The 66,020-nt window shown below is 38.0% G+C and overlaps 2 protein-coding genes and 1 pseudogene across 3 annotated transcripts; 2 read left to right on the top strand and 1 right to left on the bottom strand.

The window, feature by feature from the left end:
- Window positions 1-10,357: 10,357 nt before the first annotated feature.
- Window positions 10,358-14,475, top strand: LOC145636242 (receptor-like protein kinase HSL1). The gene is made up of 2 exons (XM_081687745.1): window positions 10,358-13,070; window positions 13,800-14,475. Exons 1-2 carry the CDS (start codon window positions 10,478-10,480, stop codon window positions 14,189-14,191), a joined length of 2,985 nt encoding a protein of 994 aa, XP_081543871.1. The 5' UTR covers window positions 10,358-10,477; the 3' UTR covers window positions 14,192-14,475.
- A 2,329-nt stretch (window positions 14,476-16,804) lies between these two features.
- On the bottom strand, window positions 16,805-21,642 carry LOC145635194 (septin and tuftelin-interacting protein 1 homolog 1 pseudogene; annotated as a pseudogene). The gene is made up of 2 exons (XR_014113806.1): window positions 19,479-21,642; window positions 16,805-18,147 (listed from the first exon to the last, which is right to left on the bottom strand). The product of XR_014113806.1 is annotated as a septin and tuftelin-interacting protein 1 homolog 1 pseudogene (transcript).
- A 6,706-nt stretch (window positions 21,643-28,348) lies between these two features.
- Window positions 28,349-29,133, top strand: LOC145635193 (germin-like protein 8-2). Its single transcript, XM_081686478.1, has 2 exons — window positions 28,349-28,472; window positions 28,589-29,133. Exons 1-2 carry the CDS (start codon window positions 28,349-28,351, stop codon window positions 29,131-29,133), a joined length of 669 nt encoding a protein of 222 aa, XP_081542604.1.
- The last annotated feature ends 36,887 nt before the right edge of the window (window positions 29,134-66,020 follow it).

Raw genomic sequence — 66,020 nt, 5'->3', positions numbered from 1 at the left:
GAATTGTGATTAAATTGGTTTTAATATTAATGTTGTTTTATTATATTTATGATCACCATATTGCATGTTTAAAGGGAATATGTAATTGAAAATCACGACTAATAAGATAATTTGGACAACCGGTTTAGGATCCTTTTTAATCTTATTATTAATTGAAGTGATCACCAATATTTTAAAATTATGTGTGCATTAATCTTAAACCAATCTAGTTAAATAATAGTTTGGAGCGAATTGAATTATTGTTTGTATGCCTTTGAGATCGCAGGAATCATTTTTCACTATAAGAATCGAGTAGAGGCCAATACGGGCGAATGTGACTCCATGACTCACTTCGTACCATCATCCCCGATCCTCCTTTCGTGGTTCCGAACCATATGGAGTTAGTAATCTCATGGATTATGAATGGGGTGTAACCTTCACGGGTCAATCGTTGTTGCCTATCGTTGTCCCTTATTGTGGTTGCCTTTTATGATCCGTGGACGGTTTACAAGTTCCTTAAAAACTTGTTGGCGGCTCCCTACTTTATTTGTCCCTAATCGTTGTCCCTAATCGTAATGTCAATTCCCACTTCCTATGAGTGCCAAGCATATTCACAACATGCTTTAACGTAGGCGCACTTCGAGCGACGCTTACACCATTCAACTGAAAACATTGATCAATTGAATGCCCTTTCTTCTTGCAGTAATTACAAACTGCATCACTCTTCTGTTTCTTGAATTCTTTCTTGAAACTCTGAAAAACAGGCTTAGGAAAAGTCTTAGCCACATGCAAAGCACTCACTTCAGGCATATCAGCCTTAATATCATTCAACTTATTTTGCTGTTCCACTTGCTGCAAAGTGTGATAAGCCTTATGCACATGAGGCAAAGGATCAACACTCAACATATTAGTAATCACTTGATCATATGATCTGTTCAAACCAGATAACAACTGCATCAGCTTATTGCGCTGATCAGTTTCAAGGATCTTCTTAAGCATACCACAAGTACAATTCCTCATTGCACCACAAGTACAATCAGGAAAACCTTCAAGAATCTGCAATTGATCCCAAATTGCCTTCATTCTACCAAAATATTCAGCAATCGAAGAATTATCTTGTTGAGTTGAAGTAAGAGATCTATGTAACTCAAACAATCTAGGAGCAGTAGTATGTCCAAAACGTTCAACAAGCTCACTCCACAATTGAAAAGATGAATTAACAAACATAAAACTCTCAGCAAGATTCTTATCCATTGAATTCAATAACCAGGACATCACCATGTAATCATTCCTAATCCATTTTTGCCTATCAATAGAACCTTCAGCAGGAATAGGAAGTGAACCATCAACAAATTGCAGCTTATTTCTAGCGATTAACGCCATTTTTACAGTTCGACTCCAATTTAAGAAGTTAGAGCCAGTGAGAATGTGGTTACCTAATTGCATCCCAGGATGATCTCCATTGCTTAGGTAATAAGGATCATTGAAATTGATTCCAGAAGACATTTGTGAATTCTGACCTCCAGATTCAAACGCACTTGCCATCGCAAACAAACAATTCTCGATTTCAACAGAGAAAACAGAGATTCAAGATAAGAAGAATTCAATTCGAAAGAATTCCGATAAAAAATAAAAAAAAAACAATCGAAATTTAGGCAAAAACACAAGAAGATCACAAGAAATCGAGCAAAATCAAAAGAAAATCGAGCTCCTAAGCTCTGATACCATGAACAAACTGCAATTATTGTGCAGTTTAAACCCAGAAAATCTGGAAGTAGATTCGAGAAGAGAGTGATTTTGAGAGGAGAATCTTAGAGAGAGAAAGTTAGGTGTATTTCATTAATGAGAAATTATGATGATACCACAATATTACAGCTCATAGAATCTTTAAATAGCAAATACAAACACACACAAAAAGTGTGACTAACAACATTCTGTTAGGCTAATAACAGAAATGTAACTAACTAAATATCTACAAGATATTTACAATCATCTGTACTAACATGGGTCAAATATGATAAATAAAGTGAACTGATTGGAGTTAAATTGAATTGAATTGAACTAAAATTCAGCTGATGAAAAGAACAGGCCCTAAAAGTGTAGCAACTACAAAAAATGGAGAAAGTATATGGCTTCAGACACAATTGTATTTTTTTAAAAATTGTTTTCTCACTTCCCACTCCTCACTGTATTCCAGTTCTCCTGTTTTTCTTTCTTCTACTACCTCCGTTACATATTATTTGCAACGATTAGACATTTTCCCTCTCTACTTTATGTCAAATCGTTGCAAATAATATGTAACGTAGGTAGTACCTTCCATGAGGATGATTGGTACAACATACAAACAAATTCATGCAAGAAAACCCCCAAATTGATATTTTTGGTTTTTACGTGCAATTTTCGGCAAAATTCTCTAGCAATTCCGCAACAAAAGCATAAAAACTTACGTTGATTGAGCAAAATCCGAGAGTATGTAGCAAATTTGAGCAAAATCCACATAAAGTTGTGAAAGTTTGAGCGAGAAAGAGTAGCGGAAATTGAAGAAACACGGAGGAAAATGAAAGAGAATAGCAAAAAATGTTCGTGATTTATCATCGCAATTCTTTGTCATTTTGTTGGGTTTCTGTGTCGGTTTGTTGGAGTAGGGGTTCGTCTTTTTGCGCAGTAGATTCGAAGGAGATCCATTGAAGAAGAAGAAGAAGAAGAAAACGGGTTATTCGGTCGATCAGGGGTTACTTAGTTAGGGGTTAGCAACACACAAAAGTGGATGAATATGTACAATGTGCTATATTTGATTGTGTTATTTATTATGGGACAGAGAAAGTATAAAGTTTCTAACTTATTAAACATGATTAAAGATATTGCAATACTAGTAATTGCCGATATAAACTTTCACTTATTTCGTTACTTGTACAATTAAAAAAAAAAAAAAAAGTGCAACTTCCGTAATTTGTCGCGGGGAATCCCTTTTGGCGGTGCAACAATTGATCTGTTGGTAACACTTGAAATATTGAATGCAATAAGGATTTCCGAAGCAAGCAATGAGACATCCATCGATTCATCACTGAAAAATCTTCATCGAATATCCGACTATGAATTGTCTTCCATCATAAATTTAAAAAAAATAAAAATTAAAAAATAAAAAGAGAAGGGTTGTCAGGTAGCTTAGAAAGCACGTGCATCTCATATTTTGTCATCTTTCGCCTAATTTGTTTTTTTTTTTTTTTTTTTTTTTTACTCTGGCTTTGGGTAATTGGCTGTGTGTGGCAGTGTCACTCCACTCACTCACTCACTCACTTGCCAATTGCCAGTGTCAAATCTAACCCATGCTATTTAAGAGACCAAATCCCATTCCTTCGTGTTTCGGGTCGCTTTGGCTTTCTACAATTAGCTACGGGAATTATACGGACTACTCCTTAATGTCTACAGATTTGTTTGGTTAATCTTGTACGGAGTAATATGTATAGTTTATATTACTTCCGTTTCATATTATTTGCAATAATTTGACATAAAGTATAGAATGTATACTACATCCGTTTCATATTATTTGCAACGATTTGACATAAAGATAGCACTAGATAATATAGGATCGGATTGAGTAGCGACATTTTGTAGGCACAACATCATATGTTATTGTGTGTGTCGGACCTTTAGTGTGGAGCCTATGTTGCATTTCTCTGGAGCATGACTAGGCAGAGAATGAGTTGGATTAGTATAGGCATGCAAGTTCTGAGCGATCTAACATGTTGGCACGTGAGCTTAGGTTGTAAATGAGTTAGGCCTAGCTAATCCCAAAACACGTGTGCTAGCTACTCTTAGCTAATTCAACATGGCTTGTAGCTCATGGGTCAAGTCGTGAGTTAGGCCTAGCTGATCCCAAAGCACCGGTGAACATAGCCCAAATTATATGGGTTAATATATTCTCTTTTTCGATCTCTTTTATGAGGGTTGTTAGTTCTTAAGGTAACGAATCTTAGTAAATTAGAATAACATAGTGTAAGGTCAAGGGTAATATGGTAAAAAAGTAATTATCTGTTCTGATTTATTGAACTGAGCTAAACTGAACTGAAATGAATCGTTTATGAGAGAAGAAAATTAGGAATTAAACTAAATTGATTGGATTTGAACTGAACTGAAATTAAGCTGAAGAGAACAAACTATTAAAAAATTAAAAATCTAATATGCACAACTCCCTTTGTGTTTTAAAAAGTGTTACATTTATCCAAATGTGGACGTGTTTTAATAAGTTTTATACTTTTTTTTTTCCCGACAAAAAACTAAAGTTTAATATTATATATTTTGCCTTTTATGGTTCTCATCCAAACTCACTATTATAGTGATGATACGACTCATACGAGTACTATGTGTCCCCATTCAAACCTAGTGGGAAAAAGCAATATGGTTCATGCCTAGGCTAAAAGTTGTAATAGAGTATTACTATATGCGATTAATGCGAAATAAGTATAGATTATTAAAGATGGTCTAACATAAATTAAAACATAGGACTCCGTAGTTGTTTTAGAGTATATTACTAGTGCTTGTAGCATAGAAATTGTGGTTTTTGTATCAGCGATAATAATCATCATAATATTTTGGAGTTATATATTAAAAAATAGTTTTTTGATTATGTAAAGTTCTATGTTTTGATTTAGAATAAGTAATAAATTTCTAAAATAAATAGGGCGAACAAAACATATTCATATTGTACAGGTCATACACTCAGCGTCGTCTCAGGCTCAGCCTTTATCACTTGGAATATAATTCAGGTTTAGAAGAATTGAGCATAGCCTTTGTTAATTGACATCATAAACATACAAGTCACACTCACTCTATCACTTGTAATACAATCCGATCATGCTAGTTCAGATTTTTTTTTTTGTTTTCATTACATCATTTATTAAAAAAGTAACAAAAATAAAGGTCCAAATTTTTTTACGTAATTACAGTGTTAGGGTGTGGTGGGGTTTAAGTTAATTAAGTAGGGAGAATATACATTATATTTCTCAGCATGATTTCGTAAATTTAACTCTACTAATGAGAAATCATACATAAAAAAAACCATGAGTAGTGTAATTATGTAAACAAGACAACTATGTTACTCATGAGAAATCATACATAAAAGAACCATGAGTAGTGTAATTATGTAAATAAAAAAGATAAATATGTTACTCATAACAGTATAAAAAAAAACATTTACTTTTCTTGTGTTTTATGTATGTATAGAGTAGACCAAAAAAAAAATCATGAAAAAGGAGAGACATGACACAATCAAAACGCATTTACATGCTTTCTCACAAAAAAGCCAAACTAGCTAGGCAAAATGATACGCACCTTGTTATTGTTATGGCCCTTATGGTTCTTATAAAATAAATACTACATCCGTTACATATTATTTACAACGATTTGATATAAAGTAGAGAAAAAAATGTTTAATCGTTGCAAATAATATGTAACAGAGGTAGTACTTAAATCACCCCACAAGTCCGAAACGCCACAAATAATCCATCCATCTCGATGCTCAAAGTTTGATCGATTTACATTTTTCACTTTATTTAGAGTTATATTGACTAGGTATGTAGATTTATTAATTAATGTTTCAACGACAATTAAAATACTAAATAATTCTAGGGACCACACCAACTAAAACTGAGAGCGAGTGAGACCCTGTTCTTTTGAGCTTCTAGGTAGAGCATAGCATATTTTAGTAGATTAGAACACAGCAGGGCTTAGCAAAACAATGCAAAGCACGCATAATAGATTTCAACAGAGCAGAACAGTTCTAAAGAAAGGGCCTAAGGATCTATTCTTATTTACTGAACTGAACTGAACTTAATAGATCTGAACTTAACTAAACTGAACTTATTAGAGTTGAACTGAACTGAACTCAATCTGATGAGAGCAGAGCCTAAGTCTATTATTGAATGTCCAATTTACAAACAAATGGAATACTACTATGACGGAACATAAAAGAGGGCATGAAATGCATGCAATATGCATCATAACAAAACAGGAGGTAGCTGTGAAGTATAGTAGAATAGAGTCTAATCTATACATAATGCGGCATGAAGTGTGCATTGGAGACCATTAGATTCAAATGTTTATGCAGTAACTTCTACTATTTTCACTAGTCAGTCATCTTCTTTACACAAGCAATCAGATCACGCTTATTTTGTAGATTCATCACAAGTTTTTTTTTTACAGGCATCTGCTTTGTACGTACTATTGTCGTCTGTCTCTACTTCTTCAACGCTTTCTCTCTTTTATGACCCCACTAGCCTTACAATCATGCTTATTCATCTACGTTTCCTTGCTCTTGTCACTGAATTTGCTAACCAACTTTAATTATATAAAAGCTTTTACTCATAATTTGTTTTTAAAAGAAGTTCAAGCTGCCTTTAATCGTGATGAATTTGTTTTTGTGTTTGATTTATTAATGTTTGTGAACAACTCCAATATATGAGATTTTTTATTACTTTGGTTTGGTTATATTTGACTTTTTTACAAATAAGAAGTGATTTGATAGAGTATAAAACATATTTTCGGTTTTAACTATCCGTTTAATAAATATTTTGTTGAGATAGTAAAAAATAAAACTACAGCTCTAATTAGAACTTGAACAATGTAGAGAATACATATATATAGGGCTGATAATTGGTCCAAGACCGGCTCAGGACCGAAAATTAGTATTTTAAGAACTGAAAAATGGATCGATTGAGTTGGGACTGAACCGGACCAGACCAAAAGAATCAATCCAAACCCTGAAAGCGGACCGCATTGGACCGATTTTAGATTTTTTTTTTTAAATATAAATTTTTAATAATTTTATGGAGAAGTCGAAAAAGTAAAGAAAAAACTATATTTTAACGTTTTTTTTTTATGTTTAATACAAAAAACCTCATAAAATTAAAATTTTCTAAACTTAAGGATAATCTTAACCATTATTTAAGGTTTCACGCATAATTTTAAGCAAAAAATCGGCCTGGTCCAAGACCACTTTTTATAGGGTTTTGATCCAAACTAGGGAAAATAATTTATAGACCCGAAGACCGGATCGATTAATTCGGTCTGGTCCAATCCTGGGTAGGTCCAGTCTATTCCGGTCCATTTTTTAGGTCCGGACCGATTTATGAACACCCCTACATATAACCATTATCATTTACTCTTTTTTTTTTAAACCTTTATTTGACACATCATACTCTCATTCCTCCATATTATTACTTATAATCTCAATCCTTTTTCTCATCCTCTTTATTTTTTTTTTCAATATCAATGTGGATCCTTTTCCATTTTGTTTCTCCTATTTACATATATCCCACCATATATTTTCAATCCCATTAATATACTATACTTTTTTTTTTTTTTTTTGAAAAGATCCTATTAATATATTTAATTAGTACTTTCTCTCTCTCTCTCTCTCTCTCTCTCTCTCTTTAATAGTTGCAACATTTCTCTTTTTTGCAATGCATTTTTTCAATTGCTTATATCTTTATTTAGCAGTATGTTAAAATTATAAACATTTTATATTAAAATTGTATAAATCGAGACAAATCTAACAAGATCACACATGACTATGTTTTTACTTAAGTATAAATTGTCAAAGTAAAAAAAAAAGTAAAACACATGATTAGTGTTAAAGTCAAATTGATACAACTCTAAAAAAATAATGAGGAAGTATTAGGGTTTGTATGACATCATTGTGGTAATCTGTCATATAATGAATAAAAAAATAGTCAACTATATTAAACCTGTGTTAATTTTGAAAACTGGCAATAGAAAAGTTAACACTTTTTTTTGTTTCCTATTTTTGGTTTTTTGTTTAAAAAAAACATATAACATAGGGACCAAGGATTGGTTTCTTCTTCAGAAATAGAGATCTATCATTTTTTTTTTAAAAAGAATTGTTTTCGGGCCTGTTCACATTTACTAAATTGAGGTGAACTGAAATGAACTGAACTGATTGGAGCTAAACTGAATTGAATTAAATTGAACTCAACTCAACTAAAATGAATATTTTACGAGAGAGGGAAATTGGGAGCTGAACTAAAATGAAAATTTTATGAGAGAGTGAAATTAGGAGCTGAATTGAAATGAAATGAACTGAAATAAATAAATGTGACAAACCCTTAGCCATTTGAGGATCAATAAAGATTTTTTTTTAGCCATTCAAAAAATTAGCTTATTGATGTTTATGCTGTTACATAAATAACATACTACCAGTAGTAATTACATTAGGAATTTCTCTTTGTGAGGAGAGTTCATATGATACAAATTATCTTAAGTTGAATGTACGTTGTATTGGAGTAGTAGACTAGTAGTGTCAAGTGTAGTACATTACATATACAACAACTATACAAGTCTAATCAAAGAAGTTGAATATCTTCCTAATATAACAATAATAAAATACGGAGTAAATTGTACAATAAGATAAGTGGTATGATGTGAAAGGTAAAAACCGAGATTGACCATAAAACTTGGGGAGTACAAAAGAAAATATTACTCAAGTGAGTAAAAACTAGGCAAAGTAGAGATGCTTCTCCGTATCAAATTTATTACCCTTGTAAAAAGAAAAAAGTAACCATGTTTCCAAAAAGAAGGAGTTAATTACGAGAGCTTCCAAGAATTGGGAACATAAAACAAACATCAAACATCAACCCTTTGATATCATCAACGACACCTCGTGAATCGTCTCATCAAACAAAACATACACTCTCCAAAATTAACCCACCTATTTTTTTTCATTTAATATTACTTCGCACTTCATAATCTGTACTATTTACCCATAACTCCCTAAGTTTATTTTATTTATTTATTTTTTACTTTAAATTCTATTGTACCTAGTGACAAGCCGTTATATACTTATATATTCCTTGTATCCCAGTATCCGAATACACCTAATTTAAAATACTCAGTATCAAATTTAATAATCCGTAAAAAAAAAAAAAAAAAAAACTCAAGTTGTTTTCTTTTTCTCAATAACTTGTAAAATTTGAAATCACTTAATGCACATTAGTACATTACCCATTTTGTAAAAACTACGCACATGGTATGGTATGTATGTGCAATAAACATACGTACTTAATATACGATGTACATGAATTATGTTATTTAATCGGCCGAGTATTAAAATTGGTTTAGTGGACAGAGAGTAGAGACCCTTCTTTCACCCTTGTGAGAGGTGTTTGATTTTCTTTCCAACGTGTTCTCTTTAACTTAATTTCAGTTCTGTTTAGTTCAGTTCAGCTCTAATCAATTCAGGTCAGCTTAATTAAACTCCAATCAATTTAATTCAGTTTAGTTCAGCTCAGTCCAATAAATCAGAACAAGTCATAAGTGAAGTACCCTCTCTCCCTAATAAAAGTTATCTAATAGACTCATGTCAAATTATCTAATTGAACATTTTTTTTTGTAAGACCTAATTTTTTTGAAATTCTATAAATCTTAACGTAGACAAGACTATATTTACACCTATTACCGAAAACTTAATCTACAAATAGTACTCATTTAGGGTCTGTTCTCTTCCGTTGAAATTCAGTTCAGTTCAGTTCAGTTCAGTTCAGCTCTTAATTTACGTCTAATGATATTGCTAATGATATAAAGCCAAATTTCATTCTTTTAAGCTCTTATTACAACAACAACAACAACAACAACAACAACAACAACAACAACAACAACAACAACAACAAACAACAACAACAACAACAATAATAATAATAATAATAATAATAATAATAATAATAATAATAATAATCAATAAATAATAAATAATAATAATAATCATCAATAAATAATAATAATAATAATAACAATAATAATAATTGAAATAATAATACTAATAATAATAATCAATAAATAATAATAATAATCATCAATAAATAATAATAACAATAATAATAATAATAATAATACTAATAATAATCAATAAATAATAATAATAATAATCAATAATTAATAATAATAATAATAATAATAATAATAACAATAATAATAATAATACTAATAATAATCAATAAATAATAATAATAATAATCAATAATTAATAATAATAATAATAATAATAATAATAATAATATGTACATTTGTAAATACACATATGTATAGTAATAAATAATCAATAAATAATCAAAGATCACTAATCCGTAGTTAAAAATCACTAACTAATAAGTTCAGTTCAGTTCAGTTCAGCTGAGTTCAGTCAATCAAAACATGTCCTTACTCATAAAACTATGGTCAAAGTCATTTGGTAACACCACACCAACAATATTATCACGAGACACATACACATAAAACATACAAACATGATTCACCCTCCCACAAAAAATGGAAAAAAAAAAAAACGCACCTCACTTTATTTTTACTAACTCCCTTATATACACCACGTTCAAAATTCACCAAAAAAAAAAACCACCCACTCTCGTTCCCACCTCTTTCTCATTCCCATTCTCATTCTCTCTCCTCCCATTCCATGCTCACTCACACTCTCTCTCCTCCATAACCAAACATGCTAACCTTCTTCGTCTTCTTCCTCCTCTTCTCTCTCCCACCACCAACTCTCTCCATCAACCAAGAAGGTCTCTACTTACAACACGTTAAACAATCTCTCGACGATCCAAACGGCTTTTTTTCCGGTTGGAATGACTCTCATCGCACCCCCTGTAATTGGACCGGAATCACCTGTGACTCGGTTTCCGGTTCTGTCACCTCCATTGAAATCACCAGTGCTAACCTTGTCGGCCCTTTCCCGGTCATCGTTTGCCGACTCCGTAATCTGGAATACCTTTCTTTCTACGATAATTATCTAAACTCGTCTCTGCCGCCGGATATTTCCACGTGTCAGAGTCTCCGGCATCTGGACCTTTCTCAAAATGGGTTCACCGGGAAGTTGCCGGATTCTCTGTCCACTATTCCAACGCTCGAGTACTTGGACTTGAGCTACAACAACTTTACCGGAGAAGTTCCGGCGACTTTTGGAAGCTTCCAGAAACTCGAGGTTGTTTCGTTGGTGGATAACTTTTTTAATGGAAAGTTTCCCATGTTTTTTAGCAACGTTTCTACTTTAAACACACTTAATCTGAGTTTCAACCCGTTTCTACCGAGTCGACTCGGTCCTGAACTCGGAAAACTCACGAATCTCAAGTATTTCTGGGCAACTCAAACTAACCTTTTCGGCGAGTTGCCTGACTCGCTCGGTACTCTAAAGAATGTGCTGAATTTTGACGTTTCGCAGAATCATTTGACCGGAAAACTCCCGAGTTCGCTCACTGAAATGACCAGTGCTATTCAGATTGAGCTCTACGAGAACAAGTTCACCGGCGAGTTGCCTCTCGGGTGGAAGAACATGAAATCTCTGTTACGATTTGACGCCGCGATGAACAATCTTACCGGGACGATTCCCGACGAGTTAGCTCAGCTCCCACTCTCTTCTCTCAACTTGTACCAGAACCAATTTCATGGGGTGGTTCCTGAGAGTATAGCGGACTCGCCGAATTTGTACGAGTTCAAGATCTACAACAACCGATTCACCGGTGAGTTGCCTCGGAAACTCGGTGAGAACTCACCGTTGAATCTGATCGATGTTTCGTTTAACAACTTCACTGGCGAACTACCTCCGAATTTGTGCGCAAATCGTGAATTAGCTGAGCTTCTGGTGATCGGGAACTCGTTTTCCGGTGAAATTCCGGCGAGTTTGTCTGAGTGTAAGTCATTAACACGGATACGATTGAGCGGAAATCGATTCTCCGGGAATGTACCTTCTGGTTTCTGGGGGCTTCCTCGAACCTCACTACTTGAACTCGAGTTCAACGAGTTTACTGGGGAGATACCGAAATCTATTGCTTCTGCTTCAAATTTGTCTTTAATCTTGATTTCTAACAACAGTTTTTCAGGGAAAATTCCAGAAGAAATCGGGTTGTTAACCAATTTAGTAAGTTTCATGGCGGATAATAATCGATTTTCCGGGTCATTACCAGATTCAATGCTGAAGTTGCCACAATTAGAGCGGTTACATTTGAATAATAATCAATTATCCGGTGAAATCTCACCTGGAATTAAGTCCTTGAAGAAGCTAAATGATTTTGATTTAGGAAACAATGATTTGTCCGGTTCAATTCCGGAGGAAATCGGTACACTAACATCGCTGAATTACCTTGATTTGTCGAATAACCGGCTTTCGGGTTCGGTCCCTGGTGAATTGCAGAATCTAAAGTTGAATGAGTTCAATTTGTCGAACAACCATCTTTCCGGTGAACTACCGCCGTTTTACGCCAAGGAAATGTACAAGAATTCGTTCCTCGGAAACCCGGGTTTATGCGGCGATATATCAGGCCTTTGTGATAGTAAGGTGGAAGTTAAGAGAGAAAGGTATCTTTGGGTATTAAGGACAATATTTGTTCTTGCTGCAATTGTTTTCTTAGTGGGTGTAGTTTGGTTTTATTACAAGTACAGAAATTTCAAGCAAGTAAAGAGCACAATCGATAAGTCGAAATGGACGTTGATGTCGTTTCACAAATTGGGATTTAGTGAGTACGAGATTTTGGATTGCTTAGATGAGGATAATGTGATTGGATCGGGCGCTTCGGGTAAGGTTTACAAGGCTGTGCTTAGCAATGGGGAGGCGGTTGCGGTGAAGAAGCTGTGGGCGATATCGAAATTCGCCGAAGGGGGCGATATAGAGAATGGTGGGGTTGTTCAGGACAATGGATTCGAGGCCGAGGTTGAGACACTAGGGAAGATTAGGCATAAGAATATAGTGAGGTTATGGTGTTGTTGCAAGACTAAGGATTGTAAATTGCTTGTTTATGAGTACATGCCAAATGGTAGTTTGGGTGATTTGTTACATGGTCCGAAATCAGGGTTATTAGATTGGCCTACTAGGTACAAAATCGCCCTCGATGCTGCTGAAGGCCTTTCTTACTTGCACCATGATTGTGTCCCGGCTATTGTTCATAGGGATGTGAAATCAAATAACATCTTGTTAGACGGCGAGTTTGGTGCTAAGGTGGCCGATTTCGGGGTTGCGAAAGTGGTGGATGCTATCGGAAAAGGAACGAAATCGATGTCGGTCATCGCCGGTTCCTGTGGCTACATTGCTCCCGGTGAGTCCTATACTTCTATTAAATTGTTTAATTAATCAACTAGTCATAATTTATTGAAATTCTTTGCTTCTCATAATAATTTTTGTTACATATTTGGTACTTAATATAGTAGCATGTTCTGTCATTAACATAAATGATGTGGATAATTATAGAAAGTGAAAAAGGATATGGAATAAATAGTTTTATGCAATTATTATTAGTTGGGTATGTAGTATAATTTCTTTGGAACTACCGGAATAGATTCAGAATTTTAGTTGTTGGAAGTCATATCAAACTAGTAGTAGGAATAATAATGAATTCTGTTCACTAACTAATGGTACTGTCTGATTTTATTGTGTTGAAGATCCAATTGAGTAATTGAGTTGCCTACTTTGACAATTCCAAATGCATGTTGCTATCAACAATAAACATACCATTAATTACATGTACTATGCTTTAGTTGTAAGGAATACCCATGTTGTTCAATTTATGAGTAGTACTATTATTATACGCCTTATTTCGTATCCCCATGTGTGATTGAGTGTTCATTACTGTCCTGTTCGGCGAATTTGAGTATCGATTTTTGTTAGTTAATTGGCTAAATTCGGGTTTTTTCTTGGGTTAAGGATAATCTTATACGGAGTAATCATTCTTTTCGATCTAAACTTGTTGGCAATTTCTACAATACATCGATCGAGTTAATGTTACAGGATGATGTTTAATTTTGTGTGGGCGTGTTTTGTTTTACAGAGTATGCATACACACTTCGAGTAAACGAGAAGAGTGACACCTATAGTTTTGGGGTGGTAATTCTGGAATTAGTGACCGGAAAGAAACCCGTGGACCCGGAGTATGGCGAGAAAGACTTGGTCAAGTGGGTGTGCACCACTGTGGACCAGAAGGGTGTGGACCATGTAATTGATCAAAAGCTTGATTCTTGCTTCAAGGAAGATGTGTGCAAGCTACTTAACATAGGGTTACTTTGTACTAGTCCTCTTCCCATCAACCGTCCATCAATGAGAAGAGTGGTGAAAATGTTGCAAGAAGTGAGCGGTGAGACCATGTCGAAAGCAGGGAAGAAAGACGGTAAATTGACACCGTACTATTACGAAGATGCTTCCGACCATGGCAGTGTAGTTTAGGAGGGTCAGTGGTTCATATATACTCCATGTCTACAAAAAAGAAATGGAATTTTAGTGTCATTTTGTTTGCATTGAGTGAGGAGGAAAATATTTCCAAGAAACAAAGTTCAAAAGTTTTTAAAGAAAAAAGAGAGGGAAGTGATAAATAGGGGTAGAGTAGTAGTATTAATTACTGTAGTAAGTATTAATTATAAGTTGCTGCTGTACATTGTAAATTTGTTTGACCAATGAGAGTTTTTTATCAAAAAAATTCAGAAGCAATCTACATTTTCCAAATTTATGCATTATTTATTTTTAATATGTGATGTGATTTGCTGACTTATATTTATCTACTGGCAAATCTCAGGTGACACAGATAAAATTAATGTAAAATTTACCCCAATGGTAAAAAATAACTACATACCCTTAATCTGGGGGATATGATAGTTGAAGAAAGATGTAACAACCCCAAAAAAAGTAGGGCAGTAGACTACACTTTGCCACTGTAAATCCTCTGTTGTTCTTTTATAAAAGTGGTAAAAATGCTTAGATGGGTAACTGTGCTTTGGCATCTGCAACGGTTGATTTGGCCCTTCAAATTTAGGCCAATAGCCCTTAAATCATATGCAATGGTACAGCTATGTCATGTTATTTTAGCTAGTAAATTAAGGGTAGTTATGGTGATGCCAGTATATTTGTAGGGTACCCTAATATCTTCCTACTTTCTTTAACAAAATAATGGGTCTTTATGTGTTACTATAGTATATATAGGTTTTAACCTAGTTGAAATAAATTGGTGTACTAAAAATTAAGATGGACTTTTAATGGTGGATAGTGGTCCTGCTTGTGAAAGGAGTTAATCATTGGGGTTAGTTGCTTGATCCCTTGATTAATTAAATTAAGGTGAATATTAGTGTAAAATGCAAATGCTGACAAGATTTGGTGTTAAAAGTATTTTCGGCCTAATTGATATGAAATTATAATAGGGAATAATAATTAGTAGAAAAACTTTCTTGTACAATATCACCGGTCCATATCTATAGTAATTTTCTTCCATAATTTTTTTTTTAAAATTTAATTTATTTATTTTTTTTTATTTGAGGGGAATTTTCTTCCACAAACTAGTATCTTGTACAATTAGAATTGTAAACTCATTTTGTCAAAAAAAAAAAAAAGAATTGTAAACTCATTGGTTAATTAGGTTAACACTCAATACCTTATTTTCGCTTATACTTAAGAAAATCGAATTTCATAAAAATTAAGTTCAAGGTTTGATGAATCCATATAGGTAAGTTAAGCTCAATAACTCCAAATAAAATTTTTATAAGAGGATAGGACTAATTTAAGTAACCCATATATATAAGTATACAATAAATCTATATCTATATCTATATCTATACTTAGTATTTAAAAAGACAAACCACAATTACCTATATGACACATGTCATAACACATCTATTAATATTTCCTCTTTGTACTCCCTTTTAAAGTTAAAGATAAACTAAAATGTTATTAAATGCTAAAGTCTTTGTGCATTTCTAACTTGCAATTTTGAGTAAGAAAATAAATGTTCCATTTTCACAATTAAAAAAAAAAAATAAATAAAATAAAATTGTACTCCTCTCTATACCCCTTTTAATGTAAAAGTTAAAATAACAAATTATTTAATGTTAAAATCTTTATGTATTTCTAACTTGCAAATTATAAGTAAGAAAATTAAGCAAATTATAACAAAAAATCACAGACACATACAAGACAAATAAGCAACACATTTCAAGAAAAATAAAATGAGCTACAACCCGTCCGTTCGTTGAACGGGCCAAAATGCTAGTTATAATAAGTTAGGTTTCAGTACCAATAATTTAACAATACTTTTGCTTTAATTTGCAAAGTCTAAAGGTGATATTAAAGACTAACAATTACTAATTAGACCAAAAAATAATATTTGGTTGGATTACATAAAGAAGGTGGTCAGTTTTGACCTTTATTGACATTTGACATTAATGAATTTTGACCATTAAAGTGCATGTTTAGGCCCTAAACAAGTCCAAATTAAATAAAATGAAAAGACTAATTAGACCAAACTTTTCATCTTATGATTAATGACTAATCGATTGTACATAAGCTACCTTTTCTTTTGCACCAACAAAAGAAAAGAAAAGGATACTTTTCCACTATATTCTTATTGATGGACTTGAAAGGCTTGCAATAAGTTGTGTTGTGCCTTCTTGGCCCATTTGTAGATTTCAAAATATCAATTTAATGTGGTCTGCCCCAATGTAGATATTTTTCTGAAGAATGAATAGTAATTTGCAGGAGTATGGCCCACTACCCAATTATTTTTACATCTACCATCAATGAAGGCTGAGCCCAAATTTAATTTTCAGGAATGCTAGAATGATTATGACAAGTTCTTGGTAAAAGTAATTCTCATATAAGGATTGGAGTTGAAATCGAAATCTCTTGTTTTACTCCATAGTATAAACAATCACTTATCATCTGATTCAATTACTTGTTGGCTAACCTAAGGCCAGTTTGGATAGATAATTTTGACATAAACATAATTCGGTTTTGAAAAATTAAATACACCGATATTAGCATGAGGGAGACGAAATAAGACATAGGGAGTAAAATTAAGAACAAAAAAACCACAACACTAGAGACAGCCAAGTTTCATATGTTCAATTGTTACTTTGTTAGCTTGTCTAAATAGGAGTCAAAACAAAGGACACAAACAAAAGGTTATATTGTCCTGCAGTTGCATGAACTTACTGAACTTCCATTCTCTAGACTTAGAGCTATAATTGGTACTACAAGTACCTTGGCCAAATTAATCCCTTAAGTGTTTCACTGACTCTGAATTTGGAATTTGAAATCGCCGGTAATTGCTTCATCATCCGTTACACCAATTTCTAGATCCTGCCAAGTTTACATTGTATCAGACTATCAGAGTTTACAAATGATATAAGAAATATCAAGATTGTAAAGAACTTCTAAAAAAGTAGATCAAAAACTTATAAAGCATCCGCCTTGCTTATCAATTCTAGGCTCTATGCTGCCATTGCTGTGTAAAGGGGCAGATAAATAAGGGCAGTTGGATTGTTAAAGGCGCAACACACAAGAAGAGCTTGCATTACAGAAATAGTATGTAACTGCTTCATTCAATTTGGCTGGTCTAAACAACTAGAGGGGGGTGGGGGACTGGGGGGGGGGGGGGGTTAGAAGGGTTGCTGAGTTCATAATAATTATGGGCGAGGGCAAATGAGCAAATTGTTTTAAACCAGACATTTCCGGGGGATATTAGATCACCCTGTCAGCTGTTGTCTGTAAGGAAAGAAAGATGATACTGTTTCACTTGTACATGATGAGCACCAGGAGTGGGAAATCTGAAATAACAAATAAAATCCATGTTAGCAGCATAATAGGATAAAAGAATTTTAAAATGATCATAAGGTGTACAAATACTGTTTTCCCATGTCCAAGTAATAGAGTAGACAAAATTCCAATATTGGTTCAAGATCTGCTCAAGATCAGCACAAAATGTCAGAAGAAAATAAAATTTGAATTCAAGGTTGAATTTAACTCACAGAACTTCCAAAAGATGTACGATACGTCGACTAGCATTAGTAGCATAGGTGTTGACTGGTGAGGAGGGATCCAATAGGTGAATCTCAGCCTGATAAACACCAAATGCAATACAAGAGCTAAACATACTGAACCCAAGCAGCAAATGAGAAAGAGATTTACCTTCATAATTGGCCTATCCCGATGTTGCGAAACATTGTTTGACAGTTGCAACTTACACTCAGTAGTGACACAAGAACTCCCAGCTCAAATTTTCAAGGACCATATTCTAGCTGAAATCAACAAAACTATTAGCAAAGTAACATGAAGGTCCAAACTCACTGTTTTTCAGCATGTCATCTCTCACGTTCATCAGATCACATAAGTCCATTTTTGACTAGTCCATCAAGAAACTGCAAAAGGCGTATATAGGTCAGAGACCTCAGAGTACCATTGTCGTTCCTCCTTAAGGCAGTAATTCGATGATTAGCAGACATGAAAGGTCAAAGATAGTATGGATTTCACCATAAAATGATCACTATTTCATGAACAGGAACAAAATCTGTGTCTCACAGCAAAGTCATAGATCGGAAGTGAACCTTTTTCCATACCTAGACTCTTTTCATTAGTAGTTGCATAATACTTATTCAATTATTCATAAAGATAGTGGAACAAGGAATAGGACTTAACCTTATGCATTGATCGTTTCTATCAGTTTCTTTCCAAAATTACGTTAACCTTATGCATTGATTGTTTTATCAGTTTCTACTCGGCATGATACGTACTAGACCATAGCAATACCATACATATCAGGAAGAAGAATAATATGTAGACTAAACTATATAAGGTCAGGGTATTAGTTGATAATTCAAATACCATATCAAACCAACTCCAAATTAAGTAAAAATGATTAGAAAAGAAAACTTTTGCATAGAAATATAGAAACAAGAAACTAAACAATACTGGTACAGCTTATTTATATTCATCAAACAGCAGTCTTTCTGTAGCAATTCAGGCTTCACCATTGACCTTAATAAAGCACTTCTAAATGGCTATTAGACTTAATTATGTCAGATGAAGCATTAGCGAGTTTGAGAATGAGTGATGAACTGAACTGTGAGTCTAATGTTCTGGCCTTCATTAATTTTAATGTTCTGAACCAGAAGCAAAGCCCTGATGCTTATTAGATTTGATGGAGTAGGGTTTGTTACATCATAATATCGCACTTAAGAGTAAATTACCTGTTATTTTAGGAATTAATCTTAATTAAGCTATACCCTCATCCAAATTACTACGTATATACATAGCAAGAAGATTTTTTTTTCCCTTCAAAAATCTGAGTTCATGCAGTTTCTTTGATGCATTGGACATTATATTATACCACTTGGGTCAGTCTTCTATTTCTTTCTTGAGACAGTGAAAACATAAAATCAGATTTCGGATGCATGATGTATGGATGATATATGCCTAGTACTTAGCCAATACTATGACACAAATCCAAAAGAGAACTTTCACATACAGTCAACCTCTGCATACCTCAAAAGAATTGAAATTGATGAACAATTAAGAGAACACACAGAATAAAATGAAGATAGGAAAATCAAGGCTCAAACATATAATGCTCAAAGAGTTTGTTCAACGTTTTTCAAGTCCTAATGCAAGAACACGCTCTACTATTTATGTGATCACAATTAACAGACATCTCATATACAGCTACAAAAACAAAGTTAAGGCATCAACTTACAACAAAGTTCAGCGCCGCCTTGAAGTAGAGATGTTCTGCATCTGTACAAGTTGTCCAAGAGTTACCAAAGACCATTTCTCCTGGACTCGAGCGAAAATCTTCTGATTGAAGGAGTCCACAATGATGCTTACAATGCCAAAGCTATATACTTGGTGATCGTCGTGTGTTCTCCCAGGTTTAGGCTTAAAGTGCAAGCCTTGTTGCTGTGCATAGACCTCAATAACTTCTTTCAAATTTTTAGGCAGACTGTCAGCGTCAGCTGTAACATGTTGTTGAGCTGCATATTGCCTTTGTTTAGGCACCCTTGAAGGGCTAATGTTCTCCTCTACACCAGGGTGAACCTCCTCCGAACCTAGAGACTGATATATCATCTTCAGGCCTAGCCATAGCTGGCGCCTAACACGTTCCGTGGCCAAAACATCAGCAGGAATAAGCTCTTTCCACCCAAGGTACCATTGTTCAATCTCTTTATAGTCTTTGCTTGTACAAAGCCAGTGGTGCAGAGCTTGTTGCCACTTTCCGAAAAAGTGATTCTCCAGTAAACTAACAATGTAACGAATGGGAATTGCAGAAGCCCATGTCATAACCCAGTTAAACTGTTCAAGTTTCTGATTAGCAGGATTGACTTGAAATTCCTGCATCACATCTTTCAACTTAGGAAGAATGGACCTGACAACCAGTTTTTCCCAACTAGCAGAATCGAATACTGTCTTCCAAGGAGATAGGATAGTGTAAGCTGACATATCACTAGGATGCCAATCACAGAGAGCATTTTCAAATTTTACAAGGATAGCTTGATGAAGAGTCTCAAGCTTCCGCGAAAGCAATGGAAGCCAGGGATGCATCCAGATATGAATTGGTATTGTTTCGCGGCAAGGTTCCCAAGAGTTAACAGCTTCAGATAACTTAGGCATCACAATCATATCAAGCAGTGACTGCAGCACAAAAGGTGTAAGCAATTCCTCCCATAACTCAATAAAACGAAGCATAGGTTCAGGATCTCTAGCCTGCCATGAGTTTAGACCTGCTATTCTGACTGCAGGAAACACTACTTCGGTCACTAACTGTGAGTACGGACCTGTTGCATCCTCAAACATGTCATGATCCTCGCCGTCTCCCTGCAACAAACCTTTCCACAAAGCTATGACATCCATACCATGCCACGGGTTCTGAAGCGGATCCCATCCTTGAAACACTCTAGCCAACAGAGGGACAGCAAAAGAACACGCGATACAGGACAGGTTACCGAGTTTATACTCCTCAGGAAACCTCCTCTGCAGGTCTCTGAAGGACTCTGCAACAGACTCTGAAGTCAATTTTCCTGACACATTCTCCTCCTCAATACTGTCTAAAACCTGCATTATCTCCTCCATAGAATCAACCCCCTTCTTCTGATCTGCAGACTCTTTCTGAAGCCTTCCTTTCTCTTCCTGCAGCGAAACGACAGTCTGTTTCTCCAACATCAATTTCCTCTCCACATTCTCAACTTCAAGCTTCGCCAAGTCTGACACCAATCCTACATTATACTGCAACTCCTGCATAGGCATATCATCACTGTCTTTTCCTGCCGGAACAACAATATCCTGATGCACCTTATCAGCACGAACACGAACTCGAACTCGACCTCGTTCTTTCCACAATACTTCAGTCTCCCTCTTATGATCATTATACCCTAATCCTTCTAACTTCGGTCTCAACTTTGCCTCGATTGGAGCAACAATACCTTGTTCATTCTTCCCTAACCCACCACCACTATACCCCATCTTTTGCAACAACTTCATCCCAATACCTTTCGTGTATTTCTCGAAACCCCCAACATTATTCTCCCTTAAATCAACCTTATAAGACAAAGCAAAATTTACAGGATTCATGTGACGAACCAACGTATCAGTTAACCCGCCAATTCTTCTACTCTTTTTCTTGATGTTCTTCCTAAAAAAGATTTCATCTTCATCATCGTTGTTAGAATCTGAATTATCAAATAATACATCATCATTTGATTGAACAAATTTTCTTTTGGGTTTTCTGTAAAAGGATTCGTTCTCAATAAACTGATCTAAATCGACAAAATCGTTATCCATATCAAATTCCTCTATTATTTGATATTCATCCATTATTAATCACTCAAATTATCCAAAGATTTTGTTAAAGATTTGAAAAGAGATACGAATTGAAGGTGCTAATATAGACAAATCGTTGGTCTTGAGTTAATCACCGCCTAACTTACGTGACTCGCAAGGTCGCCAAAAAAAAAAAAAAAAAAAAAAAAAGAAAAAAAAAAGGGGGAAGTCAAGTAGTCAACCAAAGCAAGAAAAGGCGGGTCAGTGGATCCAATATGTTTAATGAAATTTGTTAACACGACACCACACACACGTTTAGGGTTCGTTTGGCGTTGATGTAGTTTTTTTTTTTTTTAATTTTGAAAACTGACAACAAAAAAGTGAAAAATATTTTTTTCTTGTTTCTTGTTTCCTGTTTTTGGTTTTTAGTTTTCAAAAAATTAGGAAACTAAAAACCAAAAATGATGCCGAACAAGCCCTTAATTAAGCGGGTTGGTTTGGGTTAGTGTTGAGGTTTATTTTTCAATTTGTTGATTTTTTATTTTTATTTTTTGAAAACTTTCAATTTGTTGATTAATTAAAGGTTAATTGTTAAATTACCATCCAAAAAATAATAATTTTCGAATTAACCACCCGTTTAATTTTTAATTATGAATTACCACCCCTTAAATTAAATAAATGCTCAAATTACCACCCATTTCAAAAAGGAAAAATTGTCATGAATATTACGACCTTTCAGCGATCTTTCATAAATATAACGACCTTTGGATTATCCCGAAATATTACGACCTTTGACTCTGATCTTCCATAATTAGGATGTAACCAGTTGGTGACCTGTTAAAAGGGTTAAGTGTGACACGTGTCACTTTAGTCAGATACTTTTTTGTTTACTTATACAATTTTTTTATTTTAAAAAATGATTTTAGTATAAAATGTTAATAGATTTGAATAATTAAAAAAAATGATTTTAGTTTTTAAAAAATCCCTTAGCCCCTACTGCCCCCCGCATCCCCGTGAAACACCCTACAACCACCACCCCTGTGAAACCCACCATGGTCTTGAGCCCCACCCACCCCCGTGAAACCCCCACCGTAACTCTCGCTTAGCTTCTCCGTCCTCTATCCATTGATGCAAGCAAGTATATAGTGTCGGGGGTCGAAAATGAAAGGGTTGGGTAGAATTTCAGATGAAGTGGTCGGAAGTCGATTTTAATGGAGGTGGGATTTAGGTGAAGTGGGCGGGTTTCCTGTTTAGGGGTTGGCTGGAATTTCAGAACCGATGAGAATATAAAGTCAGGGGTTCGAAAATGAAAGGGAAAAGGTGAGGGCTGCCACAGTTCGAATTCGGGAGGGGAATGGGGTAGGCTGGTCGAAAAGGAGAGGGGAATGGGGTGGCGTGGTCGGAAAAGGGAAGTGAAGGGCATGGGGTGGTCGCCGGTCGTCGGGAAACGTCGAGGCTAGTCAGAATGGGAGGGGAAGGTGGCTGTCGGAAAACCCTTTGTGCTGCCGGAACGGTTAGGGAAGAACAGGGTGGGTTTTACATTTTTCTTTCTTTTTTTATTTGTATTTTTTCTTAATTAAAAATCAGTTTCTTAAAAAAGAAAAATATAAAATCAAAATTAAAATTTCTAACCTATCACAATGCGACACCTGTCTTGGGTAACCTTTTAAAAAGATTATCGGTTTTTTATCCTATTTATGGAAGATCAGGGTCAAAGGTCATAATATTACGAGATAATCCAAAGTTCGTTATATTCACTACGTGAAAAAACGCATTTGGCACCGGTTCAAACCCGGCCTAAGGCACCGGTTTGAACCCGTACCTGTGTGGGGGGTGCCAAATACCCCCCTTTTTGGCACCGGTTCAAAACCGGTGCCATAAACCAGTTTTGGCACCGGTTAACCGGTGCCTTAAATAGTTCCGCGAAATATTATTTTTTAGTGGAAGCTCTTTTAGGCACCGGTTAACCGGTGCCTTTTTGGTATTTTTTTTTTGTTTTACTTTTTTCTTGCAATAATAATAAAAATAATATACAAACAAGTTAACAAACATCAGAAATACAAACCAAACAAAATGGTAAAATACGGAGCCTTGATCGAAATTGTTATATTCAACATCAAAACAATTGTAAATCACATTATATTCAAGTAAATTGTTATTGTACAATACAAAAAAAAAAAAATTAAAAAGTTACAATGAATTATAATGAAATTCAACTCAGAAATTGAAATTGTAAAACAATAAAAAAAAAATTACAACATCAAAACAATATTCCAAAAAAAAAGTCTTGAATCCTTGAATTGTTGCATGAATTAACACCTGCATCAATAATAACCCAGAAATTATTAAAACTCAAAAAAAAAAAAACGAGAAACAATAACCCAGAAAACTCATGCATGCAAGAGAAAGAGAATATCAATATAGAAAACCCAGAAAACTAACCGCACAAACATTGAATTAACCCCAAAGATTTCGAAAATCAATTAACCCCAAAACTTTCGAAAATTAATTAATCCAGAAACTTTCGAAAATCAATTAACCAAGAAAAACAATTAACCCTAAAACTTTCGAAAATCAATTAATCCCAGAAATTTCGAAAAATCAATTAATTTAAGTGCAAATTTACAACAATCAAACCCAAAAAAATTAAGGCAATGAATTATAATTACACCAATCAATTTTGAACAATATTACAACAATCAAACCCAAAAAAATTAAATTAAGGCATATAACATAAATAATTAAACCTAGAAACCCTTACCAATTAAATCCAGAAACATGCACTAACCTCAAATTTGACCAGAAAATAAGTGGACTTGGTGGCGGTGGGCAGAAGACAGAAGAGAGGTCGGAGATCGAGACAGAAGAGGACAGAGAAGGGAGAGAGGACAAAGAAGAGAGGTCGGAGAGAGAAGGAGGGGAGGAGAGGAACGTCGGCGCCGATCTAGATCAAAGGAGAAAGAAGGTGAAGCGGATCGAGATCAGAGGAGAGAGAAGGAGAAGCGCCGAGGAGAGAGAAGGAGGTAGGTTAGGTTATATTAGGGTATATATAAAGGAAAGGCCTTTTTTTTTTTTTGGAGCAACAGTTCAGTGGCACCGGTTCAAACCGGTGGCCTTTTTATTTTTGGCACCGGTTTGAGCTGAACCGGTGCCATTGTTCTTGGTCCAAATCCCCGCCCAATTGTAGGCCGGTTTTTGGCACCGGTTTGGCCTGAACCGGTGCCAATTGGGGGTTGCCTTTTTGTATTTTTCTACTAGTGATTTATGGAAGACCGCTGAAAGGTCGCAATATTCCTGACAATTTTTTCTTTTAAAAATTTGGTGGATTTTCCGTCTATAGGCCCCACCTAACACTTATTTTGACCCTTATGACTGATTTTTTCCACGATTATTCTCTTTAAAAGCGCTCTCTAAACTTTAATCTACATTCCCTTCACCAAATTCTACCAAATTTCAAAGAGAAAAATATGAAATGAAGTTAAGAGAGCGTTTTTAAAGAGAAAAATCGAGAGAAAAAAAACAGTCAAAAGGGTCCAAATAAGCTATAGGTCGGGCCCACAGACATCCACCGAATTTTTAAAATGGGTGATAATCTGAGCATTTATTTAATTTAAGGGGTTGTAATTTAATTTAAAATAAAAAGTTAAACGGGTGGTTAGTTCGAAAATGGTTACATTTTTTAGTGGTAATTTAAAAATTTTCCTTTATTAAATTAACTGAAATATATAAATGTAACTAGAAATTAGCTCAAAGTGATGCACTGAATCGTTATTAAATTTGTGAAAAAGAACCATTTAAGTGGTCGACTTTTTGTAAAATGACATCAATCAATATTAATATCAATCAATATATATTATTAAAACCCATGGCAATACATGCTATTTTTCCTTGTGTCACCAATTTTGCCATTTGGAATATATTGTGACCCCACATCTTACAAATTCATTAATGATTGAAAACTCAATGTATGCATAACCTCTTATATATTACGTAATGTTTTGTTTAATTGAAAAACTCTTCATATACATAATACTCTATTTAAATTCCCCTACCTTGGAATGTAACTCCTTAATAATTGCATAATAATAAAATTTGTAAGAAACTAAACATTACTCCATATTTGTATGCATTATTAATTCATAAGATTGTAAATATAGAGTAAAAGTTTTGATTTATATATATTACAATTGTAATTATAGAGTAATTTTTTAGGGTGCATTATGGAGTACTCCGTAGTATATATATTGACATTTATACAGATTTGATTCATCAATTATATTTTTTTTTCACATTGGATTGATTTATCATTTACCTTATATGGAAGGTCAAACCAACTCATACAAACAACTAACTACTTAAGCTATCATATTAAAAAAAAAAAGCTCTCAATGACAAACAAGCCACAATATATACTTCGTATAGTTCAATTAAAGTAATAAATTTATAATGACTCGGGGCGTCGCCTGGGCCAATAACTAGTTTTAAGTGAAAAATTGTGAAAAAAAATCTTTAAAGTTGTATCATTTATTTAGGAGTACTTGGGTGAGTTTTTTGGGTGGTCAACGTCGGAGCTCCGGTGTTGACTTTCACGTGTTACTTACGTGAGTTTAAAAAAAACCCAAAATTTTGGGGTAGAGAAAGAAAGAGAAATAAAGGGGGAAAATGAAAGGAGTAGTTCGAATACGAGGGAAGGAGATTTTTTTTTTTTTTTTCTAAGCTGTACCCCTAAGGTATTTGAGTTTCTAAGGTGTACCCATGTTTTTTCAAGTTTCTAACCTGTGCCCTTCAACTCCTTATCAATACTAAAATGTACCCTTATTAGTTGTTTAAAAGTTATTTGAGAGTGTGATTTCGTGGCTTCATTTTTCATTATTAGGGTTGCGGTGGCTAAGATTTCTTTCTCCTACCATTTCCTTACCTTGTATCATCTTTCTATTAAATTTATAGTTAACTTTATGTGACATGGAAGTCCCAAGGAGGGTACCATTCATTAATGGTAGTGAGTTTAGGGGCACAACTTAAAAACTTGAAAACACATGGGTTCACCTTAGAAACTCGAATACCTTAGGGGTATAGCTTTTATTTTTGTTTAACTCACGTGACTAACACGTGAGAGTCAACATTAGAGCTCCGACGTTGATCACCCAGAAAACTCATCTAAGTACTCCCTGACAACAAAATATAACTTACAGGGTTTTTTTGTTCACAACTTTTCACTTAAAATATTCTTTTACAAAAAATCGACCAGAAAAGGTCCTTCTTTTACAAATTTCTCTTATTAAATTTGTGTGACTAAAGTTTTGTAGTGAATGAAATGGTTCAGAGTTGAATGTGCTTTGTCTTAATTAATTTGACAGGAGTATTGGAGGAACAAACCTTTAACATTAACCTAACACCTTACTTATTAAGTAATGTTAAAGTTAACTTCTGAATGAAAGATGTATAGAGTGACAAATACATGAAGATTTTAATTTATTTTTCTTCAAAGAACATGATGTAGAAAAAGAGAAGAATTTATTAATTTTGGCGTAATGCATGACATTAGCTTTTTTGATGCCATGATGTATTCTATGGTATGGGTACTCAGTACTCACTTTTTAAACCTTATTAGTATGTATCGGTCAAGATTGGACACTGAAAACAGAACAAGCACTAATTACTTGTAGGTTAGTATTGTTATATCTCTTAGTATTCAAATAAATAACATGTTTGTGTGACATATAGACTTTTAGGTTTACTTGCCATCGTCACGTACATATCCAATCCTCTGCTCAAATGTCATAGCTTTTAAATATTTTTGTAGTGACGGAATAATATAATATCATCAATATGATATTTACTTTGTGTTTTCTTTGACCATAAATTAATTAATAAAAACGCATACTAAATAATTGTTATACTTCATGTTAGAACAGTAATATTCAAATATAATTTTAGTAAAAATAAATTAAATGCAGCAAAATTAGTTTTAATCTAGTAAAAATCAGTATTCTCAAAGAACAAATACAACAATGAATCAACAAAAGAAAGTTTTAATTAAGAATTTTTTTTGGTACTTAGCAAAAATAATTTAAATATATGCACAATAATTCTAATTCAATATAAATAAGATAAAGAGAACGTGACCTTATATTATGAAATTATCAAACACATTATTGAGAATTATGAGTATTGGTCAAAGTTTTCAAAATTTCAGCATAAAAATATGACAAGTACATTATGAGATAGATGGAGTAATAATAATTTATCATAGCGTAGAATTTTTAGAAAAAAAAATTAAAAGAATTCAAAATGTAAGTAAAAGTGTAAAACATGTAAAAAAAAAAAAAACCGAAAGTATTAGTTAGAAAAACATTTTTTAGTTGTTTGTACATGTTTGTTAAAGTACAGTATTTTGCATTATTAATACATCCTACTCTAACTATTCAGATATTGCATAACTAAAACGTCCTACTCAAACTGATTAACCTAATCTTACGACATTAGTTGATTATATAAAACCATTCTCCTCGACCACTATACAATGTAAGATTGACGAGGTCATTACCTGCTAAGTAAGATTGTAAGAAAATTAAAATGTTAATTAACTACTCTCATTGAAAAACTAAACAAATAGACTAGAAAGTTTCATGATTAATGACCCATTCTACGTATACTTCTTCGAACCATAATCTAGTTATCCAGCCTCAACTATAAAAGGGATCATTTAGCATGCAAGAAGATTATAACTTGCACTTTGTAATACTCACATAGTCTCATTATTCATTAATTATTTGAGTGTAACAAACCAATTTCATAAGAAAAAGAGATATGGAAGCTCGTTATTTTCTTGTTTACCTTACTTTCTTAGCCATGTCTTCCTACATGGCCTATGCGACTGATCCTACTCAGCTACAAGACTTCTGTGTTGCGGTGAATGACCCAAATAGTGAACGTATGTTTTTTTGTCCAATTTAATAACAAACCTTGTGAATTTATTTAATTTTAATTTCGATTTGTACTTTATTTTTAAAATTGATGCTAATTAAGGAGTATTTAATAAATTTGCAGTGTTTGTGAATGGATTGTTATGTAAGAATCCAATGGATGCTAAACCCGAGGATTTCTTTAAGGATGGGCTAGACAAGCCAGGGGACACTAACAATAGGGTACAATCCGCTGTTACACTAGTCTCTGCATTACAACTTCCAGGGCTCAACACCCTCGGCATCTCATTGGCTAGGATTGATTATGCGCCTTACGGCCTTAACCCTCCTCACACACATCCTCGTGCAAGTGAAATCCTTACAGTCATTGAAGGAACTCTCTATGTAGGCTTTGTAACTTCCAACCTTGCAAACGGCGATAACAAGTTGTTCACTAAGGTGCTTAACAAAGGTGATGTGTTTGTTTTCCCACAAGGCCTCATTCATTTCCAATTCAATATTGGAAAATATCCTGCCATTGCTATTGCTGGACTAAGCAGCCAAAACCCTGGTACGGTGACCATTGCTAACGCCGTTTTCGGGGCTGATCCACCTATCAATGTTGATGTACTAAGCAAGGCCTTCCAGCTAGATGAACACATAGTGAAGATGCTCCAATCGAAATTTTAAATGTGCCCCTAATTTAATTTTCTACTACGTATGATTTTGGAGTATTTATACAATAATAACCAAGTGATTGATATGGTCTTGGTTTATCAATGTTACTTCTTTATGTTCTAAATTTATACATATCCTAGTAGTCCTACTAATATAGGCTACTATATTGTACGCATGCTAATAAATAATATTTGTTAGTTACTCCGTCCTGTATTGTACGCGTGCATTACGTACGTACTTGTTATATGTACGCGTCACTATTGAATTATAATACGAAGTAAAACAAACGAAGTTTCTTAAGTTTTAAGTTATACATTTGTTGTTTTTAAATCTGCAATACTTTTTTCTTTTTTTTTTTCTTTTATTATTATTATTATTATTATTATTATTATTATTATTATTATTTTTTTTTTTTTTATTTTTTTATTTTTTTTAATTTTTTTTTTTTACGTTTGTTAATGTATTAATTGTCGAGCTAATTCAAGTTTATCAGAATGAGAAACAAATGTTGTTTATCAAGGGGTGGCGTCGTCATTTCACGTCGGAAAGTAAGGGTAATTCGGACATTTGATCATAATCGTTGAAGACAGACGTTAGCTCTTGTTTTCGTTGACCGTTAACCCAAATTTTGTTGACCCCCTAACGCTGTTACTCTGTTTACTTTCTCTCTCATCAGTAATAATTCTCTCTCCTCAGTAAATTTGGGTCTCTCCCTCCTAAGGATTATCACCTTCATCAGTTGTCTTTGCACTTGTAAGAAATTGGAGTTGTTAGAACTTGAACCTGGATAATCCCCAATTGGAGCGTATTGCTGGTATGGTTTTGAGTTGATTTTTGGAGCCGTAAGAACTTCAACCTAGATAATCCCCAATTGGAGCTATTGCTGGTATGGTTTCCAATGCTAAGTTTGTTATTTACAGTTAGGGTTTTAGATTCAATTTTATTTTTTGATTGAATCAATTCTTTGCAATTATTTGCTTCTACTTAGGGTTTCCGAATTCAAGTTATTATGTTATCCAAATCAATTTGTTACGAATGTAGGGACAAATTCTTCCCAATAATGTTATTATTGCATTCGCTTGAATCAATTAGCTAGAAATATTGGGACAATTAATGTTATTTTTGTCGCTGATAGTTCTTGTAGTTATTGAATCAATAATCAAAACTCGTTATTGTGTTTATTTCATCTGAGTTACGTCTGGCGAATCAATAGTTCTTGTAGTAATGTTCTTGTATTCCCTGAAGTATTTGGTGTTATTAGAGTTGTGTAAAGGTGTTATGTTTATACGGTATGAAAATGTGCAGGTATATTGTTGTTCCATCACATTTTACAGCAATGGATATTGCACATTTAAGAGAAGATTGTTCCTGTGTTGATCTTGAGTTGGTATATATTCTGACTTTTTTTGAATCTAAATTAGTTAGATTAATCTGTTAATTGATATAACTGTGAAATATTACTTGTCTGGTTGTAGGAACTTGGTCGTTTTACCAAAAGGAAAAGGCATTTTGATTTTGATCAGGTATGTTGTATGTTCACCGAGTAACTATGCATAGTTGGGAATGACAGTTTACTTAAAATGAAATTGTGTGTGAAAAAGGCTGGCAGCGTCAGGTGTGGGAAGATTGGACAATTGCATCCAGAGATGTTTAAGGTAACCTGAGATTTATTAGGTTGTTTTTTTTGCAGAGTTGTGTACCTATTTAATTAATGGTGACCTTCTACTTGTTCATAGGATGACTTCCATACTGTTGGAGGGGCATTAAAAGGCAAGGGGGAAGTTTTGAAACAATTTGCTCGTGGTAGCTCTAAGGTTTGCTTGCTACTTTGTTAATTAATGCATCATATGTATGTGCCATAGCTTCTTCTGGTCATTGGGGTTGTAATATATCACCCGTTTGATGATGCACATGCACCCAACTTGACATGCCGTATAGAGTCATTTGGTAGAATTTGTCAAAAGTTTGACGGAAGACGTTGGAGGTGGGTAACAGAAATGGGATTTGGTGGTTTACTGCATCTTGCCTCGTCAGGCATGCAATTACCCAGGCAATTGGCATATTGGTTGCTGACTCGTGTTGATCCAGTTAGTAAAATTTTGATATCTCCAGATGGTAAGGAATTTAGTCTGTCTCCTAATCAAGTGTATTGGGTTTTAGGAATTCCTAATGGTGGGAAGGCTATCCCTACAAAGAAGAATATGACATCAAAGTTAAAAGATAAGGTTGAAGCAATATTGAATAAGTATGGGCAGTCGTGGGAAACTAGGTGTAATGGTTATGAGGGTAAGGTTTATACTAGTAAGGGTATATCTGTGAATCCTAGGCTGATGGAAAGACTGGAGGGTGATTGGATGGAGGGGGAGGAAGTTGAATTCAAGACTCTATTCCTATTGTTGTCCCTCCACATGGTATTATGTCCAACCCAGTCTCCTAGACTTTCAGCCGATCTTGTTCCTGCGTTGACATGTGCACATGATTGCATGGATTATGACTGGTGTGGGTTGGTGGTGTCGAAGTTACTAGGCAGTGTATCATCCTTTGCGCGTAAGTTTTATGCTAATGGTTATGCTGGAGGATCTGGAGGCTGCTTGTTATTCATTGTGGTAAGATATTCCTTCTGGTTAGTTATTAGCATAATTTTTCATATGTTGCTTGATTTGCATTGTGTATTAATTGTCTTAAGATTTGAACAGATTATGTACTTGGACAGGCTGAATAGGGTGCCGCTAAGATGGGGTGTATTTCCCAGGATCAAAGTATGGAATATGCAGGAAATTGGGTCAGTTGCAAGGCTTGATCGTCACTCCATTGATGGTGACTTTGGTAAAATGGGGGTGAGTGTAGCAATGGACCATGTTGTTTGGTGTTTTAAAGGCTTTTTATGCTCTTATGTAAGTATGCTTATTATGTACGTATTTCAGATGATTGACGTTGCATATGGAGAGAGTCATCCTAAGGAGGCTAGGGATAGCAACGGACCAAGTTTGATTCAGGTTTGTTAAACAACACTGTTATAATTGAATCAGAAGTTAAGAGTAGTGAGGAATACTTGTTAATAAATGCTATCGTTCTGGAATGTACAGCCTAACGATGAGGTAATTCCATACATACTCAAACCTCCTAAGGCAAGGAGGATTAGATTTGCAACAAATCCTTGTTTTGTCCGGAATCCGGTACCTGATGAATCTGTTCTGTACATGGAGGTTAGCATGTGTAATAGTTATAAGGATTCATGTGCTCGTATGAGTTTTTTGGTGTTTGGTGCTCATATTATATTTCGTGGTGCACCAGGTTGGTGAAATGATATGCAATGTTCAACAACAAGAAGAGCAAGCCGATTGTGTCAACGTAGTTGTTCAACAAGGATACGATCGACAAAAGAGCAAGGCATATGATTTACAGTTTGTTAAGTGAGTTCATTCTTTGTACTGTACTAATAGCATTTAGATTGTATCATTGTAACTTTACACGGGAATAAACAATTACAAGATATACACAATGTAATAATACTATTAATGTCATGATTGTTGTTTGTTAGCACAATAATAGCCAATAATATGTTTTCATAACTGATAAGTTGTACATCACAACAATACAAGCCAAGAACATAACTTAGTTGTTAGAACATATAAACCGAGGGCTACAAAACATTGTTGATACACATCCATTGCAACAACCTAGTACTCCATGCCGCAATATCTACGAGTTCAGTGCCCCTTATTTACGAAATCACGACCATTCATCATGCTTTACATCCCTGGCCCCTACAACAAGTGCACACACACGCGGTTATTGCAATGGTTATGCATATTAGTGTCTAATTAACAAGAGCGAATAGTTTTTTGGGCTTTTACCTGAATGAGACCCAGGACACCCTTGGTTGTTGTTCTGATTGGTAAGAAGGACAAGTACCTTGACATCCAGAGTATGACAATTCCACCAGAGATGCCGTCGGGGTTCACCATCAACCACCCATTATATGGGAGTGCACACACTATCTTTTCAGTGTCCGCCCTGCAAACTCGGTGTTCTGAAATAACCACCATGTGTGGATGGTGTTGGTTGATCAAGGCATTTATGTGCCTTCCGAAAGAGGCCCTTGCAATCCCTCTTGCATTCCAGTACAGAATGATAGTGTTAGGGATTGTTGGTGAGTACGGATATGCATGCACATCATCTTCATGAGTAACACTTGGTAGGAATTCAGTTTCATGTCCAGTAGCAAGATCAATTAAAATGTAGTGCCGTGGAACTACGGATAATTGAATATGTCTTTCTTCATCCGCTGCTCCATCCCAGTGTATGTTGAATTGAATTTGCCTTTCTATTTGAACAGCGTTGAACAACAACACCGCGTTTGACCAGCTGCTTGTATCCATTGTCGTTGCAACATACTGTACATGAATCATTTCAATTACACGTGGCAGGACGGGAGGAGGATCAAGAATGTAGGCGAATTCAGGCGGGATTACATCCCTTGAATCTTCTTGATTCAGTTTAGCTATCAACTAGAAAAACACCCTTTTGACTGGCTCGGTGAGGAAAACCAGATCAGAAATGTTAGGGAGGTGGGCTGGGTGTAGATATCCATCGTTCGACAGCATTTGCATTTCTTTCCACTCATCTGGTACCTCACCAGGGTTGCAAATTATCCGACGGAGTACGTTTCCAGGAACTATGTTGACATCTTCAATTTGTTGGGTCTCCATCATAAATTCTACTTTGTTTGGGTTTAGGTCTGATATACCAGTCGCTGGTGGTGCGAACTGAGACACATGAGACCTCCATGTGTGGATGACCTGCTGACTATACGGAGGTGTGTCCGGAGGTGTCTCCAATGGGTTGTGTCTGCTTGTTGGTGTATCAGGTGGGGAGGGTGTGCCAGGATTGTAAGTTTCATAGTTCGACACCATTGTTGTAAGCACAGTAAGCACAAAGTTGGAAGTAGGAAGGCTGGTTTGGGAAGAACAAACACTGATGGTGATATGGCCTTTAGGAACCCTTGCTACTCTGTAAATGGGCCGAAAATGAGAAGGGTCGTAAATGAAAATATTTAGATGCGGCCCAAATGTTTTGAACAATAAGAATCGTGCATTAATACCCTCTGGCCCATGTTTTACGGCCCATGAAAATATTTAGATGCGGCCCAAAAGCCTACTATTGCTAATTACATGTTTTACGTTAAGCCTAATTTGTGGACCTTAGGTGTAGTGGCTCTTTGGGCCTTAAAAGACCATGAATGAGCTGTATATGTGCTGCCTTATGTGTAGTGGGCCTAAACTTACAAGATACTACATCAACAAATGCAAGACCTGCTTAATTGAAGTGGGCCTTTGTATTGGGATAACATGTTCTACCCCAATTCCATCTGCACCCCCGTATTTGATGATAATCCTTTGTATTGCTATTTTCAGTGGAACAGGTGAGCTGGGGCAGTGGAATTCTTTTTAAGAAGCAATATGTCACCAGCGGGTCGTCGTCCATGGGCAATCCAATCAGCAACGGTTGCAGCAGTAACTAATTGCAGGTTGAGCTTCTGTTGTTCAACGCTTGATACGGACTGTACAACAGCCAATATCCTGTTAGGTACTAGCTACTCTCAAATGTTGTTACAGTAATGTAATAGTAATAAAAATAGAGTCTTGTTAAGAGGAAAGCTTGGAACTTGATTTAATTGGATGTTAACGGCAACAAAAAAAGGCACTACCCTACTACTACTGAAATTCTACTCACTACAATACTTCTCTCCACCCTGCCTCTACGGTTTCATTACTTCACTATATATACCAAGCTCCTAATGCAAGCAATCCAACCCTAGCATTAAAAAACTTTGTCCTGTTCTGCCACAAGGGAGGCCTTCACTACAGCAGTCCTTTCACCACATTCCATAGTGGAGTATTAATTTGTTTTGTCCTGTTCTGGAGTCCCCTGCTGTTGCTGCTGATGTTGTGCCTTGATTCTGCGCCTTCTCTCATATACCCTTATGGGCTGTTGTGTTATGGGCTGTTGTGTAGGCTCGACCCAATCCATGACAATACTCCCCTCCGGAACATTCACCTTGTCCTCAAGGTGGAAAGATGGAAACCGAAGGTTAATAGTCTCATAGTCTTCCCAGGTAGCCTCGAACTCAGGTAACCCAAGCCACTTAAGGAGCACCTCAATTTTCTGTCTTCCCCCCTCCGCCTTGTGTCTCACTGCCAGCACTTTCTCTGGTTCAACCACCAACTCCAAGTCGTCTGTGAGTTGGGTTGGAATTGTTGGGTTCACAGGAGCCCCTCCAACAGCCTCCTTCAACTGAGATACGTGAAAGACTGAGTGAACCTTGCTCCCCTCTGGTAACTTCAGACGATATGCCACCTTCCCAACTCGTTGCAAAATTTCAAAAGGACCATAGTAGCGTGCTGCTAGCTTCTCAAAGGGGCGTCTTGCAATTGATTGTTGCCGATATGGTTGTAATTTGAGGAACACCCAATCTCCCACTTTGAATTCTAAATCCCTTCTCTTTCCATCCGCGTTTTCCTTCATGAGTTGCTGGGCTCTGTTAATGTTCATACGCAATTCATCAAGAATCAAATCCCTTTCCTTCAGCCCCTCCTCCAAACTCTTCACGGCAGTCGAATTCTCCTTCAATTTCCACACCGTTGGGGGATCCCTTCCATATACCACCTTGAAAGGGGTCATTTTGGTGGTTATATGGGGTGATGTATTGTAAGCAAATTCTGCTCAAGGAAGCCAACTTGCCCAAGATTTAGGCTGATTAGCTACAAAACATCGGAGATATGTTTCAAGGCACTTGTTCACCACCTCCGTTTGACCGTCCGTTTGGGGGTGGTAGGATGTGCTCCGCTTAAGGTGAGTGCCTTGCAATCGAAAGAGCTCCTCCCAAAAAAGACTCATAAAAACTTTATCTCGGTCCGATACTATGGATGAGGGAAAACCGTGCAAGCGAACTATCTCCCTTACGAAAGCATCAGCAACCTTAAGGGCAGTGAAGGGATGTTTGAGCCCAACAAAATGGTTGTACTTCGATAACCGATCCACCACCACCATTATCACGTTCACCCCTTTGGAAAGAGGTAATCCCTCGATAAAATCCATTGAGATTTCATCCCAAACAACCTCTGGAACAGGTAGGGGCTGCAATAACCCGGCTGCTGCTTGCTGTGAACCCTTACTTCTCTGGCAAACTTCACACATTCGCACATACTCTCCCACCTTCTTTCTCATTCCGGGCTAGAACCAATCGGTTGCCAGGCGGAGATAAGTTTTCACCTCTCCATCATGGCCTCCAATCGGAGTATCATGGTATTCCTTGAGCAAAATAGGAATAAACTTCGAATTCTTGGGCACCACTGTTCTTCCCTTGTAGAGTACTCTTCCCCCTACCAATGCATACCCTTTACTCCCCCCTCCTTGTTCTGCTAACTTGGTCTTCAATTCGCTCAGCCACGGATCCAGTTTTATCTCATTCTCTAGAGCAGCCCAATCTATCACTTGTGTGGATATCAAAGCCCCAAATTACACAGCACCTTCCCCTTTTCTTGAAAGAGCGTCTTCTACTCTATTGGATGGACCCGGTTTGTATTGAATTTCGAAATCCATCCCCATCAATTTACGCATCCATTTATGATATTCACTGCCAACCTCCCTTTGTTGTGTCAAGAAACGCAAACTCTGCTGGTCGGTACGAATTACAAACCTTCGGCCTAAAAGATAATGTCTCCACTTCATCACGGCTAAACTGATGGCCATCAACTCTTTTTCATAAATTGACTTGGCTTGATTCCGCACCCCTAACAACTTACTGAAATAGGCGATTGGTTTCCCACCTTGCATCATCACAGCTCCCACGCCATACCCCGATGCATCAGTTTCTAGCACAAACTCTAGCTGCAAATTAGGTAGCGCCAAAACAGGGGCTGTTACCATTGCCATCTTGAGGGACTCGAATGCCTGAGAGGCTTCCTTGCTCCAGCCGAAACTATCTTTTTTGAGCTGAGAGGTCAGTGGCTTTGCAATTTGGGCGTAATGCTTCACAAACTTCCTATAATAGCCGGGGAGGCCGAGAAAGCCTCGAAGTTCTTTCAAGTTCTTGGGTTCCTGCCAATCCATAATTGCCCTCACCTTCTCCATATCCATAGCAACTCCCCTTTCCGAGATCACGTGCCCCAAGTAAGCTACCTCCCTCCTTCCAAACTCACACTTCTTCCGATTTGCATATAAGCTATGCTTCGCTAATGTCTCAAGTACCACTCTAACATGCTCCTTATGCTCCAACTCTTCTTTGCTATACACTAGTATATCATCAAAAAATACCAATACAAATCTCCTCAAGTAGGGCTTAAAGACCTCATTCATAAGTGATTGAAAAGTGGCCGGTGCATTGGTCAATCCGAAAGGCATGACCAAAAACTCGTAATGCCCTTCATGTGTGCGAAAAGCGGTTTTATGAACATCTTCGGGTTTCACTCTGATTTGGTGGTAACCGGACTTGAGGTCCAATTTCGTGAACCACTTGGCCCCATGTAACTCATCAAGTAGTTCATCAATCACCGGAATTGGGAATTTGTCCGGCACCGTCTCCTTATTCAAGGCTCGGTAATCAACACAAAATCTCCAACTTCCGTCTTTCTTCTTTACCAAAATCACGGGGCTAGAAAACGGGCTTGTGGATGGTCGGATAATTTCAGCTTGCAACATTTCTTGAATCAACCTCCCAATCTCATCCTTTTGTATTTGAGGGTAGCGGTACGGTCGAACACTCACCGGATCGCTCCCCCCTTTTAGTACAATAGCGTGCTCATGATTTCTCTTTGGGGGTAACCCACTCGGCATCTCAAACACCTTGGCAAATTCCTCTAATAGTTCAGTCAGGAAGGCTGGTGGAATCCCCTGTTTCCCCTGGTCTTCTTTCTTTCCTTCTAGACTCCCAAATTCCACCCAAACCCCTTGTCTCTCCTTCCTCAAGCTGCGGACCAGGGCTCTAAAGGATATCTCCCTCTTCTCAAGTGACGGATCACCGATGAGAGTAGCCGGCATACCTTTGTTCTTGAATTTCATGACATGGGTCTTCCAGTTCGTGGTCACCGCCCCTAACTTCTCCAGCCATTGCACCCCGAGAATAACATCGGCGCTTCCTAATTCAAGAGGTAGGAAGTCCTCTTCTATTTCAACTCCTCCATTCAACGCAAATCTCACTCTCTTGCACACTCCTTTCCCCTTAATGACTTCCCCATTACCCAAAGCAACAGAGAACTCACCCCCTTTCGAGACCGGAATCGCCAAATCACTCACAAGCTCCACCGCTACGAAATTGTGCGTGGCACCAGGGTCTATCATGACCACCACAGATTTTCCGGCCATCTCACCCCTCAATTTCATCGTTTTGGGGTTTGAGATCCCGATGACCGAGCATAGAGACATTCCGACCGCCCCTGATTCTTCCTCTTCCTCCTCGGCTTCTTCTTCTTCCTCCTCTCCGGCCACCAGAAGCACACTCATCTCTTTCCTCCAACAACGGTGGCCCACTTCCCACCGTTCGTCACAGCGAAAGCAGAGATTCTTCGATCTCCTCTCCTGCAATTCAGCTTCTGTTAGTCTTCTAGTAAATCGGGTGTTTTTGCGGATTGAAGAGGACCCAGACGGCCCATTTACATTGACCGAGCCTTGAGATTCGGGCGGTTTTAACCCGGGTCGGGTCGAGCTCGAATGGCTAGGGACCCCATAAGTGTGAATTAATCCGAATCCTCTATTTTGGGTGGGTGGGGTAGTGTTAGAATTGCTTTGGGCTGTGTTGGTGAAATTTTGGGCTGACCCAAACCTTGGAGGCCCAAAATTTCCCTTCTTGGGTTGGCAAACCCTATTCTTCTCCTCTATCCTACTTGCAAGGTCCATGGCTGCTTCTAGATTGAACGGGTTGAGCATCCTCAACTCGGTCTTGACTTCACCTTTCAACCCGTTAATAAACTAGGCCAGCATGATACTCTCAGGGATTCCTTCCAAAGGCGCTGCTAGTTCGATGTATTTTCTCCGATAATCCTCTACACTTCCGATTTGCTCAACTGCTAACCATTGTTCATAGAGCGACCCTGTGTGAGAAGGTCTAAATTCATGGAGCACCCTCTATCGGAGGTCGTTCCACCCTGCTATCGGCCTCCTTTTCTTCTCCCACTGGTACCACTTGAGTGCCGCCCCGTCCATAGCCACCACCGCAGCCTCTAATTTTTCTCTCTCAGTCAACTGATAAAATTCAAAAAATACCTCGGCTCTAATGATCCAGTTATCAGGATCGGTGCCCTCGAACACCGGCATATCGAGCTTGCGATGTTTCCACTGCCCTCTGTTTCCGCCGGTACCGTCGCCACCACCGCCTCCTCCCGGCCAGTGGTGGAACTCAAACTCGCCTTCTCCTTGGCCACCGCCTCTCCAGCCCCTCCTTATCGGTGAGCGTACTTCGTTCTCGTCCAAGCCGTGGTTGTGACTCCCCTCAGCATCCAAGTTGATCGGCTGGATGACAGGTTGCTGTTGGATCGGTGGTCGAGTTCCCTGACCTCCGGCGGTTTTTCTCTTCACCTCCTCCCTAAAATTTTCATTGTTTTCCCTTTCTATTGCTGCTAACCGCTCGTGCTCAATCCTAAACCTATCAATCCTCTCCTCCAGTCTGGTGGTGGTCCGGGCAAACATATCCTCCGTTCTCTTCCGTTCTGCCTCTAGCACCCCCGCCACCGCTGCTTGCACCGCTCTCTCGATGGTGGATTCTTGAGAGCCGATTTTCTCCGCAATCGTTTTAAGGTGCGTTTCCTGTGCGTCGAACTTTTGCTCCATGGTTTGCAACCTCGACTCTACCTCCCCTATTTTCTCGTCCACCGCATCTGCTCGTTGCGATAGCGTTGGTGTCACCATGATCGTACCGCTCTGATACCAATTGTTAGGTACTAGCTACTCTCAAATGTTGTTACAGTAATGTAATAGTAATAAAAATAGAGTCTTGTTAAGAGGAAAGCTTGGAACTTGATTTAATTAGATGTTAACGGCTACAAAAAAGGCACTACCCTACTACTACTGAAATTCTACTCACTACAATACTTCTCTCCACCCTGCCTCTACGGTTTCATTACTTCACTATATATACCAAGCTCCTAATGCAAGCAATCCAACCCTAGCATTAAAAAACTTTGTCCTGTTCTGCCACAAGGGAGGCCTTCACTGCAGCAGTCCTTTCACCACATTCCATAGTGGAGTATTAATTTGTTTTGTCCTGTTCTGGAGTCCCCTGCTATTGCTGCTGATGTTGTGCCTTGATTCTGCGCCTTCTCTCATATACCCTTATGGGCTGTTGTGTTATGGGCTGTTGTGTAGGCTCGACCCAATCCATGACAATACTCCCCTCCGGAACATTCACCTTGTCCTCAAGGTGGAAAGATGGAAACCGAAGGTTAATAGTCTCATAGTCTTCCCAGGTAGCCTCGAACTCAGGTAACCCAATCCACTTAAGGAGCACCTCAATTTTCTGTCTTCCCCCCTCCGCCTTGTGTCTCACTGCTAGCACTTTCTCTGGTTCAACCACCAACTCCAAGTCGTCTGTGAGTTGGGTTGGAATTATTGGGTTCACAGGAGCCCCTCCAACAGCCTCCTTCAACTGAGATACGTGAAAGACTGAGTGAACCTTGCTCCCCTCTGGTAACTTCAGACGATATGCCACCTTCCCAACTCGTTGCAAAATTTCAAAAGGACCATAGTAGCGTGCTGCTAGCTTCTCAAAGGGGCGTCTTGCAATTGATTGTTGCCGATATGGTTGTAATTTGAGGAACACCCAATCTCCCACTTTGAATTCTAAATCCCTTCTCTTGCCATCCGCGTTTTCCTTCATGAGTTTCTGGGCTCTGTTAATGTTCATACGCAATTCATCAAGAATCAAATCCCTTTCCTTCAGCCCCTCCTCCAAACTCTTCACGGCAGTCGAATTCTCCTTCAATTTCCACACCGTTGGGGGATCCCTTCCATATACCACCTTGAAAGGGGTCATTTTGGTGGTTATATGGGGTGATGTATTGTAAGCAAATTCTGCTCAAGGAAGCCAACTTGCCCAAGATTTAGGCTGACTAGCTACAAAACATCGGAGATATGTTTCAAGACACTTGTTCACCACCTCCGTTTGACCGTCCGTTTGGGGGTGGTAGGATGTGCTCCGCTTAAGGTGAGTGCCTTGCAATCGAAAGAGCTCCTCCCAAAAAAGACTCATAAAAACTTTATCTCGGTCCGATACTATGGATGAGGGAAAACCGTGCAAGCGAACTATCTCCCTTACGAAAGCATCAGCAACCTTAAGGGCAGTGAAGGGATGTTTGAGCCCAACAAAATGGTTGTACTTCGATAACCGATCCACCACCACCATTATCACGTTCACCCCTTTGGAAAGAGGTAATCCCTCGATAAAATCCATTGAGATTTCATCCCAAACAACCTCTGGAACAGGTAGGGGCTGCAATAACCCGGCTGCTGCTTGCTGTGAACCCTTACTTCTCTGGCAAACTTCACACATTCGCACATACTCTCCCACCTTGCCTCAGTGACAATAAGGAGGAGTGGTGAATATGAGTCATGAATGATTCCGAAGTTTTCTGCAAAAGAGGGCCTGTGAACATCCCTAGCATTCCAAATCACAATTCTACTTCCCTTACTGAATGTAGATTGGCATGAAAACTTATTGGCTGTTTCTGATTCTATTGTTGTTCTGAAGTACCTATGCCCCCTACGATTAGTTTGACGACTCCAGATTTTGAAGCTAATTTGGGATATTAACTGAGTCACCACCATAACGTGCACACCAGCATGATAAGCCCCCATGAAGATCTCACGAGGTGCGGTGGGGAGGGCGTAGTCGACGATATGATTCGGGTTTACATCAAATCGCAGATCGAATATGGGGATCACTTGTTCTGGAATGAGTTCCGGTTCAAGGGGACTTTGTTGAAGGCTCAACCATTTAATAAAGTGTCTAACCCCTTTATGTAAGTATCCGTCTAAGTCAGATAACAGGGGAATGTAAGCAGGCCTGTAATTCCCCTCAAACTTCATCATCCGGAATGGACTACCGTACGGTGTGTCGTTATGGTCGTTCATCCGCAACTCCTCCTTGAGGGGTTGTACATGGATCTTATTGAAATCACTATAATCAAATTGGTTGTGGTAGTAATCGGTGCCATTCACATCGATTTCGGCTTTGGTAGATGGATTGAAATGATTGAAATACATAACAGGATTTTTGGGATGGAATCTAATTCCCCTGCTCCTGGCCGTGATCTCAGATGTAGAAAGGTGATAAACTATGGATTTACTCTTGGAGTTAAACATGTTTAGTTTGGAGTTTTTTTGGTGATTTATGGTCAAACGTTGTCTTTATATCATTTACTCTATCAAGTGTTTACGAGGTACTGCGTATGCCGTTGGATTATTGCAAAAATCCCTCTTCTTTATTTTACAATTTTTGTTAAACTTATATTTGATCTATCCTCATTATTGAAGCTCGTGTCCAACAGCTCTCTACTCTTTCCCTGGAAGTATCACTTTATAGCTGATGGGACTACTCAATGTGTAGCCTTATGTCTAGACTAGTAGCTGTTGCTTGTGGCTGATAGAATAAGTTTAATTTGCGTGTAATTTGAGTATTAAAGCATTAGGCAAATGCGTGTGTTTGTAACAAAAATAAATACATATTTTCATTGTTACCCCCATTTGAATAGCAAGTTTTGTCATCAAATTCACATTATTCTAGTTAGGCCAATTCGATCCGAATTTCAATTCGTTTTTATTTTTTAATCTGATCCGATCCGAATTACTCTTCCAATCAAATCCGATCGAGTCTGAATTAAAATTCGGTTATGTTGGATCCGATTCTGAATTCCGAATTAAACTAAGTTGATATATAACTTCTAATAAACTAGTACAATAACATAAAACATTATTCATGATTAACATAAATTTTTAACATCAGGTCCGATTTAAAGTTTGGACCCAAACCGAATTTATAATTCGGTTTGGATTGGATATCCAAACTATGGACACCCCTAATTCTAGTGCCCTTCGAAGACTAAAGGTCTCAATTCGTACATTATTTCCTTTAAGTATTCGTTTTATAGGTCTCAAACAGGGTTTAAGTATTCATTATTCCATTATCTCCTATACATTGTTACACATAAGTCATATAAAATTGTTACGCAATTTGTAATCGTATATTTTTGGGACCAACGCACGCCGTACTACATTAACATTTGATTTATACCTTAGTGTTGGGTTAATATCAATTTCATTTTTAACCTCATATCACACATATCATTATATCATACGTAAGCTATTATTGTTTAAGCTAACCAATAATCCCACATGGGACAAATATATTTTTAAAGCGAACTAGATTCAGAATTATATTAGTCTTATGCTATTGTTGTAGGCCAAAGGAATCATATAAAACACGAAATCTACATCGTTAAGCAAAATCATTCAAGTTCAACAGACAATAATTAATTACTCAGGCTCAAAATTGTAACACCGAAATTAAATCCAATTAGACTAGCGATTAAGTTCACAATTACAGTCACAAATTCACAAAGCAGATATACTAAATAATCTGATTGACAAAAGGTCTTAACATAAAAGTTTAATCACAATCCAGATAGGCTACAAATTAAAAGAGTATTTACAACAAAAACCCAAAATTCCAAATAAAAAAGTTTCATTGTCGACAATTACCATATTCTTCAACATATCTACTTTACAAAACTTGATCAGACCTAAATTCTTAATTAATACAAAACCGTAACATACCTTGATTATTTAATCTGAATTGAATCCGTAAGCGCTATCATCACTTTGAGAGACTTCAGGGGAATGGAAATGGTAGGGGTACCCACCATCCTCCTCTGAATTTTCGTCACTCGTATGCTCCTGCTGTTGACCTTCCTCTTCTTCCTCCGATTTCTCATCCCCCAGATTCAACTGCTGCTGTTGCTGGCCCTGTTGCGCCGCATCATCTACCCCTATCGCAGAAGCATCCTGTACTTCTTCTTCTTGTACTTCATCTTCATCCTGGACAACTAAATTTAAATCAATCACCAGTTTCATTTGACCTTGACCCTCGTCGTCGCTGATGTCCATGTCAGCCTCCCCACCCTCAACCCCAACCTCAACCCCAACCCCCCCACCCTCAACCCCAACACCCGTATCCCCCTTATAACCACTAATTTGACCCCTAATTTTAGATGACTCGCCCTCGCAGACCGCATACCTTCTCTTCCTCACCGGTTCGTCATCACTATCACTACCAACTTCAATTGGAGTGTGGATGTTGCTTCTAGGATTACATTCTTCAACCTTGCTCTTGTTCTTCCTCACCTTCTCTTCCTCGTGTTTTTTGTTGGCCTTTGCATACGCTTCACACTTTGCTATTTGTTTGTCAAGGTCTTCCATTTCCTCCTGAAGTGCGTCTAATTTTTTGGTTGCTTCCAAACGGAGCTCGGCGTTTGCCATAAACCGACCCCATGCCTGTTGTTTCCGCCTTTGGAGAAATCTCCAATACCACTCATCATTCCATGGAGCGTTCTCGTCGTCATTGGCCATTTTTTTTTCCGGATTGGGACTGTGATTGGGAGAGTGTGAATGGGTTAGTGAATGGGTTAGTGAAAGGGAAATGGAAAAAAAACTTTTGGGGGGATGTGTTACTTTGAGCAGAGCGTTTCCTTTTGGGAATTCATCCTGCTTTTATTGAAGATCATCAAGCATTTGAAGAATTTGAAGAGTCGTACTGTTTCAAATGTAAAACACACGTTGTACGATGCAATAATTTGGATTATTGTCACAGATTAAGATATTGACCCGACCCAAGACCAGATATCCCAAATTAGATCCAATCCGATCCGAAATTAGATCCGTAACCCGAATTAGATCCAATCCGATAAAAAATTAACATGATATTCGACCCACCCTGCCGTCACCAAATAACCTCGTAAGTATTATCGAACTAAGTAAATTACCTTAACTCATTTATAAAAATAGTTAATCTTTCTTCCCATGTATTACCACAATTGGTAAAGTAAGCATATAATAGGTTCCGCTATTATAAAACACAAGATTTTTTCGCATCGAAGGTTCAAATCTAGATCCCTATATTTATGAGTGGATTAGTACAATATGAATAAAGTTACGAATGACATGATAAATCGCCTAAAATAATTAAACTTGTTTCATCAGTCGCCTATTACTCCTCCCTAACTTCAAATTTTACTCGCAACAGTACCCTTGACTCTTGTATATGTCGTCTATATCTTTTTAAATAAGTTGTATATATTTATAAATGACGTAAAAAGGAAATATTAACAAACTACACATTAAAATAGAGTCAACAATATCTTACGTTACTGTAGGGAATAATTTCAAGCCTTTAATCCCACTAGCTTGAACCCCACTGTGATCATACACTAAAGTACGGTGGCGTCCAAAAGGGAAGAAGATAGAGCAAAAGAGTCGCCAACAAGTTTTTTTTAAGGAACTTATAAACCATTCACGAGGTGAAGGTTACACCCCTTAACGATCCAAGAGATCGTCAACTCCATAAGGTCATGAACCAAATAAGGGTTCGGGGATGATGGTACAAATCCAACCTAAAAGAGATTGAACCTGCCCTAATAATAGGCCTCTACTTTATTCTGATCGTATTCATGTGCGCTTTCTGATTAACATACAATCAATAGGATTACCCTAAACCTGTTTATCTATGTTGGTTGAATTTAATGCACAAATAAACTATTATTGGCGATCACTTGAAATATAATCACAATAATTAACCCTAACAAGATTATTAAATATCTTATTAAGCGTGATGACAAGTACAAATTCCCTTTAAACATGCATAAAAGGCGTGATCAAGCAATAACAATAAATATCAAGCAACATAATCAATATCATGACAATAATTATAATAATCATAATAATAATCATAACAATAATAATCATAAAAATAATCATGTTAATATTAAAGCTTAATAATAGCAAGATCCTAGGCATGATACTAACAAGATTAATAACAAACCCTAGCATGTCACTAAGCAATAAAAATCAAATCTTTAACCCTAACATGATACTAACAAGCATAAATATTAGGAAGAACATAGGAAGCATCGTAACAATCATATTTAATATTAAAGTTACCCTAGACATGATTCTAGGAATATCATAATAACAATGTAAACATGATTTCTACATCATAACATCAATAAAATCAATTAAAGCACTTACTTTGATGCCTCGTACCTCTTTCTAATAACAAAATACACGCGTTAGTAACTTCAAGGAAAATAATAATCAAACAATCAAATTAAATAATTGAAATAGAGATTTGGGACCAAACCCTCAGAAATTAAAACCTTTCACGTCTAGGGCGAAGGCAACTTCGAATATGGCTAGGTGTATCTAGATCTTGCGAATGCAGAATTTTGTATTTGAAACAAAGTTTAGAAAAAAGAAAGAATGCTAATTAAAACTGATTGTAGAACTTGTGAATGATGAGAATTGTTAAATGAATGAATGTAGATGATGAATGAAAACAATTGGTGTATGAAAATAGAGTTTTTAATACGATATTTATAGAGAAAATCAGCCAAAAAGATAAATTAAACAAAACAGAGTCTGACGCTCAGAAAACAGAGCTGGCGCCAACCCTGGCTAGCTGGCGCCAGGCACCAACACTAGCGCCAGGCGCCAGGCCTAGTTCCAGGCGCCAAGGCTTGGGGTTAGGCGCCAAGCCTGATACCAACGTGTTTTTCGAAAATCCGATAAGTTTACCGTACTGGAGGATAAAATAATATAATTTCCTCGAAAATGATATTTGATTTTGATTAAAACTCTGAAAAATCAATAAAAGTCAATTTATCAATGCTAATTGAATTAGGAATGAAAAGAATCTTCTAAAAGAATCTAGAAGACTAAAACCATTCCTAATTGCATTAGGAATGATAAATCATATTAGGCCCTCCCCTAGATCATTGGGCCGTACATAAAGCTCAAACCGGACCCAGTTTAGTAAATTGGCCATAACTTCCTCAATATTCATCGGAATTGAGCTTATAATATATCGTTGGAAAGGTCTTTGCAAGCCCCATCCAACTACACTAATATTGGACCCATATCATGAACCAATCAAACTTGATTGTCTGTTTTCTTAAAAAAAATTTCAAAAACAGAAAGAAGAGAAAAGAAATTAAAACTTTCCGCAACGCTTGACTTTCCACACTTTCGTTTCATTCGATTATGATTCGACGTGAAAGGTACTCATCACTGGGTTTGGTTTTGGGGAGACACAAATGGGTGTCTACAGAAGCCCTCACTTTGACTGAGTTTGGAGAAACGCAAGTTTCGAAAACAAAAGTCAAAGTATCGGTAGGGACGGAGAATGATTCAGAACGTTCTGCGATCCTAAATCAATCTTGCAACGCCGATACCTACAAAACTAGAATTAGTTAAACAGATAAAAGAGTTAAGAAACGCGTATCTTGCACCGTCGAGCACACGTCTCTGAAAGTAACCAATTGTTTTGATGACCTCCTACAAGCTAGAGAATGCCATCCCGCTTGAAAACCGCTACGCCTGTAACTGCTTCCAAATTTGGAAGATTGCTTCGCTTGAAACGATCCTCCTCCGCAATGATAATATTCCGCGTCCAAGGGAATACTATTGAAGATTATTTCTCTTGAAACAATCTCCATCCGCATTGATAATATTCCACATCCTAGGGAATACCATCGAAGATAACTTCTCCCGAAATTACCTCCAGTTGTTCTTGACAACTCTCCGCAAGCTAGGGAATGTTGTCAAAGACATCTTCTCTTGAAGTCACCTTCATTTGATGCGATAATTTTCAAAAGGAAATTACCAAAGATCCACACCTGTCGATCTTTAAAAGTTCGCCTGAAATCTGCTTCTACTATGCCTGTACGTCGGTGCTTCCGTTTCTTTGAACCTGTATGTCGGTGCTCTTTTGCTCTTGAACCTATATGTCGGTGCCTTTTTGCTAATGAGCCAATGCTAAGGCGCTTTAAGCTAAGTGAGACGATCTCTTATCAGGTCGATCACTTTATGTAATCAAGCCGATTACTAAATCATGTCAAATTGCTTAGAGGGGCTAACTGGCGTACCAAGGAACCCAAAAATATGTTGCAGAAGGCTAGCACAACCTCATCAGGTGGCTGGATGCTTTGGCGTTGCTGAAAAACCATCAGCGCCACCTTATTAGCATTAGCGCCAGGCGCTGATATTGGCGCCAGGCGCCAAGCCAAATATGTGACGCCAATGCATAGGGCCTGGCGCCAGCACGGGGATTTCCTTAAATACCCCCTTCCTCTTCATTTTGCTGCTTTGTTCGTCGCGAAACTACTCGAAGAAACCCGAAAGCTTCAATTGCTCATTGCTTGCTCGTTTCTCAACCGAATTCGCTCAAATTTGTTGCAAATCAAAGCTCTTTTCATCTATTTTCCTGATCTATGTAAGTTTTCTTCAAACTCACATCAGTTTTTATGAATTCTTGGCATGTTTAATTACGGATTTCATGAAAATTTGAAACTTATAATGCTCAATTTGCTCTGTTTGTCAAGTTTTATGCCATGAAATTGCTTGATTATGTTTGTATATTGCCTTGGGAGTAATTTGAGACTTGTTTGACTCAATTTGGTGAAGAAATGAGCAATTTGCCATTGTTGGACCTCTTAAGGTCGTGAAGAACAATGTGACTCGTTCTTGATGTTTTTGCTAGCAATTCTTGTCCAATTTGTCACAATAATCACTATAGTGTTGCAAGAAATTGTTTAATTGCTTGAAAAAATGCCGTTATGCTCAATTTGAATTTGTGCTCTGTTTTAGTACTACGTACTCTGTTTTTGCGAACATAGTATCATGCGGTTAGGTGAACTTTAGATACTATAGAACCTTAATTTATGACAATTTTGCACAATGTAGCATGGCTAGACAACGAGGCTCAGGTTCACGGTCCCGAAACACTAGACATCACGCCTTCCACTTCGCTTGGTCGACTTTCGGAGTGGGATGAGCGGACCTTGTTCTTCGCCCCTGTCCACCACATTTCTAAGAGGGTGAGACACGGCATCACGGCTCTGGCTGTGATGGTTTAGGCAATTTGTACAGGATGTACATCGTTAGGGATCTTGAGACGAGACTCCTATGGGAGTCTTGTGGGCTAGCTACTCTGTTCGAGACCTCTGAGGCTATGGTTGCCTCCAGCGGGGGTCACCACGTAGTGCGCGCTTTGGTGGAGTTCTTCTGGGACACCACCAACACCTTCCATTTCCCCTGGGGCGAGATGATGGTCACCCCTACGGACTTCAGTCTCATCACAGGACTGGAGTTCACTTCCGTGCCACTACCGTTTGACAGTGGAATTGACGTCTTTTCTTCGGAGGTCGAGGAGTTGTTGGGGCCGATCGCTATTCGGGCCCGAGCTGAGGTCGAGACGACTTAGTTTAGTGCTAGGGGAATTCGTCGCTCGACGCTGGCAGCGGCTCTTGATGACGATGCGACCACCCGAGAGCAGCGGGTGCGTATCTTTGTGCTGATGTTGTTGTCAGGGACATTCTCCCCTGACAAAGGTAGTAGAGCGTTGCTTTACTATCTTCCTGCTGTCCGTGATCTTCACCGGATCAGGACTTATGACAGGGCCAGCTTGGCCTATGCTGACTTTGTTCGTGCGCTGAGGGACTCGTGTCGACACCGGTCCTTTGGGACGAATGTTGCTTTGTCTGCCTTTTGGAAGGTCGTAGAGGTAAACATTTATTCCCTATAAAGTTTAGCTCTGCATATTAGTTAGCATTTGCTCACACTTCTAACTCCTTGTAGATCAGGTTCTACGAGTATTTTCCTTTTGCTGCGCTGGCGAGACCATCGCCGCGGGGATTTCCAGTGAGCGCCTCTTGGGGCGGTCATCATGTGGACATGTCCACTACACATGTCCGGAACCGGATCATCTCGGTACGACTTTTATTGTTTATCTTGCTCTTCCGCGGTGCTTTAGATGTATTCTTGCCTGATTGATGCTTTTTATAGGGACCTGAGGTGGTATACCGGCCGTGGGGCGGTTGGACAGTCCCTGGGTTAGCCGCACAGTATTCTACTAAGCGTTGCTATTTTCTGGGGACTTATGGAGCGGTTGCGTACTTAGGAGAAAGGGTCGCTAGACAGCATTCTTCTGATGTCTTCGTCGTTCCTGCTGCTCCACCACGTCATATGTTCGACGAGGCGCGGTTGTCGAGCATGTCTGAGGGAGCTGGTACTCCTTGGCGGTCCCATGTGATCCTCGGGCGGTGTTATGCTGAGGAGCTATTACCTTTGTTAGCTCTAGCCCCCGTACCGGCTGAGGATGTGAGGGTAAGATTTTCTTGGCTTTACTTTCCACTAAGTAGCCCCCAAGTAATGTTTTACTGACCTTTTTGTCTTATCAGGACGGTGCTGCTGAGTTCGTGCCACCCCGTATGTCCATCCACTACCAGGGGATGTACGGGCCGATCGAGGAGATGATTTCTCCAGCTCCCGAGGGTAAGCGCTTCGTAGAGCGGTCGATTCCTCGCCACCAGACTAGGGTAAGCCTAGTTTTTTTCAGAATTTTTGTGTTCATGTATCATGCATTTTTACTGACTTATTTTTCTGACAGTTTTCACGCGAGGTGGTTTCGGCGATGGCACGATGCATAGATGCCTTCCGGAGCCAGCTCGTCCGGATGAGGAATGCGGCCACTTGCCGTCGGGATGACGTCATCCGAGAGGAAGCCTTTCTTTACTCATTATTTTTGCATTGCTGCTTCAATTTTACTTTGTTTCTGATTTAATTCTTTTTGCAGAGCTAGCCTATTGCTTCTCACACCCGCGCGAGACCTGAGGGGCGGAGGGATCCAGCGAGGTCCAGCTCGAGACGTCGTCGCACTTCGTCAGGGGGTATAGGCGGTCGCTCTGAGGCTGCTCGAGCTGACGTTGTAGAGGGCTCGAGATCTTCTTCTGAGGGTGCTCATGCTGCACCGGTAGGAGAGGCCACCTCGGCTTTCAGAGGTGGTGGGATGTACGAGGTTGGCTTGTCATGGCAGCAGCCTCCGCGGCCTCAGCCTCAGGTTGATCCTGGCTGGAGTGGTCCTATATTGAGTCTTCCTCCTCCTACGGAGACTGGAGCTGGAGCTGGAGCTGGTGGAGAGGTGACTCTTCGTACGGCGCAATTTTATGATATGATGGGCCTACGTCCTCCAGCGCCGTAGTTTGTTCCTGTGTATATTTTATTTTGACTTTTTTTTATAGAACTTTGCCTTAGATTTATTATTTATAGACACACTTTGTATATTTATGCTATTATGAATTTATTTACTGTTGTGTGTATGTTTGTGTGTGCAAGAAAAGTGTGACAACAATTTTGCGCAAAAATCCCGTCATTTTTATTATTGGTGGAGGGTATCCGACTCTCTCCCCCAAAAAGAAAAAATAAAAAAGAAAAAAATCGAATAAAATGTCGGGTGTTTGGAATTTTAAAATAAAGTCCAAAAGGAATAATATCAATTAAAAATAATAGCTATATTTAATTAATTAAGAAAAAGGATAAAAAAAAAGATGTTTAGGAAAATTAAACGGAGCCATAAAGTCATTAACCGACTCGAGTCTAATATTAAAAACGCAAGTTGAGCACGCGCGGCTGGTCTGGTGACTTGGCGCCAGCTGGCGCCACACTATGGCGCGTGGCGCCAGGCGCTACACTTAGCGTGTGGCGCCAGGCGTTGGTGGTTGGTGCCAATCGCGGGATTGTGACGCCAATTGACGCTGATACCGTATTTCAGTCTGATTGAAATTCCTCGCAATTTGTGTATAAAAAATCCCCCTGCCAAGTCGATTCTTCTCATAATTCCAGCGAATAAATAATTCTCTTCTATAGAAAAACAATAATCATGTCTTTAGTCACCAAGACCTTCACCCAATACACTCATGAATGGTGTCGATCTCTTAATGCGAGGGAGAGAAAAGAATTAGATTTATTTCACCTGGGGGGAATTTATGGCATCAAAGGGGTAGATCTTGACCTAGACTTCATACATACTGCTTTAGAATTTTGGAATGTTGATACTCATTGTTTCAGAATAGGGTATGATGAGATTAGCCCTTTGCCGGAGGAATTTGGTGCTATCTTAGGCTTCCCTGCGACAGACCTTATAGCAATCCCTAGAATAGACGCATACTATTATAAGGATTTTGAGCGCTTCTTTAATTTGAAGGAAAGGGATTTATCAAAAATAGTGGATGACAATATAGTTAATTTGAAAGAATTTGCACGCCATTATTTTGATAAACCTCTTTCTGAATCTTTTCATATATATAGAAGAAGGGCGTTCTTATTTTGCATGCTTAATCAATTTTTTCTTAGTAGTGGTAAAAATAATGAGGGTCAATCAATTATAACCACTGTACTAGAACAAATTGAATCATGGAGAAATCCAATGCCATTAATAGTTGGAGAGACTATGATTAGTCTAGATGAATTGAAAAGGGACCCAAAAGCGCCTCTTCGCGGCTCTCCAATTTTATTACAGGTAGAAAAATAATATTTTTAATTACAGAAATCAAAAAATATATTTTTGTATTGTAATAATAATTTATTTGCATTGCAATTTTTTTTACAGATGTGGCTAATGGAGAGGCTAGGATTAATTAGCCCTCCGGACGATATTGAAAAATATACTCCCAATTGCTTCGTGAGAAGGAAGAAGCGCATCCCTAAAATTGGGTGCCATGGGTGGAGAAAAGTCTTTGAATCACGTGATTTTGCTATCAAGTGGGTCATCCCATGGTGGAAAATAGAAAGGATGGTTGGTGTTAACAAGCAACCTTTCTGCCGTCTTCCAAGCTTGTCTCATGTAACTTATTATTATCCCTGCAGGGTAAAAAGACAATACGGCTTGCTTCAGAATATTCCTTCCGGAGATCTTCGTCCTCCCTTTGAGTACCCTATTTCTCAAGAAGTAGACAGATTTGATGCTTACTGGGGCGCTAGACCTTTATGGGAAGTGATTACCCAAAAGGTTCCTCCTTCTTTGCCTAATGATGTAAAGAAGTGGTTGCTGAAGAAATCTTCGATTGATCAGGGTAGAACCGATGTGATGAATCGTCTAGGTAACAGGGTGATTCCTGCCAAGGAACGCTTAGGTGCAAGAATTGAATTCAAAACACCTGCAATGCCTAGGAAGAAAGGTGCTACCAAAGACAAAGGGAAAAGGAAAGCTAACACCACAGATAAAAAGGCCTGGGTGGAAAAGAAGCATGGAGTGCTAGCTGAAGGGGAGACCATCTACTCCAAAATTGAATGTAGGTCCTCTAAAGGATGCCTACTAGCTAAAGTCATGGATGAAGAGGAGGAAGCAGACAAGAATTGGAAAAGAGCTAGAAAGGAAAAGAAAGATTAAGAGCATTGCTTAGCTTTAGATTTATTAGACTTAGATTGTTATTTTCTATTTAAAGTTAATTTATTTCAGCTTTATTTAAATTCCATCAATAATGTAATTTTATTTTATTAATGAAATTTTAGCTTTCAATTAAATTATTCACTTCAAATTTATTTTATTAAAGCAATGAAAATCGAAAAAAAAATTAATTTTCCAGAAATTCTTCGAGTACGGAAGTCGAAAATTTTTCGAAAAACACCGAAATTCGCCCAGATTTTATTCCCGAATTGGCGCCAGTTATCAGCATTTGGCGCCTGCCATTGAAGTCTGGCGCCAGGCGCCAATTCCATCGGCTGACGCTGATGACTTCTGGCTGGCGCCGAGTTCTGTTCTGCGACGCCAATAATTCGCCGATTTTCTGTTGAAATTTTAATTAATTCTGGAACGCGGAGATGTCGAAAAATAAAGTGACCGCACCCGTAAAGGGTTGCCTACGTATCCTTTCTTAAGGAATCAGGCTGAACGTAGCTCTCTTGAGTATCCTACTCAAGTAATTATGGGTAGTATTTCTTAAGTTGGTCAAGATTGGTCATGTTTGAGAATTCATTGCCATCCATATCAGTTAGTTTTGCTGCACCTCCTGATAGGATTGTCTTGACAATGTAGGGTCCAGACCAATTAGGTCTAAATTTTCCCCTTGGGTCTAAAACATTTTTCCTTAGTGCTTTTAATACCAAATCTCCTACTTTGATATTTCTTGTCTTGACCTTCTTATTAAAATGCCTAGCCATACGAGTTTGGTAACACTGAGTGTGATGTAGAGCTTCTAGTCGTTTCTCGTCGAGTAGAATCAATTCTTCATATCTTGCCCTAGTCCATTCAACTTCATCGAGTTTACTCTCTAGCGCAATGCGTAGATATGGTATTTCTAATTCGACAGGTTATACGGCATCCATTCCATATATCAAGGAAAATGACGTATTTCCTGTTGATGTACGGATTGACGTGCAATAACCCCACAATGCAAAGTGAAGCTTGTCAGGCCAATCCTTATAATTTTCTGTCATTTTCTCGATGATAGTCTTTAGATTTTTATTAGCTGCCTCGACTGCTCCGTTTGCTTGAGGTCTATAAGGGGAAGAATGATGATGTTGAATGCCGTATTTTTGTAGCAATTCTTCACATTCGGCTTGAAAGTGAGTTCCATTGTCACTTATCATTTCATGTGGGACTCCATATCGACAAATAATATTTCTTTCGATAAAGAGTGCTACATGTTTTGCAGTGAGTTTAGCATACGATTGCGCTTCAACCCACTTTGTAAAGTAATCGATTGCTACTAGGATAAATTCGTGGCCTCCTGTTCCTGGGGGAGTGATTTTGCCAATTATGTCAATTCCCCATGTAAAGAATGGCCATGGCGATGTGTAGGTGTAGAGCAAAGATGGGGGGACATGTTGTAAATTGGCATAAATTTGGCACTTAGGGCATCTTTTTACGTATTGATGGCAATCCCTATTCATTGTAGTCCAATAATATCCTTCTCGCATTATTTTCTGGACTAACATTTTGCCGTTTACATGAGTGCCACAGATTCCTTCGTGAACTATTCTCATTACTCTTTGTGCATCCATCTTTCCTACACATAAGAGAGCTCGACCTTTAGGTACCCTTTTATGTAGCTCGTTGTCTATGAGTACATATTGAGAAGCCAAAAGTCTCAACGCTCGCTTTGCTCTTTTGTCAGCAGGAGGAGGGTATTCTCCATAGGTGACATAATTGAGCGAGTATGTCCGTGTACCACGGTTCTTTTTCTTCTTCTTCCTCTTCTTGGACTAAGTCGTCGTCTTCTATAGCCTGGATATATGCTGGTTTGTGCCTTTTTTTGATAGTTAGAGGCATTTACTCGATTTCCGTGGGAATCCTAACCATTGAGGCTAATCTTGCCAAGGCATCAGCAAATTGGTTTTCCTCTCTAGGTAGATATGTATATTCTACCTTCTCTAACTGATCGATAAGAGTTTCCAGATAGGTTTGGTAAGGGGCTAGGCTTTCGCTACTTACTTTCTACTTCTTAGATATCTGATTGATGATCAAAGAAGAGTCTCCGAATATTCTTAACTTTTTTACTCCCAATGCCAAAGCTGTTTCAAGGCCTACCACGCACGCTTCATATTCAGCAGCATTGTTGGTAACGTCGAAATCAAGCTTTATGGAGATTGGAACGTGTTCTTCTTTAGGTGATACTAGTAGTACTCCAACGCCACATCCCTTTTGGTTTGAGGCTCCGTCGAAATACAAGGTCCAAGTATCATCTTCAGTGACCATTAGGTCTTCATCTGGAAATTCATTGTCTTGTATTGGCGTCGAGTCTTCTATTGGAAAATCTGCTAGAAAGTCTGACACCACGGATCCTTTAATAGCTTTTTGTGGAAAAAACCTTACATCGAACTCGGCTAGATTGACTATCCATCTTGATATGCGTCCATTGAGTGTAGATTTCTCGAACATATACTTGAGTGGATCTAATCGGGAGACTACGAAAACGGTATGCACCAACATGTAATGTCTTAACTTAGTTGTGGCCCACACCAAGGCGAGGCACAATTTCTCGAGCGGTGTATAGCGTGTTTCGTATTCGAGCATCTTTTTACTTAGGTAATATATTGCGTTCTCTTTGCCTTCTACTTCTTGTGCTAGCATGGCTCCCATTGTCTCTTTGGTAACCGTCAAATATAATCTAAGAGGTATTCCGGGAAGTGCTGGTGCTAATACGGGAGGATTTGCGAGATAGTCTTTGATCTTTTCAAAGGCTTTTTGACACTCGTCATCCCATATTACTGGTACATTCTTCTTGAGCTTCTTGAAGATCGGTTCGCATATTGTCGTCAGTTTTGATATGAACCTACTTATGTATTGCAACCGGCCAATAAATCCTCGAATCTGCTTCTCAGTCTTGGGCGGTGGCATTGACATGATTGCTTTAATCTTGGTTAGATCCACCTCTATTACTCTAGAGCTTATGACGTATCCTAAGAGCTTGCCTGAGGTGACTCCAAAAGCACATTTTGATGGATTCAACCTCATGTTATATTTTCTTAGCCTTTCGAAAAATTTCCTTAAGGCTACTTGATGGCCTGGACGGTCTTTTGACTTTACAATTATGTCGTCGACATATACTTCGACTTCTTTGTGCATCATGTCATGGAGTAAGGCAGTTGCTGCACGTTAGTAAGTAGCACCCGCGTTTTTCAACCTGAATGGCATTACCGTGTAGCAGTAAGTGCCCCATGGTGTTATAAAGGTTGTCTTCTCCATGTCTTCTTCTGCCATGAGAATCTGGTTGTACCCTGCGTATCCATTCATAAACGAAAGAAGCACGTGGTTTGCCGTGTTATCTACCAGAATATCGATGTGTGGCAAAGGGAAGTCGTCCTTTGGACTTGCCTTATTTAGATCTCGATAGTCGACACACATCCTTACCCTTCCGTATTTCTTTGGAACTGGGACGACGTTGGAGACCCATTCGGGGTATTTGGATACCTTGGTGAAACCTGCAGTTATTTGTTTTTGAACTTCTTCTTTTATTTTAAGTGCTACGTCGGGTTTCATTCGACGCAACTTTTGTTTTACAGGTTTCATTCCTGGAATTAGTGGTATAGTGTGTTGAGCTATTTCTCTATTAATGCCTGGCATATCTTCATATGACCAAGCAAATACATCGATAAATTCTTTAAGTAAGTTAATTAAATCGGTTCTTTCTTGTTTATTCAATGTTAATCCGATTTGAACTTCTCTTTTATGAGTTGAATCTTTCGAGATGTCAACTGTCTCAGTTTCTTCAATTACCGGTGTTTTCTTTTCGAGTGTTCCATTGCTTTAATAATTTCTTTGTCTTTTTCATCGTTAGCTAAGCAATGCTTGTCATCTTGGGTTAGGGAGGAACACAAGAAGTAAGGAGAATGAGAAATATTATTATACTTTGAGATCATTACATCAAAGAGTGATATGTCCTCAGGGACTGGATCACTAACTATCCTAGGAGAAGAAATAAGAGGGGGAGGTGTTACTACTTGTAGACACCCAAATGTGTCTCCCCAAAACCAAACCCGGTGATGAGTGCCTTTCACGTCGAATCATAATCGAATGAAACGAAAGTGTGGAAAGGTCTAGTGTTGCGGAAAGTTTTATTTCTTTTCTTTTCTCTTCTCCCTGTTTTTGAAAACTTTATTTTAAGAAAACAACCAATCCAGTTTGGTTGGTCCATTATATGGGTCCAATAGTGGTGTAGTTGGATGGGGTTTGCAAAGACCTTTCCAACGATATATTATAAGCCCAATTCCGATGAATATTGAGGAATTTATGGCCAATTTACTAAACTGGGCCCGGTTTGAGCTTTAAGTACGGCCCTATGATCTAGGGGAGGGCCTAATACGATTTATCATTCCTAATGTAATTAGGAATGGTTTTGGTCTTCTAGAACATTCTAGAAGGTCTTATCATTCTTAATTCAATTAGGATTCTTCAGAGTTTTAATTAGATCAAATAGCATTTTCGACTGAAATTATATTATTTTATCTTCTAGTACGGGAAATTTATCAGATTTTCGAAAACGCGTTGAAAGCCGGTTTGACGTCCAACCCCAGGCCTTGGCACCTGGAATCAGGATTGGCGCCAGACGCCAGCATTGGCGCCTGGCGCTAGCCACTGGTCCTGGCGCCAATGAGCCAGGGCTTGCGCCAAGTTAGTTTTGTGATCTTCAGACTCTGTTTTGATAAATTATCTTTTTTGGATGATTTTCTCTATAAATATCGTATCAAAAAACTCCGTTTTCATTCACGGATTACCAATATTCAATTCTTTTCAATAACATTCATTCATTCATGCATTCTTTCTTCTTTGCTTTTTAAATACAAAATTCCGCATTCACAAGATCTAGAAACACTTAGCCATATTCGAAGTTGCCTTCGCCCTAGACGTGAAAGGTTTAATTTATGAGGATTTGATCCCAAATCTCTATTTCAATTATTTAATTTAATTGTTTGTTTATTATTTTCCTTGAAGTTACTAATGTGTGTATTTTGTTATTAGAAAGAGGTACGAGGCATCAAAGTAAGTACTTTATTGGTTTTTATTGATATTATGATGTAGAAATTATGTTTACATTGTTATTATGATTCCTAGTATCATGTCTAGGGTATTTTCAATATTAAATATGATTGCTATGATGCCTTTTATTTTCTTCCTAATATTTATTCATTGTTAGTATCGTGTTAGGGCTAAAGATTTGATTTTTAATGCTTAGTGACATGCTAGGATTTGTTATTAATCTTGTTAGTATCATGCCTAGGATCTTGCTATGCTTTAACATGATTATGATTATTATGATTATGATTGATATTATTATTTTGATGATGATTATTTTATTTATGATTATTTATTATGATTATTTTATTCATGATATTATTATTTATTATGTTGCTTGATATTTATTGTTATTGCTTGATCACCTTTTATGCATGTTTAAAGGGAATTGGTATTTGCAATCACGCTTAATAAGATATTAATAATCTTGTTTAGGGTTAATTGTGATTATAATTTCAAGTGATCGCCAATAATAGATTTGTTTGTGCATTAAATTCAACCAACATAGATTAAACAGGTTTAGGGTTAATCCTATTGATTGTATGTTAATCAAAAAGCGCACATGAATACGAGCAGAATAAAGTAGAGGCCTATTATTAGGGCAGGTTCAATCTCTTTTAGGTTGGATTTGTACCATCATTCCCGAACCCTTATTTGGTTCATGACCTTATGGAGTTGACGATCTCTTGGATCGTTAAGGGGTGTAACCTTCACCTCGTGAATGGTTTACAAGTTCCTTAAAAACTTGTTGGCGACTCTTTTGCTCTATCTTCTTCCCGTTTGGACGCCACCGTACTTTAGTGTATGATCACAGTGGGGTTCGAGCTAGTGGGATTTTAAAGGCTTGAAATTATTCCCTACAGTTTTTGGCGACTCCACTGGGGAGGATTTCTATTATAATTCCTGAATTTGTTTCGGCAATGATTTAGAATGAGTGGATGAGACTCGAAAAGTTCTAAGTATTTCATGTGCGTAATTTTGATTAACATTGTGGCATATGCATAAAAAGGTTCTCATTGGAAAGACCATCCGTAATGAGTCAAAAACATAGGATTTTTACACGTAGGAAATTTGAGAAATGTCTTTCACAACTAGGACTGAAATAACACCGCGCGAAACTGGGTGATTTTATTGAGCACAGAAAGCTGCTGAGGCATGTGGGAAGTAGCGTCAGGGGCCAGAGCTTGGCGCCACACTTTTAGCCATAGCGCCAGACGCCAGTATTGGCGCCAGGCGCTACAGTTAAAAGTTGGCGCCAGTCTCTATTTGCTGGCGCCAATTTCCCCCAATACCGAGCCAGAAATATGCGTTCTAATTTCGACCGGTTTTTCGTATTGTTTGCTCGATCCTACTTCCTGATTGAATTTTTTCTCATTTTTCTGAAACCCATATGTGTTCTACATATGGACATAACTCTCTGGGAATTCATGCTCTATCTACCCGATTGAACGCTCCTGGCAACAAAGGGTACATCCGAGAGGTTGAATTCACCAAACCATGGAAGTGAGTTTTTTCTAAAAACTCGCGGTGTTCTATCCACACGCGTTAACCCTTCACGGTTAGACTTCTACGCGGTGCATCCGAACAATTAACCATGGACCCTATTTGACTAAACCATATCCCGAACTTTAGAGAACTAGAGCCATGGTTAGGTTGCGAACTCATTGCATCATATTGTGCCTACTTGACTAATTGTGCACTATTTGTTGTGCATATATATCCTTTGCTCCTCCTAACCGTTTGTTGATTTGTGTTGAGATTTAAATTAATGACTTAAAGAACTTTGCCTAATTAATTAATTAATTAATTAATTCGAGTCCATAACGTTTTTTCTTCTTTTAATCGGAATTGACCTAGTACGACTTTAGGCATACCCCAGTTGACTAATAATACCGAAAACAGTCCCGGATCGAGGCTCCAAAGTTGGTGCCAAAATCTGAGCTGTAGCACCACTGTATGGTGTGTAGCGCCAGACATTTACTAAAAAGTCTGGCGCCAACCACCATATTGTGACGCCAGTCCTGTCGCTTGGCCGACAGTTCGGATTATTTGTCGAGTCATCACCTAATGTCTAATTAATCAGTTTCCTGTTTAATTCGGTTAATTTTGCCGGCAATAATGCTTAATTGAATCAATATTCGAGTTTAGGCACTAAGTCCCATGGTCTTACACAAGATTCCAAGCATGTCACTTACACTCAATACACACACCAATACACATGTCTTGACCATGATTAAGGGAGTCTTGTGTGCGCGCGTTATTTTTTCGTCATTTTTTTTAGGGGGGTAAGTCGGATATTAATCCTCCAATAAATAATAGTACTTAAGTTCCCTAAACACATGTACATTATTGCTCCCTAAAAATATGCATACTTTTTTTAAAATATGCATACTTTTTTTAAAATAAAAGCCATAAAGTCAAATTGATTCGAGTCAAGTAATTAAAACGCAAACTGGCTTAATTTACAGCGCGTGGTCAAGAAAGGAAGGGCGATTAATCAAAGATAACCTCTTCGTACAAGTCCAACTTTTCGACAAACCTATAGCTCGCAAGAGGAAAGCAAGAGTTATAATGGCAACTCAGGAAGAAGTTAATGATCTTAAGAACCAACTGGATACTGTAACTGAGACACTGAAACTTCTCGCACTTAAGATCGAGGATCCCGCGAAGCAACAACAGATGGACCTTATGCAAGAAAGCCTAAGCAAGTTGTCCAGCGACTACAAGTTTCAAGAACTCACATCCCAAGGGGTCTCGGTGGATAAGGATCTTCTTCCGCAGAAGTTCAGTGCCAACGACATCCCAAAGTTTAGGGCAATCGACAACCCATACTTCCATCTAAGGGCATTTGAAACAATAATGAGTATCAAGGGTATCGATAAGAAAGTCTTCCCTTCTTTGTTCTCGCTATCTCTCGAGACCGTTTGCCAACAATGGTTCTTTTCTCTTGAAAAAGAAAAGACCTCTACCTGGGAATCCATAGCAAACGCTTTCGTCGATAGGTACAAGTGCAACGTTCAAGTCGAAACTGACCATAGAGAACTTGAAATCCTCAAACAGAAGGAGAATGAAGGCTTCACATCTTTCTTTAACAAGTGGAGAGAAACCTCAGCTAAAATGATTGAGGTACCCAGTGAAAAAGAGTCTATGAGATTGTTCATTAAAAATCTCCAAGAAAAATATTTAAAACATCTTAAATATCAAAACAACCTTCATACCTTTAAGGCTGTTTATGATATTGGGATTAATATTGAAGATGACTTAGCTAAGTCTAAAGCCGCCAACAATAACTCCAACAGTGGCTGGAAAGGAAAGAAGAGCGACAATCCTTCTTCTTCCAAAACCGCCCACTCAAATAATGTTAGCACCTTTAATCTAGGAGAAGTCCTCGCCATGAACAATCAAGGACAAAAGAAACCCTTTAGGAGAAACTTCACTCCTATTGGCATGAGTTATGACACCGCGTTTGATCGGCTAAATGCAAAAGGTCTTATAACTCCTATTGGACCATTTGGAGATCCACCAGTCGAGAAGAGGTTGCCTAATTGGAACCCCAATGCACATTGCAAGTATCATCAAGGTAGAGGCCACTCTACTGAAAGCTGTTGGAAGCTTAAGGAAGCTATTCAAGATTTAATTGACAGTAACAAGCTGCCGTTGCCTCCTGCTAGTAAGAAACCGAGTATCGACAATGCACCTCTAGCCCACACATTGGCTATCTCCGATGAAGAAAGCGAAGTTGACCCCTCATCTCTCATTAAGCCTGTCAAAGAAACCAATGTCGAAGAGGAAGAAGAAGAGACCTTTTTCGATATCGAAGATAATCTTCTAGAACTAGTAAATGAGGTAGAGATACGAATACTCACACTGTATCTGAGGGAGACATCGCAACTGTTACGTGAAAATCTCAAAATTTTGAATGAACTTCACAAGGAATATGATAAAGAAACTAAGAGAGAATTCACACCAGTAAAAATGACTTATGAGGCAAAATACTTTCCCTTACAAGTCACCGAAAGACCGAAGAAGAGCAATAAAATTTATACTCCAATTGGGATCCCGTATGCACAAATGTTTAAAATGCTCTCCGAGAGTGGCAAGGTCAAACCTCTCGAACCGAGACCATTTGAATCATTAAAAAGGACAGATAGATATTACTGTCAATACCATCAGTCAGGAGGACACACCCTAGAAAACTACTTCAAGTTCAAGGATTTGGTGCAGAAAATAATTGATAGAAAGGAATTAGTCCAAGTTCAACAAGAAGAGGACATAAATGTTAATGGAGTATGGGACAGTGATGAAGAAGATGTCTATCTAAAAGACATACCAGAACCTTCACCTTCTGTATCATACACCACGGACGACATTTGGGCTGAAGAAGATTCATCAATAGACGTCCTCACAAGATCCGGGAGAATACAATCTCCCGTTTCAACACAACCTATGCCTACTGTACAACAAGTTCCCATACCTATCATCGAAGACAATGACATCGTTAAACAATTCAAGAAAACAAAAGTGGAGATGAATGTATGGAAGCTTCTGGCAACATCTCGAGAACATAGGTTGGCTGTGATGAATGCCTTGGATAAAATCGGGATAGATTCTGACACTACTCCTGAGGGACTAGCTAACTTCCTCACGAGTGATCTCCCTAGTCCAATTAATCTAATCACCTTCTCTGATAAATATTTACCCCCGGAAGGTGACAAGCACTACAAGGCATTAAACCTCACAGTAGTCTGCAAAAGAATGAATGTTCCCATGACTCTTGTAGACAATGGATCGGCTATTAATGTCTGTCCACTTAGGACTGCAAGGATGCTTGGCATAAAAGATGAGGATTTAAATCCGTCCACACAAGGAATAAGAGCTTACGATAACATTCGACGTCAAGCTCTCGGCAAAATAACCCTAAATGTGACGGCAGGAGCAATAGAACACGCTACTACTTTTCAAGTAGTAGACATCAAAGCCTCATTCAATTTGTTGTTAGGACGCCCTTGGCTCCATGACCTAAAGGCCGTCCCTTCATCTCTCCACCAACAAGTGAAAGCCATAGTTGGAGGAATATCCATCACCATTGATGCTTCGCCAATGAGGATCAAATCAATAGAAAATCCAATCATCAACGTGGAGCATGATGAAGATGATGAAGACCTATGGGGCTTTAACGAAGAAGTCTCCTTAATCCAAGAGGATGAAAGGACATCTCTTTGCCACGACCCCCATTCCAACATGATTATCAACACTATGCTAAAGAAACAAGGAAACTTCCCTGGGATGACCTTAGGAAAGAAGAAGGGGATAGCAAAATCGATAGAGTCACTTGGCCTCCCTAAACTAGATACTTTCGGACTTGGTTTCGAACCGACTCGGAAAGATCTCAAGCGAGCCCAGGACAAACTGAAAGCACGTAGGGACGCTCGCATTCAAAAGAAAGTAATTCCAATGGATCAGTACCCTCTTACGCTTAATGGACAGTTTATAAAAGAAGGAGAGGACTATCCATGCCATGAATTTCCCGAACCATTTGTTGTAAATGGCATACGACAACCAGGATTCGAGATTTTCTTGGATTGCTACTTCACTGACGAAATCCCAACTCCCGTCCACAAGGAGAAAGCACCCCCATGTTTTGACTTTAACGTCATGGGATTACTGTTTGGGCGAGAAAAGATTGAGCCAGTTTATGAGGAAGATAACTCCTCACTCATTCAAACGGTCCTACAAAGCGAAAACTTCGACCCCTCAAAGCTAATTACTCCAGCTAAAGGATTACTGCAAGGGTGGCGCAAGACTATCAAGGTGACCAATCCGAGTGGAAGGAAGATATCGATCACGACAGGACAAGGGCCGATGTTTGAAGAATCGTCAGAGTCAGAGTCAGAGTCTGAGTCAGAGTCTTTCCCCATAGAATCTTCTAAGTCTTTAGCTATAACGCCTCCCCTTCCTTGTTCTTCTCCTAGGATAGTTAATGACCCAGTCCCTGAGGACATATCACTCTTTGATGTAATGATCTCAGAGTATAATAATATCGCTCATTCTTCTTACTTCTCATGTTCTTCCCTAACCCAAGATGACGAACTTTGCTTAGCTAACGATGAAAAAGATAAAGAAATTATTAAAGCAATGGAAACACTTGAAAAGAAAACACCAGTAATTGAAGAGACTGAAACAGTTGACATCTCAAATGATTCAACTCATAAAAGAGAAGTTAAAATCGGACTAACATTGAATAAACAAGAAAGAACCGATTTAATTAACTTGCTTAAAGAATTTATCGATGTATTTGCTTGGTCATATGAAGATATGCCAGGCATTAACAGAGAAATAGCTCAACACACTATACCATTAATCCCAGGAATGAAACCTGTAAAACAAAAGTTACGTCGAATGAAACCCGACGTAGCACTTAAGATAAAAGAAGAAGTTCAAAAACAAATAATTGCAGGTTTCATCAAGGTATCCAAATACCCCGAATGGGTCGCCAACGTCGTCCCAGTTCCAAAGAAAGACGGAAGGGTAAGGATGTGTGTCGACTATCGAGATCTAAATAAGGCAAGTCCAAAGGACGACTTCCCTTTGCCACACATCGATATTCTGGTAGACAACACAGCAAATCACGCACTTCTCTCATTCATGGACGGATACGCAGGGTACAATCAGATTCTCATGGCGGAAGAAGACATGGAGAAGACAACTTTTATCACACCATGGGGCACTTACTGTTACACGGTAATGCCATTTGGGTTAAAAAACGCAGGTGCTACTTACCAACGTGCAGCAACTGCCTTGCTCCATGACATGATGCACAAAGAAGTTGAAGTATATGTCGACGACATGATTGTGAAATCAAAGGACCGTCCAGGCCATCAAGTAGCCTTAAGGAAATTTTTCGAAAGGCTAAGAAAATACAATATGAGGTTGAATCCATCAAAATGTGCTTTTGGAGTCACCTCAGGCAAGCTCTTGGGGTACGTCATAAGCTCTAGAGGAATAGAGATAGATCCAACCAAGATTAAAGCAATCATGTCAATGCCATCGCCCAAAACCAAGAAACAGATTCGAGGATTCATTGGCCGGTTGCAATACATAAGTAGGTTCATATCAAAACTAACAACGATATGTGAACCAATCTTCAAAAAGCTCAATAAGAATGTACCAGTAATATGGGATGACGAGTGTCAAAAAGCCTTTGACCGGATCAAAGCCTATCTCGCAAATCCTCCCGTATTAGCGCCAGCACTTCCCGGAATACCTCTTAGGTTATATTTGACGGTTA

The sequence above is a fragment of the Chenopodium album genome, chromosome 6, assembly GCF_948465745.1.
Source record: "Chenopodium album chromosome 6, dcCheAlbu1.1, whole genome shotgun sequence".
In the NCBI taxonomy this organism is placed as follows: Eukaryota; Viridiplantae; Streptophyta; class Magnoliopsida; order Caryophyllales; family Amaranthaceae; genus Chenopodium; species Chenopodium album.
This window is presented reverse-complemented; position numbering and strand designations above follow the sequence as displayed.

Coding starts and splice junctions, on each gene's coding strand:
- LOC145636242 (XM_081687745.1), top strand. CDS start 10,478: ATGCTAACCTTCTTCGTCTTCTTCCTCCTCTTCTCTCTCCCACCACCA. Junction 13,071..13,799: donor CTGTGGCTACATTGCTCCCG/GTGAGTCCTATA, acceptor TTTGTTTTACAG/AGTATGCATACACACTTCGA.
- LOC145635193 (XM_081686478.1), top strand. CDS start 28,349: ATGGAAGCTCGTTATTTTCTTGTTTACCTTACTTTCTTAGCCATGTCT. Junction 28,473..28,588: donor GAATGACCCAAATAGTGAAC/GTATGTTTTTTT, acceptor ATAAATTTGCAG/TGTTTGTGAATGGATTGTTA.